General features: G+C 45.9%; 2 long non-coding RNA genes across 2 annotated transcripts; both read right to left on the bottom strand.

Annotated features, from left to right (window-relative positions):
- Positions 1-40,911: 40,911 nt before the first annotated feature.
- LOC126544490 (uncharacterized) lies at positions 40,912-51,761 on the bottom strand. The gene is made up of 3 exons (XR_007602166.2): positions 51,544-51,761; positions 47,407-47,433; positions 40,912-41,433 (listed from the first exon to the last, which is right to left on the bottom strand). It is a non-coding gene; the product is annotated as an uncharacterized lncRNA (long non-coding RNA).
- A 15,600-nt stretch (positions 51,762-67,361) lies between these two features.
- LOC126544489 (uncharacterized) lies at positions 67,362-71,096 on the bottom strand. Its single transcript, XR_007602165.3, has 3 exons — positions 70,924-71,096; positions 69,111-69,137; positions 67,362-67,601 (listed from the first exon to the last, which is right to left on the bottom strand). It is a non-coding gene; the product is annotated as an uncharacterized lncRNA (long non-coding RNA).
- Between the last annotated feature and the right edge of the window lie 993 nt (positions 71,097-72,089).

The raw sequence follows: 72,089 nt of genomic DNA, 5'->3' as shown, positions 1-72,089 counted from the left end.
GTCGAAATCTTATCAGCGGATCAAGTGCGCCGGCTCTCGTGCATGAGTGAATGAAGGTACCAGAGTAATCGCTGGTGCCCGCGTGTCTTCCAGAAAGTGCTACACAATTCACGTCGCCTATACATGAAATCAGATTACACAAACTTAGGTGACAACAGACAAAGGATAGACCCATCGATAACATTCGAGATGCTTCCGATACCTAAAGGTGCGTCCTGCGCTTAGTGATAACATTTGTTAGACGGTGAAACACGGTCACCCGATAAATATTTAAAAAACTCTGTGCCCTTCCACTCTGTGAAGAAGGATGACCAGCGAAGCTGTGTATGTGGGCCCTTTAATGGCGAACTGCACCTCCACCGAGGGTCGACCCGGTATTGCACTATCTTCGGGATCGGCTCACGTATAGGAAGTGTTTAACGCCTGCTTGACTTCCGCCGCGGGTTGGGCCGGCATTGCACTATCTTCGGGATTTTTTTTTACATGCAGACGCGATAGTGGAGAAAGTAGCCCTTAACAGCTTCGCTGTAAAAGTGCGCGTGTCAATATACCGTCTTACGTGTTGCCCCAGCGTCAACTTGACAAGCGCCGGCCTAGTGTGGTGACTCTAGCTATCGCCGTTCGGCCGGCTGCCACTCACCCTGGCTGGCTGTACCGGTCATAATGAAAAGGGGAGCCCATTGACTTTGGCCAGAGTGTTTTGTACCTGAACGGCTGGGCTAAAGCATGAGAGACTAAAATTGCTGCTTCCTCAGTTTCTCATAGCTCTAACATGGTTTACAAGAGTTGGGCTAGTTTTTCCGACCGGCTTTGAATAACCATCTAATATCCATAATGAGTTTATCGACTAATTTAAATCGCTATTTGCGTTCATCATAGAATGACAAGCTCTCCCAACGATCATAGGCTGACCCTTGCCTTACATAAACCGACGTCATCCTATGGTTGCAGATTTCTTCCACGCATTAAACAATTTAGTCTACAGCCACTGTCGACGGCCTTTCGCGTTCTTTGATATTCAATCTGCTACTTTAATCAGAAGACATTTGCTACCTTAGTGATTGCATTCATACTTGAAGCGCAAACTTGAATATAGGAACAAAAAGAAAGAAAAGCCGAAGTGGCCAGTACTAGAGGTCAATCGTGTTTATTTAATTTGTACAAATTTCCACACAGACGCAAACCTAATACTTGAGTGATGGTTAACACTCCCTAATTTGCTAATGTCTAGTGTCGGAGTTATCAGTGTTCTACACACAAGTGTCCACTAAGAAAAGAAAATGTAGCACACAAGAAAACGAAACAAACGATTAAAACTTCGAATGTGCTTAGCTTTGATTCGAGCACTGCAACTCTTTTCGTCCAACTGCTACTCACTAAAGGCTAGAACTTTTGTCTTGCTTGTTGCTGTTACCAAGGGCTTCACGAGATCATTATCTAAACGCCTAGTTTTTGCTCTTGCCCAATACGCGCCTAACGGAACGGGAGGAAGTGTAAGGGCAGCAGGTCACAATGATCTGCCAAACATCTTCCACCCACCTACACGCGCCTCAAGTGCTGTGCGGGGCTCGCGAGACAGCGCACAGTTTGACCGATACATTTTTCGCGGGAAAGCTCTACTATACAGCACCTATTCTTCAAAGCACAACTAGCGGTGCGTGCTCCTGTGTGAAAGTGTTCTAGCTCTTGCGCCTATTGACCGAAGGGCAAATGCGTGCCAACTTTTCAGGGTAAAGGAAAACAGCCATCACCCTACTTCACCAGTTTTTTATGCGGTGGGAAAATTCTTGAATGCGGCAACGCCACTTGGTCCACTTCTAGTGCCACGAAGAGCACACCATTCATTTTTCCCTTCCCTTAGAAGGACTTCCGCCACCGAACTTTGAAGTTGCTTGGGCTAACCGATGCTCTTGAAGCGTCCCACATGACGTTACAAGCTCTAGTGCAAACAAGAGCTCACATAACTTTTGAAAGCAGCTCTCAAACAGTTTACTTGACGGCAATGAACTTTCATTTAACCATGAGTTTACTACGTGTTATAATAAAATATTGTTTTTTGATGTGGCCAGTAACTTCACGAACGTGCACTTCACATATATTTAAAGAATTATCAAGGAAATCCAGGCAGCCGTCCTCCGAGAGTTTGTGTACGAACTTTAGACCTTTTGACTGACTAACTGAAAAACTTTATTGGTCGGAGTATCTACAGGGAGGGGTGAGGCAGTCCTCAAGGGGCCGTTCCTTATAAAAATTAGGTGGGCACCTCCTTACAGTAGCCAATTGGCTGTAGCTGCGGCTCGGGCACGGCCGACCAGGGCCTTCTGGCTCGGCAGGGCGGAGCAGCCGAGCAGGGCCGCCTCCCAGTCCTCCTGGGTAGGGTTGGGGATAGGGGGAAGGTGCCGGGTTGATTGGCATGCCCATACCATGTGGAAAATGTCCGAAGATTTTTCCTCACAGTGCGGGCACATTCCTGTGCACGCAGGGTCGAAGTGTTTTAGGACTGCCGGGCATAACAGTATTTTAGTATAGAGGCGAAGGAGTGAACGCTCCTCTGCCTTTGTGAGACGCTTACAGGGCTTAGGAAAGATTGCATGGCCGTATCGGTAATGTTGGGTGTTTTTCTTAAAGGTAAATGCCGAATTGGGGTTGGAGTCCGCATCGAGGGGAGGCAAGGGCGATACCCGGAGAGTGAACGCGCGGGCAGCGGTAGCGGCCGCTTCGTTGCCCTCTAGACCCTCGTGCGCGGGAGTCCATATTATCGTGCGGGACGCAGGGAACCCGAGATAATTGCTGCCTTCAAGTATGCGGTACGCAACATAGGGGATAAAGTCCCTTTCGATGTTTCTGCAGGCCCCTCGTGAGTCGCAAATAATTACCAGCGTGTCCTGATCTGCGGCGGCGAGCGCGATGGCCACCTCTTCCGCATGTGTTATGTCTTGTGCTTTAAACTTAAGGCCGCTCACCGCGGTGTTTTGGTGGACGACTGAGGCCGCATACCAACCTCCATGGTGTGGGCTGGAGGCGCGCCATGGAAGTTAGGAACAACCTCCGTGCTTGTTCCCATAGTGACGTGCCAATGCTTCCACCCGCGCGAGGCGCCGACAACTATGGTCGTCTTGTGTCATGCTGGCCGCAAGAGGGCGCCCGTGCAGGAAACAACAAAAAAACGGAGACGTACAAAAGCACGGTTCGCAATAAGGGATCAGAAAATTTGGGTGTGAGAGTTCGTAGTGTTCTTTTTTTCTTTTTTTATTGTTTAACATAGGTAGGACATTAAGGAGTATAATAGCAAGAGCTTGGTGGCGCAACCCAGTGGGGTTCCAAAGGGGACGCACCCCCCCCCCCCCCCCATAGCATCCATCCACCCATCTCCAGATTTCCTGGATAGGCACGCGCTCTTCCGTCAGTGTTGGATAGTGGATGTGTAGTCGGGCAAGAAGGCGATGACCAGACAGCGTCTTTGAGAGTCTTGTGTAGTGGTTCGTCAAGTGTGCTTTTCGGAGTTTCGCGAAGGTGTTGATCATTCCCAGGCCGAGGAGGCGCTGGTTAGATGTGTTGACCGGGAGGTCGAGAGCACGCTTGTAAATTTTGCGGAGAATCACCTCGAGGGCGTTCTCGTCAAACCTGCGAAGGTGGAGGCAAGGACTGGACGTAACTCGACTGGTTACGAATGCGTGCGCCAGCCGCAAGGCGTCTTTGCACCGTAACACCGCGCGTTTATTGGAAACCCGGTGAACCATGCGGCCCACTTTGCTCCCAACTTGTGCAGTATGGCCAGTGATGTGTCGACTCGGCGGTGTTTATGAATAAAGAGACCCAGTACTCTAATCTCATCGTTTTCTGTGATGGGTCCATTTGGTAGGGACAGTTCGATTTTGGTAGTGCACTTCGGCAAGGGGCGAATGTGCACAAATTGCGATTTGGCCGGGGAGCATTGAAAGCCGCAGCGGCGGGCATAGGCATCCACGATCTGCGTCGCTTGCTGCAAGTTGGCTTCAATGTCTCCTACCGATCCGTGTTTAGCCCAGATGGTGATGTCGGAATACAGCGCGTGCTGTATGCCTTCTACATTTCCCAGCTGAGCAGGGAGTTTCAGCATTGCCAAATTAAATAGTAGGGGTGAAAGGACCGCGCCCTCCGGGTTACCTCTGGTGCCTAATTCATAGGGGCCGTGTTCTTCATCTTGTATCCGGATGTACGATTTCCGGTCGGGGAGAAATTGCTTAACGTATTGATACGTGTTGTGTGCACAGTTGGTTTGGGAGAGGTGCGTATGAATTGTGTCGTGTGCGACACTGCTGAAAGCCCCCTTCAAATCGAGGGCGAGTACTGCCTTGTCATTGAGGGGGTATTCGACGGGATTTAGAATTTAGCGGCCTAGTTGAAGCAGGACAACTTGCGCGGACCGATGCGGGCGGAACCCGAACATGGTGTCTGCGAAAACGTTTTGGTTTTCCAGAAACTCCGACAGCCTATCTCGCACCATAGTCTCCATCAACTTTCCCGCACAAGATGTGAGTGAGATGGGGCGGAAGTTGTCCGTGGTTATGGCTTTGTCGGCTTTCGGAATGAAAGTGACCAGGACGGTCTTCTATTCGAATGGGAGGCGTGCCTCGCCGAGCCAGATTGAGTTTATGTATGCGAGGAGCACCTCGTAGGCCCGGGTCGGGAAAGTGGGCAAGTGATTTCACTATTATTTTGTCTCTTCCCGGCCCCGTTCCTCGCTTCATTTTAGTGAGGGCTGCCTTCAGGTCGTGAAGCCGGAACGGTTGGTCCAGCTCCGCTTTCTCGGAACCTGCATACGTGTACGCTGGCCCTTGGGGGTCCTCCTTTATATAGAGGTATAGATGGCGTAGTTTGCATGTTAATTTTGAGATGTCTCCATCGAAGCTGTGGATAGCCCGTTGGAGATGTTTTTGTGTCTCGGCTTTGGTTTGAGTGGGATCGATCAAAGCGCGAAAGAGACGCCAGGGGCTACGGCTAGACATTAATCTAGCGGCCGTGTTCCATCGGTTCACCCAATTCGAGTCGGTGAGCTGGACCGCATACTCTGCCGCTCGTTCGGTGAGCTCGGCGATGCGATGCGGCGCCACCTACGGACGAGGCTGTGCCGCGCCTCCCATAGGTTCAGGAAGTGGCTGTTCACCTCCGGCGTGGCCTCCGATAGTTGAACTTGAGTTTGCGTCGAACGAAGGTGTGTAACCGATTCTTGTGACCACGCGTGGTAACCTTGTTCGTGGATACGGGCGGAATTAGTGTAGTTTTGCTGGAACTTTGTCCAGTCGGGTAGGTAGGCTTCGGCGTGGGATTTTGCCAATGGTTTGCTTCTGACGATTGTGTTGAGTAGGCAGTGGTCACTGCCGAGGGTTTCCTTGGTGTTGGCCCATTCTGCGTGTATAATGTTTTTGGTGAAGGTATGGTCCGGGCACGTGTCCCGAGTCACGCAGTTATCCACCCGCGTTGGATGTGCAGGGTCGGTGTGAAAAGTCAGGCCCCGCTTGGACGCAAGTTCCGATAGCTTGCGCCCGCGCTTCTCTTCACGCACGTACCCCCAGAGTGTGCTGTGAGAGCTGAAATCACCCACGATCACCAGGGGGTCCCTGCCCGCAGCCTTCAGGGCGCGACTGAAGAGGGCTGCGAAAGTTACATTCTTGAGCTTGGGCGAAAAATAGATGTTGAGTATATGTAATGATGCGTTTTGTTTCTTAAGTGGCAGAAGGGTGACTATCACATATGAATATACAGTATTGACTTTCAAATCAACCTGGTTGGCTGTATATTTTTTGTGCACTCAGATACAGGAAGACGTGTCCTGCTGGAACGTGGCATAATTTGTAAGGGTAGCGCCGCTCCCTGGCTCCTGGAGGGCAACGATCGCGGGCAGTGAAGCTAATGTTAACAGGAAAAGCCGGAGGTCCGCCCGCTTGGCGCGGGAGCGGAATCCCCGGCAGTTCCATTGGGTAATTTGGTGTGGGGTCGCCGAATTGGTTCGGGGAGAGCGCCTAATTTGAAGGCGTCCGCCATGGTCATTGAAGGGAAAGGCCTATTGCAGGGACGCTGCTCCGGAGCCAGCACTCGCGGGGAAGGGAGCATCCTCCATTTCGGAGAGCGAGCAGCTGTCGTCTTCTACATCAGTTTCAATGGTGCAGCGCGACGTTTTTGGACAGCGGCCAGACACGTCTTTGATGAGACCGCCGGTTCTTCGGACGCCCCGCGATGATTGTGCGATGTGCTGTGCGAAGATTGTCGGTATGATTTCAGTCATTTTGGCGATGGCGGCGGTGATTGCCGCGGAAATTTGGCTTTCTAGAGTATTGAAACGGGCGTCCATGCGGACCTCTAGACGCGCCTCAAGTGCAGCTTCCGCGCTCAGGGCTGCCTTCGGTACCACGGGCTCACTCTCCATAGCCTCGGTTGCGGGGATAGAGAGGGGAGAGTGGTAGGCTGTTTTGACTGCGATTCCAGGAGCGCAATTTTCTTGAGCAGCATCTCAAATTGGCCCTCGAGAGCTGCTATCTTGGATTTGCTCGGCATAGCGTGCGGCAGGGTGGAGAGGAGATAAAGGAGGAGGAGGCAGCCCTGCCCGTACCGCTCACCTGCGTTTGTGTTTCACGGCGTTGGCCCAGGCCCTGGCCTCGCCGCGTGGTGGCGTCGTCGACAGCTTTCCAGTGCCGCCGTGTGGTGGCGGCTGCGTCGGTGGTCGCTTGCCGGCTCCAACGGTAGGTGGCGCCGACTTCTCGGTGTTGTTTTTCGGGGCTCCGCGGCGACCACAATATCATAAGTTTTGGTGCACGCTTTGAGCTTGCTTCACTTTTTGATTTGCTGATTTTTTTGTCTTTAAATAGTAATTCGGTGGTTTTCTTTTTTTCTTTTTTTGCCTCTCGTACTTCGTGTGTGCGGGTGTTTCATGTACATGTGGTTTTGCAGGATAGTTAGAAGGTCCTTTCGCACCACGTGCTTCAACACGTGCAGCCGTTGGGACGTTGAGTGTTTGTAGCCTTTAAATGGTAGCTTGGAGGTGGCAAGACTAATAGCTATTAGTTTTGGTAGGAAAGTGGGAGCATGACCGTGTGGTTGAGAGCGTGCGAAAGCATGTCATACCTTGGGTCTCCGCGGCATTGATTGCTTTTGCAACTGTGAGAGTTGCTTTGCGACATTTCGAGAATATGGATCCTGTGCGTATCGGTTTCTGCTAAAAGGAACGTGCTTTGCATTATTATAGTATTATAGTATTTGCATCAGAATAATCAGTGCAATACATGGCATGAAAGCCGGGAAAGCAGGCAGTGCGCGGGGGGCCCCTCAAGGCAGATGAGGAGACGGATGAGAATGGAGAGGGAATCGAGTCAACCGGCACACACTGTGATGTCAATACTAGGCTGCAGAAAATGGAGGCTTTCCAGGAAGAGCTTGTCAAACAGGTCGAAGGGCTCAAAAATGAGCTAAATAGAGAGCGTGATGCACGGAAGGTAGTTGAAAAAATACTTGAAGCAGCTGAGGAAAAGCTGAACAGGGCTGCCATTGTGAACGAGAATATGGGTGACAAGGGAACGCAGTCCCCCGACGGGACAGGAGAAGTGCTAGCAAAGTACGTGCAATGCGTTCAACGTGGTGAAGGGTTAGCTGGAAAGAGCGGCATCTACCTTGAGACCGCCACGCGGAAAAGCAGGAGCACAGGGGGCAATGCCCCTTGTCGAGTCCGAATCACGCGGGAAAGGACAAAGCGAAGCAGGGAGAGGTAGGAGAGAGTGAAAGGGTGATCATCGCCGGCGACTCAAATCTGGCTAGGTGCTCAGAAGCAATTGTGAAGAGGGCGAAAGGCGATAAAAGAGTGGCGGTAGGGACATTTCCAGGGCGGACACTGGGTTCTGTCATGGAGCGAGCCAAAGAAAAGCTCGCAGAAAATGCCCACGTGCGCAACCTTGTCATAGTAGCAGGTGGGCTAAATGACGTCCTAAACAGGAAAGGGACAGGACTAGCCTACGCTTGGCGAAAAGGGTGGACGACTTACACGAGCTATCCCCTCAGGTGCAGATCGGGGTGTGCACGGTGCCGGAAGTGCCTGTACGTGACACTCTCGTACAAAGAGCCGTAGTGGCTGCTAATGAGGCGATATGGAAAATGAGCTGACAGAAAGGCTTCGAGGTTGTCGAAGTAAACAGGGATGTGAGAAGGTGTAATGGTTTTAAACGAGACGGGACCCATTTCACTTACAGGCTGGCACGAGAAGTGGGCTGGCAACTTGGTGGTCGCGCTGTTGCTTTTTAGGGGGCCCATGGGCACTCAGGAGGCGAGAGTAGGTAGTAATGAATAAGGTTAGGGGAACCTCAGAAGAGCATCGCCGTCGATAACAGAAAAAGGAGAAAAGCAAGAAAGAAAGCTCGCCATGCAATAGGCTACATAAACATGCAGCGCGGCAGAAGAAAGGAAATGTGAGTAGAGATTGAGGAGCAATTAAATGGAGAACAAATAGGGGTGTATGCGGTTACAGAAACGCACCTTAGAGACTCGGAAGAGCCGCCAGTGATTAAGAATAATGTTTGGGAAGGGCCCAACAGAACTAACTCGGAATGAAAGGGAGGGGGAGTCGGAATGCTCATCCATCAGGGAGCCAAATTGAAAAGAGTAAGTTCAAAATGTCAAGAGCATTTTTGGTTATCAGGTACAATGAGTGGGGAAAAACCTTGGCTGGGCGTTACGTATTTGTGGACCGGAAATAATTGCACAGAGAAGAATAAAGAGTTAGTGGTCTGCATAAGCGCTGATATTAAGGCTTTCGGGAATGGTGCTGAAATTATCCTATTAGGTGACATGAACGCCCACATACAGGATTTAGAAGGCTATACCGACAACAAAGGGAAGTCAATGCTAGACCCTTGTGAGCAACATAACCTCGTTATCGTGAATACAGGGCCTAAGTGTGAAGGGCCGATCACGTGGGAAGTGGGAAACGGGCAATCAACCATTGATTACTGTCTGATGACAGAAGGAATTCATGATAAGTTGAGAGAAATGGTCATCGATGAGGAAGGGTTTAACAGCATAGGGAGTGACCATAAACGCATCATATTGAAAATGGGATATGTAGTTGGGAAAGAGAGCAAGGAGAGCAAAATGGCCAGTCCAAATTTGAACGCTGAACAAATAGCAAATACAATCACTAGAGTTGAGGAAGAACTTGGCAAATGGCCAAGTAAATAGTGGGAATATGGTGATCTTCTAAGTGTAATAACGACAGAAATACGGAAAGAGAAACAACATGTTCGTTGGAAAGGAAAAAAGAAACCAAAAAGCTGGTGGAACAAGGAGATACGAGAAGCGATCGCCGAACGACAGAAAGCATCTCGACAGCACAGGCAGGCAAAGAAGGTGCAGTTGCCGCAGGATGAAGTAGCCAGTAAATGGGAAATATACCTGGAGAAAAAGTCTATGGTTCAAATACTGGTGCAAGCAAAAGTCAAAGATGAAAGTGAACGCTGGTTGTCAGAAATACGTGAGAAAAAGAAGGCCGCACCTGGAATATTTTTGAACCACATAAAATTATTAGGCAGCAAGTCAACAACAATACCACAACATATCCTAGACAAAGATGAAAACAGAGTGGAAGGTGAAGCGGCAGTAATTTACATTCGAAGTAAAACAGCCGAGTCTTTGCAAGGCAATGACGAGCTTGTCTTTGAAGAAAAAACTAGCATAAAAGAGACCCAGGTGAAAAAGGAGCTGGTACTGACAAATTTCAACTGGAAGAAAGCCGAAGAGAAAGTTCCTAAGCACGCAGCCACAGGGCTAGACGAAGTTCCCGTTAGGCTGAATAATGAAATAGGACCAAAAAGTAAGGAAGCTCTGGTGAAAGCAGTGGCAAAACTTTCAAAAGATAGACGAATGCCAGACAGTTGGCGACAAAGTAGAATGAATTTAATTTATAAAGGCAAGGTGGAGAAAAATAGCATTCACTCGTACAGACCGCTGACCCTTACATCGATAATATACAGACTAGCAATGCATGCAATCGAATTAAAGCTTCAAATATGGCCAGACAATAGTGTCATTTTGGGAGAACTTCAGGATGGCTTCAGAATGGGTAGGCGTTTGGATGATAACTGATTTGTTCTTACTCAGTGCATTAAAATATCAAAACTAGAAATCAGACAGTTATATGTGGCCTTTTTAGACATTTCAGGAGCCTATGACAACATAGACCGCAAAATTTTGTGGGATATTCTAGAAGGGGAAAGCTTAGGGGACGATGGTTTACAGCGTTTGAGAGAGATTTACCTAGAAAATACCGTTTGAGCTGAATGGGAAAGGATGAGGAGTGAGGAGAAAGTTCATATCAACAAGGGACTGAGGCAGGGGTGCCCTTTATTCCCACTGCTGTTTATGATGTAAATGGTTAGGATGGAGAGGGCGCTAGAAGGAAGTAATATCGTCTTTAATCTCTCATACAAACAGGCGGGTACAGTAGTAGAGCAGCAGCTTCCAGGTTTATTTTATGCGGACGACATTGTGTTGCTACCTAACAAGCAAAGTGATTTGCAACGTTTGGCTAATATCTGTGGACAGGAAGGGAACAATCTAGGTTTGAAATTTAGTGTTACGAAATCAGGTGTTATGGTATTCAATAAAAACAGTGAACAGACAGTGGCAGAAAGAGAGAGAGAATAAACATTTTTATTGGGTGAATGAAGCTTTGGAGAGGTGTCCTCATTCCAGAATGCCTTGAGCTCGGGCCGCGTCCTGGGCCCTCGCTATCAGCCGTTGCTGATCCTCGAGGTCGGAGCTGGCCAAGGCTCTCTCCCAAAGCTCGTTAGTGGGGTAAGGGTTCGGAGGATTTAATGGTGCCGCTCTGCATACAGGGCCAGCAAATACCTAGGGTAAAAGAATATAAATATCTTTGTATATGGATAAACGAAGGCAATAGATATATGGAAACACAGGAAAAAGCAATAACAGTGAAGACGAAAAGAAATGCGGCCATGATGAAGCACAGAGCTCTATGGGGATACAAAAGGTACGAGGTGCTCTGAGGTATGTGGAAAGGTGTAATGGGGTTCCAGGACTTACTTTTGGAAATGCGGTTGTTTGCTTTCACTCAGGGGTACAATCAGGACTCGATGGGTACCAAAGGTCAGTGGGTCGCCTCGCACTGGGCGCTCACGGGAAAACTACAGATGAAGCTGTGCAGGGTGATATGGGCTGGACTAGTTTTTAAGTGAGGGAAGCTGGCAGCAAAATTGAGTATGAAGAACGACAGGGGAATATGGAAGAAATTAATTCGGCTGGGAGAGTGTTGAGGTATCTGTACAGGAAAAACATTGATTCACATTGGAGAAAAAGAACTACGCAGCTTACCAGCAAGTATGTGGCCTGTAGGGGGGGGGGGGGGGGGGGGTAACACAGCAACAAAGAACGTCAAGCGGAAAGCCAGAGAGGCTGAAATACTCTCATGGGTGGCGGCAATGGAAAAGGAACGCGCCGTGAGTAACTACTTAAGAGGAAAAAAAACGAAATCAGGAAAGAAACAATTTATAACTCAAGGGGAAGCTCATTACGTTTCAAAGCGAGATCGGGATGCCTTAGAACACGCACCTAAAAGCGAGATATAAGAAGGAAGAAGAAGCAGCATGTGCTTGCTGCGGTAAAGCTAGGGAAACTATGGAGCATGTTTTATTAGAATGTGAAGACGCCTCATTGATTACGAGAAAGCGTTTGATTCAGTCGAAACCTCAGCAGTCATGGAGGCATTGCGGAATCAGGGTGTAGACGAGCCGTATGTAAAAATACTGAAAGATATCTATAGCGGTTCCACAGCCACTGTACTCCTCCATAAAGAAAGCAACAAAATCCCAATAAAGAAAGGCGTCAGGCAGGGAGATACGATCTCTCCAATGCTATTCACAGCGTGTTTACAGGAGGTATTCAGAGACCTGGATTGGGAAGAATTGGGGATAAGAGTAAATGGAGAATACCTTAGTAACTTGCGCTTCGCTGATGATATTGCTTTGCTTAGTAACTCAGGGGACCAACTGCAATGCATGCTCACTGATCTGGAGAGGCAGAGCAGAAGGGTGGGACTAAAAATGAATCTGCAGAAAACTAAAGTAATGTTTAACAGTCTTGGAAGGGAACAGCAGTTTACGATAGGTAGCGAGCCACTGGAAGTGGTAAGAGAATACATCTACTTAGGGCAGTTAGTGACTGCTGATCCAGATCATGAGAGTGAAATAATCAGAAGAATAAGAATGGGCTGGGGTGCATTTGGCAGGCATTCGCAGATCATGAACAGCAGGTTGCCATTATCCCTCAAGAGAAAAGTGTATAACAGCTGTGTCTTACCAGTACTCACGTACGGGGCAGAAACCTGGAGGCTTACGAAAAGGTTTCTACTTAAATTGAGGACGACGCAACGAGCTATGGAAAGAAGAATGATAGGTGTAACGTTAAGGGATAAGAAAAGAGCAGATTGGGTGAGGGAACAAACGCGCGTTAATGACATCTTAGTTGAAATCAAGAAAAAGAAATGGGCATGGGCAGGACATGTAATGAGGAGGGAAGATAACCGATGGTCATTAAGGGTTACCGACTGGATTCCGAGGGAAGGGAAGCGTAGCAGGGGGCGACAGAAAGTTAGGTGGGCAGATGAGATTAGGAAGTTTGGAGGGTCAACATGGCCACAATTAGTACATGACCGGGGTAGTTGGAGTAGTATGGGAGAGGCCTTTGCCCTGCAGTGGGCGTAATCAGGCTGATGATGATGATGATGATGATGATGATGATGAAGACGCCTACCGAGCGGACGATTTAGGCACCATGGGCCTCCTCGAAGCCCTTGGGTTCAGCGAGAGCAGTGGAAAAGTAAACATGTCCCAAATAAGGATTAGTAAGAGGCGATTGGAGGATTGGTGGAAGAAAAGTAGGGAAACGACAAAAAACGGAGACGTACAAAAGCATAGTGCGCAATAGCGGATCAGAAAATTTGGTTGTAGGAGTTCATAGTGCTTTTTTTTCATTGTTTGATCTAGGTAGGACATTAGGCAGTATAATAGCAACGGCTTGGTGGCGCAACCTACCACCCCGTTCCAAAGGGGCGCTCATAACATCCATCCATCCATCCATGCTAGTATTGCTGTCGTGACTTACCGGGGAGGCCAAGATGGCGGCTCTTCTCCTTGACCGCCATTTTCCTCTTTGTCCCGCCCTTCGGGGCGGCCATCTTGTGTGTGCAGAATTTTGCCGGAAACTCCCACGAGTTTGTGGCGTGTCCACCACCTCAAGCAGAGCCCCTCCTAACAGGTCCCGCACCTCCTCCACAAGCGGGGCTTGTTGCCCGCAGAGTCCGCACGTGTTTTGCTGCGTATTGGGACAAGCATCTGCTCGGTGGCCGACAGCCCCACAGAGGCCGCAGGCCGTGATTGTCTGGTAGTAGGTTTGCACTGGGATTGGGTTCTCAACTTGCACAAAACGCGGTTTCTCCCTCCCGGCGAAGGTTATCCTAGCTTTGTTAGAGGAGCCGAATTTCCTCACCTCGACGATGGTGTCTCTCCATTGCACCTGCTGTCGAGGCGATTCAGTGGTGTCAGAGTTGCTGACGACGATGACGCTGTGGCAGTCATCGCGTGGAGCGGAATTACCCCACGCTCGGTGTTGATTGATAAGTCCCCGAAGAGCCGATCTGCTGCCGCCGGGTTCGGTGTGTGAATCAATATGATGTTTTGTTCACGGAACGACAGGACCGTAACAGACCTTGCCACCTCAGGCTTGAGGTGGCAATGGCGGCACCGTAGCGGTCCTCCGAAAAGGCTTGGTGCAGCGACACACGTTCGCATGGCTTGCGCACGACCATGAAGTCGTCAGGGCCCGGTTTTGGAAGTGGGCGAGGCTTCCAGTAGGTAAGGGCCTTGCCTTTGCTTACCGCAGTGACGAGGCAGGAGGCTGCATCTTGCCGGCTGGTGTGCCGGAGGCTGGGGCGGTGGTGGACGCCGCCGTCTTGGCTTGAACGAGCGAGCGACGCGCGACCGCTTCATTGAGAGATTGGTGCCGAAATTTCCGAATAAGAGCGGAGTTTTGATCTTCTGATGTTGAAGCCGTCACCCAGGCCATTGGCGTCGGGATCGTAGCCCCTCAGGAATGACACGGGAGCCGCCATTTTACCTCGGGAGGTCGGTTCCACGCCACCGGGCGTCGGCGTCGCCGTGTGGCCTAACGGCGTCGCCCACGTAATCGGCTGTAATTTGGTCGTAAAATCTTCAAAAGTTGGCCCACCCGGGGAACATTAGTATCCGCGTGGTTAGTTTGTTGCGTCGATTGACGTCGGTCTTGTTGTGGTGCAGAGGATTGAGCCGTGACTCCAGCCAAAAATCGACGGAGCAGATACGCCACACGCCTTACGCCGTCGCGCGCTAGCAGCGTTCCCTAGACCTTTTGAAGACGAACGAAACAATAATAATCAACTCACGAACAGAACTGCCTTGATATGGAAGGCGGCCCTCTTTAGCACTGCTGAGTGCTCATTTACACATCAAAAAATGTTAGCCCCGCCAGTCGATTCAATGTTCGCAATAATGTGATCTTCATGGTTCACCGCATCCCTTTGGATACAAAACTACTCTTTAAAACAGACAAGTGCTGGCAAGTGAAAATTACAATGATTCTTTCAAATATACTTTTGGTGACTATTCCGGTAGATCTGTGAAAACATTCGAAGTCCACCTTCTTTGATAGCATCCCTATGATAATTTTATGTTGAGGAGTAAACTAAAGCTAGCCTCGAGCATTGCTAGAGAAAGTAAAAAGAAGCTATGATGTAAGTTGACATTCTCGGAAAGACTCAGTCAATAGACTTTTGAAACAAAAATATGTTACCTAACGGCAGGATGGATCAACGGCGCAGCAGGAATTAGAAATTTCACTGAAATTAAGCGGAAGGTGACGTGGTGAATTTACCGCGTTAACGGGCCGCTGTAACCGTTTCTTTTTTTGCGTTCGTTTCTTTTCTTTTGTGGCAGGGAGGCAATCGTTTGTAGGATATCCGTCTATCCTTTGCTATATATTAGACAGTTTGGGCTTTTCAGCATCGCCTCCTTACAACGTTTGTGCTATTGCGCATTCCTGAAGAAAGGAAAACACGCTGATTATGTACAGCGTTTCTCTCGTGTGTGTGTGCATGTGCGTGTGTGCGCGCGTGTGCGCGTGCGTGGGTCTTTAACTTCGCGTTGAAAATATGAATGCAAGCTCTACCAACCTACTATCCCACCTCAACGCGTCATCTCCTCGACCAATCACATCCAACCTCCCATTTAATTTCCACTAGAATGTAACGCGTGCGCACGTGCCCGTGCTGCCGTTTTTTTTTTTCAAATTATTTCACTTGTAACTTTCGTTACACTGCTCAGTGCATGTTTCACAGCTATTTTACATGCTTCATTTTAGAAGCACGGACAACTGGGTGAGTCGGCGGTGTAACATGATAAAACAACGCTATAAATAAGCCCAAAAAGAAGAAACAAGACGGTGTATTGACTGTCAACAAATCTCTTTCTCTCTTTTTTTGAAAAAGTGAACTCCTGGATTGAAGCTTTTGTCTGCACCATCGACCTCATGCGTCATATTTCACTGTCTCTCCGTTCTGTCCACCCGATGAATTAGTACTGGCAGGCAGAATTTATACATGCTTCAATGCATTCACTATACAAATCACTTTGTCAGTGCTGTAGAAACCTAGCATAGAGATAGCGGCCGTAAGGTTGTTCGTTAGAAAGCTAGCAATGGTTTATTACTAATCACCTAACTAAGGGAACAGGAAGTATTTCAGGTATATCTAGGCCGCTATTAGAAATATTCTGTTAGCGTAGCCTTTGTTACTTTCCTTTATAGTATCCTGGAGGCTTTCCGTGATGATACCCGTGTAATACTAGCTTATTGGCTTTTCATGCCGCTTCAGTACCCGCGTTCTTCTCGATGTAATATTTCCAGCTCCTAGTACGAGGGCACTACATCCAGAAAGAGCAGTGATACTATAAAAAGAAATTCTAATATACCTTTTCCTTGCAGATTGCAACTGTTATTGGCAATTATCGCTCGGAGAGGAATATAACAACTACTATCACTTTAACCCAGAGGATAATACCTGTGCAGAAAAAGGGGAGCAAAACAATTGCAACAGATTTACTTCACGTGAGGACTGCGAGAGCAACTGCGTACAAAACGTGCCTCCTGCCCGCCTGTGATCAAGAATCACCGAATATTATATGCAGTCACTAATAAATGCAGAGCAGAACAAAAGGAATTCGTTTCTACGTCGTATTTTTGATATCTATGTTCAATTACTGCTAAAATACCTAAAATCTACATGTCTGTCCTTATATTCGAAAATATCTTAATCATACCAGTTGAAAAATAGGAGTGCCGCCTGCTGCAGGCTAACCTATTCTTGCAAATATAACCACCCTGGTATTGATTAAGCTGCTATTAGCATTCCCTTTGAAATGGTGTAGCAGCACATACGTCTTAGCGCCTCTCCTTCACTTTCCTGGTGTGCCTAAATAATTATATACTCATTTCCGCTAGGCTACATTGTTCAATACAGTACATATATATCAATGGCGTTATTTGCCATCTATTGCTCTGTAAATCTTCCTGCTGTCTTTTCAATCATTGCGTCAATCAAAGAAGGAACTTTTATTTCTGCACGAGAAATATGGGGGTGACGGAAAAGAAGCCGCTAACTGCAGCTTGACAGTGCTCCGGCCCCATACAAAGTCCAGCAGCAAGTGAGCCGCGGTACACTTCTAGATAAATGTGAATGGAAAACAACTAAACATACTTAGTATTGGAAAAAATACACTTTGACAAAAGATATACAAATATCCTATAATTTACGCAAAGAGCAGAACGGGTTTTAATTTGTCATACAATGTGGGAATATCTGAAATGCACGATCAAAATGAATTACAAGCTGTGAAATAAAAATAAACAAACATATCATAAATAAAAAAGAAAAATAAGCATCTCGCAATATGAGGTTGAAAAATTAGTGTCCTATGGAGCATTTGAAATCTAACGCGGAAAGAGGCAACGAAAACAGTTTACCATTCGCTCTGACCTGTAAAATTAAAATACCCTCAGAATTCTGAAAGAATAGAGAGCAAGAAAAAGCCACGAAGACACAAAGAGAAAAATTTGTGACAGAAAGTAAGAAGTTAGTACCACCAAATTTTAAAAAAGCACAGCCTTGAAGAAAAAAGGAATAAGACAGTCACTGACAAATCGATGCGCTACAAGTATAATTCACGGCGTTCTGCGACTGCTGCAATAAATAATACGCAGTGTTGAAGCTGAATCTAAGCAAGCAGCAGGCGCCAAATTGCTTGATAGGTATGTGAACTAAATCATATCTTGACCTGATAAAAACAAATAAAACGCGCGCGTGGACGCAGTCTCAGCGATTATTACATGTTTGGCATATTTGTTTAAGAGCACGGCTAGTTGTAATGCTAGCGAGTGATTTCCTTAATTTGTACGGCATAATCGCTGCAACCTAGGATCCGGAATTCTTGTGCTGCATAGGTAGTGTCGCTTTGCTAAACGAAAGGAACCGATAAAGTCAGTGTCATTGGTTGCAATGGCGAAACGGTAAGTACAGGAAAAACGGAATGCTTTTACTTTTAGTATTTTAAATACGTTAAATTAAGGAGATGTATGAGTAGCATATGAAGCGTTAGGAATTGCACTAAGGGCGCGCTTTTGACATAGACTGAGTTTCTTAATCTTATCTAATGGTGTATAGCCCCCTACTAGGTGGCAATAATTTATTTTATGATAAAAATAACCCATTTTAAATCAAGTGTTCAACGTTTACTGGTAATATTTGACGGTGTCTATTAATCAGTCCAGTGGTGCAATTTAATTTGTTGCATATATTTTCCACTTGCTTGTTCCATGATAGTGTCTCTGAAGATGTAACTCCCAACGCCTTAACCTCGTTAACAACACTAAATACATCATTGTCAAGATATAAGGTATCTGTCACTTCAAAAACTGTGTGCTAAGTGCGATAAAATGTAGCCTGTGTTTCTGTTTTGTGCGTGTTGATCTTCAAGCAATTTCATCTTGACCAATTTAATGCCTGTGAATCGCATCATTTGCTAAGGACACCATCCTATCTGGCTTTATGCCCCTGCAAAAAGTGCTGTATCATCTGCATAACCAACCCTGTGACAATTTGCAACAGAGACAATAATGTCGTTTATATAAACAATGAATAAGAGTGGCCCAAGTATGCTACTTTGAGGGAGTCTAGTGTTAATGTTTTTAGACTGTGAATTGAAATTACAGTTTTAAACAATCTGACTTCGGTACTGTAGATATGAACTAAGAATGCCGTTTGACTTCTCACGTACGCCATACTGTTCTAGTTTATATAATAACAGAGTATGTTGCATGCAGTCAAAATCTTTCGAGAAGTCAATGTATACACCTATGACAAGGTGTTTATCCTCAAAGGCATCAATTATCAATTCTTCTTGAGCAAGAAGAACTCGTTCTTTAGATTTGCCTTTCAAAAAACCGTACTGGGCCTTGGAAATTAGTCTGTGTTTATTTAATAATCCAAAATTCACACGTGCATAATCTTTTCCAATCCTTTCGACAACACTGGTAGTATAGATATCTGCCTAAGACTTCCTACATCATTTTTATCACCGCCCTTGTGAATCGCAATTACCCTCCCCGTTTGCATCTTTTGCGGAAAACAGATAGTTTCGAGCACTAAATTAAACATTTGCGTAAGAATAGGAGCAATGATGTCTATGACATATTTGAAAGGGCGAATTAGCAGTTCATTTGCGTCAAGTGTTCTTGAATTTGTTAGGCCGTTAAATATTCCAACAACTTCAATTTTTGTTGTCGGAAAAAAAATCATACTAGAAAAGAATGTACTGGTTCCCTGAATAGAATGCGAATTTACGTTATAAGAATTTGACTGGCCTGTCGCAGCAATGTGGTCATTAAGTGCATCTGACAAGTCTGTTCCATCTTTAATTTGACCATTTATGTACAGACCTAAATTGCACACTCAGCCTTGGGATTAATTACGGTGTTTAGTCGTTTCCACAGCAGCTCAGTATTGTTGGCCGTGACAGGGAATATAACTAGAAAAGTATTCTTCCTTTGTGCTCCTAAGTTTGGCATCTAAGCGATTTCGAAACGATCTAAAAATTTCGCACTTCCTAGGGTTTTATTCCTAATAAAATCCCTGTAAATGTGGTTACTTAGTTTGATTTGGTTGCGAAGATGACTGGTTAGCCATAGCTTTCGTCACTTCTTACTTCTACAGCATGCAACATAGGGGAAGTGTTTTTGCACAGTGCTAATAGTTCACTAATGAAAGTCTCGTTCATGAAATTTGTGTCACGCTTTGCAAGAGCATGACGCCAATCATGAGCTTCAACATCCTCAAGAAAAGCCTCTAAGCAAGCACTGTTTACATCTTGGGGAGGCCATGATGGCTCAAAAGGTTTCTTGGTTGGCGCTTCATTTTCGGTGAAAGCAAAGATGGTAAAGTGGTTACTCATACCGCTTGCGATCGAACCACTAGAGAGAACATTTTTTTTTGCGTGTTCGTGATGAAAACATCAATAACGGTACTTGAGGGATGAGTAATACAGGTAGAGTTCACAACAGTGTTTACCAAACCATTTGACTGGAGTAATGATGACAAGTCATTGTGTGCCCTTGAAATTTTTAGCATATTAATGTTAAGGTCACAAGCGAGGAAAAGGATGTATTTGTTGGCTCGACTAAAGCCAAAAAATTCTTCAAAAGAACACAAAAAAACATTATTATCAGCATCGGGCGGGTGGTAGACAACACAAGAAGTATTGGACCGACTGCGCACACTCAAAACCTCGAAGTCAGCGTTTGAAACAGAAAATACTTCAACGATATTCCCATTTAGTCCAGCATGAGTCAACAACAGCACACCGCTTCTCCTAGGTTTCGAGCGGTTTAGCACAAAGCTTTTGCAGCCATTTTGAGTAAATAGAAGAGGATTTTTGCGGTACCGAGTTTGAGATACCATAGTAACATCAATACGCCCATGTTAGCAATGAATAATTCACTCATCATGCTTGGATTCTAAAGATCGCGCATTTAATGAAGAAACGACAATAGGGAATTTCCGGCCAGGTACTTTAGAGAAGTCGCTTTTACGGACATGACGGTAGTACCAGATAAGCAAAAGGAGGGAAAATATCATCTAAGTACAACATTGTACCTACGACGCGTCAAGTGACCATCTTTTCCAAGTCGTTTAAGGAACAGAGACGCAGAACGGGCGAGGTTTCCTCTCAGAGCATGAAAATTGTTCTCTCCTTTGTCCAGACGTATCGCCAGACGTATCGCCAGACTGCCACCCTTTTCCTAGCCACTAGCAGCCCGAAGCAGCTGATCAGTCTGACACGTCTGGTGCTTATTGATTGTCTTTATCCTAATGTTAAAGAAATTCTGAACCCTTGAGCAGGCCCTTTATTATTTGTTGTTGTTGTATGTAATCAAAGTGCGAAACGAAGACTCTAGCAATCAGGAGCATCATATTTCTTTTTGCTTGATGGACACACTAGCAAAGCAAGAAAAATTGAATTTGCACCGTTCCCGCTCGTTATACATTCTTCATGTCGAATTATTTATTGTAGCGTTCTGTTCTCAGACGCACTGATCAGGCTTTCAAAAATAGGGCACGGTCAAATAAGTATCATACAGCTACTGTATGCTCACTTTTCTTTGCTCTTTAATATACTTTCACACATGTTTATCAGCATTAGTGGAAGCCATGCTGATGTGTGAGCAGTCACACATATGCATGAGAACTCACGTTCTTGTCCAAGTATGTGGGCACAAGGCAATTATGGGTGGACGACAATAAATTAACATTTACTCAAATAGGCGCACTTGTTTATCAAACAGAACAAAAAATTTATACCATTCAGCTGTAATATTTATCCATAAAATTTTACACGTTTCATAATAGGATTGACCAGATTTATCAAATGACAGAATATAAGAAGCGGACTTGCGTGTCCATTATTAGGAAGCGCAATGTACACAGTATTAGGAAAAACCTCGACCATGCAACTGACCGCTTACGCCTCGAAGGGCTCATTTTCGCTATGACGTTATAGATGTGACAGAAACATCCATTAAACACAGAAAAAGCTAAATAACGTCTAGAATACGTATTTAAAAAATAAGCGAAACGTCGAAAGGAAGTCTCACGTTAAACGTTATTTGGATGCACAGTCGAGAGCAAAAGTGTAGAAACCATGCCGTCAGCAAAAGAAGTTAATTTCTTTGCTGACGGCTGCGCTGTCAGCAACGAAATGGTCGCCTGCGTGACGTACCTGCAACAATTAACCATTTTACAGGCCGCATATTTGTCATTTTATTTTGGGATGTGCTTCAAGAAACTCCTCACAACTACTTCCATTTATGTCCTCATTCCGTGCCACCCACGCCAAGTGACCCAGTCCATACAGCATGTGATGTGCCTATTCCGGAAGAAGTGTAACGGGTGTTAGGCTTGGGTCTCAAGTTTGCCGTGGAACCTCAGCTGTCACCACTGGAACTACTCACTCTTGTTAGGCAAATAGCCAAGCGAGCCCCTGGAGCCGAGACTGAACGTTGCGTTTCTGAAGGCGTACACGTTTTGTCGCAGTCTAATAGCCACCACAAAAACTTACTTGTAAACAGCGTCGCGGCATTTTTAGGGAGCATTCCTTTTCGTTGCTAACCGCTGACAAGGAAGGAGCTTTTGCTGTTTTACCAAATGACGTGTTTGCTTCAAAAATCACGAGGCTCTTAATTCTGTGTTCAACTGCCGAGATGGCTTGTCACATTCAAAAGTAGGAACGGAAGCGAGAAAACTTTGTAACGCACTGAATCTAAAGTGGTTACCCAGTTCAACTGATCAAAGCAAGAATCCTTGTTTGGTTTTGTTTTTTACTGTCAGAACCCAACGGTTGACTAGTGAGTCATTTATCTCTGAGAAGGGGACGTGGCAGAAAGTTGTTACCTTGTTTTTACACGAAAAACTTAACCTGCTAACAATTGACGACCCTTTTCTGGTGAAAGACTCTAAGGACATCATAGCGTACATTTCAAGTAAGTACAAGGGCCTCAACCCCTGCTCTGTTGATAGCAAAGACTTGTACTACTATATACCGCATGACGCACTGCTACAGTGCGTCGAGGACTATATTCACCACTACGGCTCAGTTGTGTTCCAGAATGCTTCTGCTGTTTCGGTGAGCGGCTTTCTTGAGCTACTTAGGCTCTGCTTAAGATCAACGTTTGCCTCATAGAATGAACACATTTACATTAAAAAAAGCGGCATCTGTATTGGTTCATCCGTAGCACCAATCTCAAGCGACATTTTTCTTGCTTACCATGACTGACTTCTTGCTAGCCGCCTTGATAATACAGTAGTTGAAAAGGTGTTCCGGTTCGTGGATGTCTTTGTTACTTTTTGCTTGTGAAAGTCAAGGTTTTGAGCTCACTGTTTCAGGTGCTCTTTGCCAATTCAACCAGCGTTCATCGCCCCTTGTCCTGACGCATGAACTACCAGTGGATGCCTCGCTAAGGTTTTTAGATTTGCGACTAACCCCCGTGTTCGGAAATGCATCTTAACTCGAAGCCCATGCTTGACGTGATTTAAATGACACCTGTCGCGAACGCACCAAAAGAAACGCAATGAGCATCTCAGGCGCGTTCGCACAAGGTGTAATTTATATCAAGTCAGACATGAGCTTCAAGTTAAGACAAATTTCTGATTAGGGGGTTTGTATCTATAGAAATCACCTGTACTGGATGTGTGAGCCCAGAGGGAACAAGTCGTTTTTGTCATTCATGTCGGCCCATTCCAAGCTGGTTAAACGAAGCATTGTAAATCTTTGCTTCACAAGTGCCCTCATAAGCCTTGCTGCCACTCTAACGCGCAGTCGCCTTGCACAGGCATCCCGCCTGACATGTGCTGGGTGCCCTGAGCTTTTGTTAGTTTCAGTAGCAGAAAATATATTAAAGGAAATCAAGCTGGAAGACAAAGCACAACCAGACTGCACTCCCAGAGACAACAAGCGAGTGACCATGCTCCCTTACTTGCACAAGATATCACACAGCTTCGTAATAAGATAAGTAATAAAATAGATGTTAAAGTAGTTTTTCCTGCTCCAGAAAAATTGTCAATGTTCTGCAAGCGTGCGTATTTCCATGCCACACGACGAAATATTTCCACCGCCAACCATAAGATGCTTTAAAGCATGCGCACTGAGTGTGGTTTACATGATTTGCCTGACTTGCGGAACGAAATACGTCAGCGAAACGGGCAGATGCCTAAATGAGAGATTAAAAGACCATTTTTATAATGTTCACACAGCGGTTCAAAGTCATCCTGTCATTCACTGCAGAGACTGTCCTTGTGTCCCTGAATCTGAAAAAAGCGTAGTAACCTCCAAACACCGCGAACAGCTTACCCAGGAAATCATAGAGGCTGACAAGATACAGCGGTTGGGTGAACTTTGCATCATCATGCGTCCATTGCCCTCACCGAAAACGAAATCGAGCATCTGCCTGTGATACGAAAAGGTTTCATGGAATGTCGCTACAGCATGCAAAAAGCTTTTTCTACTTTTCGATTATGCCTCAAGTATATAATTTTTGCGGTTTCATAAATAAAGCTTAGTGCCTGTGTCGTGTCCTATCTTCTGTCTTCGTCTATAGCGCTGTGCACACATGCCCCTTTGAAACGGGGCACTGACACAAAGTAACCTACGAGCGCTCAGCGACATCTAGCGCCGCCACCGCTAAACGTGCGCAAGGTCTCCGGAGCGCATGGCGCCTGAGAAACGTGTCATGTAGCAACCGGGCTCCTATCCCACGCTTCTGTCAGGACACACTGCGCCGTCTAATGGCACTGCCGCGAAGTGCGGCTCGTGGCATCCGAGAGAAGCGTGACACGCCTGTGCCTTAGAACGCTCAGAATTGTTCCCTCCCTTGCCGCGCACTCGTTGTCACATACTCAGTAACAGAAGTTCGCGAGAGGTTCGTTGAAAAGCAGTACATACCCTATTCATTCATGGCGCAGCTCACTAAATCGCTGGCGTTAAAGGAGTTCACTAGAAAGCGGCACACCTAACCAATGCACTTGTGCCGCAGCCTGGTAATGCGTCGAGTTGATCTCCTTGATGAACCCTTGTGACGTTGGTTCGATCCCGCTCAGCATCGGAGAAATTTAAGCGATCTTCATCGTCTTTCTAGAGTGGCGCATTCCCAGTAGCACATGCGTGTTACCGAAGTTGCCATCAAGGAGGTTCATTTGACACAAGGACATACCTAGTACTACGTGCACAGTACTCCAAGTCGCCGCCGTCAATGAGGATTTTCGAGTAGCGGTAACTCCCCAGTCCCGCTTCTACAATGACTCATGTCGGCGTGGTTCATTCAAGAGTGGCACGTATGTACACAGTGCCACAGATCCAGTGAACCAAGGTGGTCCAATGGTTAGCTTTCAACCCTGTTACCTCAGCACAGCTGCCCGATGTGCTGAGGTGACAAGTGCCACCATTGGATACCCAGGGACAATGGTAAGCGGAAAAAGGGTTAGACAGACAGACAGACAGACAGACAGACAGACAGACAGACAGACAGACAGACAGATCACAGAACGTAGATGAAGTGACCTAGGATTGCTAAGGCATTAAAAAGTGCCAGAGGATTCCTAAATTCTCTAAGGTGTGTATTTCGTGCAAAACACGCTTGTAATACCTTATTTTCATTAGAAGTGCACCGGCTTTCAAAATGTTCAGCAAGATGGGTCCCACAAATTCAAGGTTGTGGGACCGTTCCCCTCGTGCGGCAAGTTGTTTTTTCATCCACTTTCATTTCCATTAATTTACCGTTTCTTTATGTCATTCATTAAACACAAGTAATTTCCCCTATGATGTCCTTGGTGTAAGCGTTTGTTGGCTTCTTATGATATGACTAATAAAAAATCGGGCCCCTCGGTTTAACCCCTTTCTTCACGTTCTAACTGTTTACATTTAATTTATTACTGAAAAGTGGTATTGAATTAGAATGCGCGACTGAGTAAACAAAGTAACTGATCAATAATAAAACTACTAAAGATGTAATTCATTAAAAACATTTCGTTAAGTACAAGTGTGGCGCAGATTTGCCTTTTTTGATTCGTACTCATCAGCCAAATAAAATTTAAAGGAACACACGAGCTCGGTTCAAAAACACGGAGCATATGCGCCGATTCACTTGGCCATATGTTCGACCCTACGCCTTATGCTTAGGCCTCGGCATATGACGGTATTAATAAACTGCGAAAAGTGAGAGGTCCGAGGACTTAGAACAATCGACATAAACTCATAAAGTTAAAAATTAAAACACTTGACTGAAGCACCCAGCTTCCTATAGAACTGGGGTGCGATTGGCCTACTCCGCGCCGACGTCGCCATCCGCGGGGCGCGGCCACGTTTTTGGTGACGTCACAATGACGACACGCTCCTGTCAATCATCCTCCCACCGAGCATTTTGTCTACTAGGCGTCGAACCCGACGGGAGCTGGAAAGTTTGGAGCGATCATACGGCTTCGCATGGCGCGTCTTGTGGATTGGATTGGATCCAACCCACTGCTGCGGCATGCCACGTTTGGATCTAATCCATAGTTTAAGTCGAGAAAATGGCGCTTCCGTTGGGAACTTAGGTTGTTGCGCTGGCGTTTCTAGAGGAAGGAGGACAGCGGGTGGCGGTGCGAAACGCGTTTGAAGAAATGGCAGAAAGTGAATTCCGGCGTCGTTTTTGTTTCTCGAAAAAATAATTCGTTGATTGTACAGAGAAATCGACCCCATCATCGGTGCCAGCGAGCCACTGGAATGTTGTCTCTGCCTCTTTCCGTCGTTTTCTTTTTTTCTTTTTCCTTCTCGCTGTGCACGACACCATCTAGGGACGATGCAGAGAAACTAATAGTTATAAATTGCAGTAGTCACACGTGCTACTATTTGAAAAGGTGTTTTGGCTTGAGAAGAAAAAATACATTTTTTAGATAAAGATTTCATTCATTTGGAAGACGAGAAACATTTCGTTTTGTAGTATATTGTGTGCAAGCAGACGACAAACGACGGAAGTAAACTTCCGGGGAGGTCACCGCTTCCTGATTGACTGCTCTCTCCACCCCGCTGTCACAAATGTTGCATACTGCAACTTTGTGACGCTGCAGCAACCGAACAGAACGTGTATCGAACAAAATATCTCCCATAGCGCCCCTGGGATATTCGGATTCTAAGTTTGGCCTTAGGTCTTTCAGAGGCTAGGCCAAATTACCAAAATGATTCCGCATTTAGTAAATATATGAAAGGAAAGCTATGCTGAGATAAAAATGATTAAATTAGCAGAAAATCGTGACTTTGCAAGGAAAGTGACTTACAAATTTAGGAATAATGCCTTTCAGGCCCTTGGGTGACATTTAAATACTGAATGCCATCTGAGCTACGGAATAAAAGCCATGTCATCTTACATGGCATTCTTTATGTGATATAAGGAGACATTGACGCACAATGTAAGGCGCCGGCTACTCCTTAGCTCTTCGTTGGGTCTAACCTACAACATATAGGGTTCAAGATTACTTGTCAAACGACCTTGTCATAAAAGCGCCAGAAATTCTCAAGCAACCTTTTCACAGTAACCCTATGACGTAAGAAATACATACTACATACAACATACAAGTTAAGCTAAACATATTTTTCACGGCTGAAACATCACCGCGAACGTTTTTTTTTTTTTTCTTGCTTCTTTTCTTTACTCCGTCGAACAAAGGAGCGCTCTGCATGAAACGTGTTCTTTTTTTTTCATTTTAAGAAGTATGGAAGACAACAAGGTTTCCTTTATCGGCGTTGTCGAAACGTGAGCTTAAGTCGTTTGCGGTTTAGAGTCATTACAATTCGTCGAGTTCAACAACAAGGTATTAGGAACGCGAGGAACTAGCAACCACTGCAGCGAAGATAATCGCGCGAGCAGTCGATGGCGGCACTTTTGTGGCCAGGCGTGCGGTTTACTTCCTTGAGCGATGGCTTCCTTTCTAATATCATTTCCTCGAGGCACTATGCCATAATTTCCTTTATCTGTCAATATGCAAGTTAACGTGCACTTGTGCAAAGCATCAAGTTTTCAAATCCAGCGTCTAAATGTGCCTCATGTAGCAGCACGATCGCGAAATGAATTCATGAACGCTCGTGCGCAATTGCTGCGGCAATTCGCTGATAATATTTCTGAGCATTGGTGAAAGCCCGCTGATGCCATTGGCGCGTGATGACTTTATGATGACGTAAATATTCTGCTTTCTTGTTGCGCAAATAACCTTCCCTTTAATGAAGTTGCAAACTACAAGATAACTAAATTAGTACGGGCTTAATAGAGTGTTGACCTATGAAAGACACGCCATAAATGATAAACAATTGAAGCTCATGAAATAAACGTCCTGCGCAATAGAATACTGGTTAAGTCATTCACAGGCTACAAGTTCTGATGTGTTAGGGCCAAAGCAAGATTGAAGGGATCAACGCCATCCTCGAAGGAATTTGTCTATGCACTTCGCAATTTCTCCCGCAGCTAGAAGATTTTCTTTTATTCAACAGTTTGAACACCTGGGTTATTTCATCTTGAACAATAATCTAGAGCCGTAATCACAACGGTTTTCTGTTCGCAAGTGTTTCTTGTCATGGTCCGACCACCTTCGCTTAAAAATTATTATTCACCGATAGGTGACACCTACATTTTTTGTGAATACTGAATCTGATTCATATTCTTTTCGAAATTATGACAAGTAGGCAATACTGCTGCATAAATGTGCGTAAACTAAGGCAAACCCCCTTTACGAATAAGTGTAGAAAATCCAGTCCATATAGAGTACTGTAATCACATCTTAGACTGAAAAAAGCACGGAGTGATTTGTCTAAAAACGACACAAATACAGTTAGTCGCGTGACTTTTTATCTATTTCTATTAAGCAATTTTTGCTACCTTGTCCACTCATTCAACATACTCGACAGTAAAATATGTCCAGCAACTGCTAAACTTGAGTAGAGAGTAGTAAAGAGGGCAAAAGGACACGGTTAAATAAAAAGAATAATAAATGCCCGTCCTATTTAAGCTAGTGAAAAAGAAGATGGGCTACCGGTATCAATAAAAATGCCCAACGCTGTCTCTGGTCCTAAATCCCCACCGGCAACACAGCATTCGAAAATGTAACAGTCGAGTGCAACTACACTTACTGGTGAATTCGTGATTATAGCCACCGGCGTGTTGTTCAAGCGTGCGTTCCGACTGTTTTAGCAATACATTGGATGCGTTCCGTGGAAGGTTTCGTAAATCTCATGCAAGGAGGGGCCAGGACGAAGGTGTTGGGAATACACGTAGAAGCTGTGTCTGGTCGGCGTTCATTGGAACGGTGACAGTAAAATATTGAAAGCAGGTTTTGTTTTGGACACGTTTACTAATGCGAAGCACTCCTTGGCTCATTCCGGGCTCCTCGCGGTGCCCACATTCCTGTACGCATCGTTTCGGACCTCTTCAATAGCGCACAAATTCGAGTCAAACCTCGTTTTCTCTGCACATTGGTACAATGCGCTAACCATCAGGCTAGAGAAGATAACCATCATAGAGAAGATTTGAGGAAAAGAGATAAGATTAAAGATATCTATACAAAAATGCTACTATAAAAAAGCATGTATAGTATACCTGAATAATTCAAGCAGGCTAGGTCAATATTTTTCACCGTTCCGTTTCAAAGGGAATGCCAATAAATCATCATCATATTAATCATCATCATCATCATTGTCTCGGTGCTCGCGCTTGGCGAGCTCTCTCTATCTCGTTGCTCGAGGCGCTCGCGCTGTGCGGGGTTTCTCTCATTGTTCCTGGCGCTGTCGCTGTATTTTCAACGACAGCACACTGACTGCATGGAAAACGGCACCGCGTAAACTACAGCGCCATATTCCAGAAACTGCCTGACGCAGAATACATGTCTTTTTGTGGCGGCAACACCAAGAAAAGCTATCATCTATTGTGCCTGTCATTTTAGGGTGTCAACTAAAATGTGTACACGAGACTACATGACAATTGCTAAGTATGTATGGTTTCTACGTCCGCCACAAGGTGTTATTTAACATCGACCTTGAAGTACATGCGCCGAATCGATACAGAAGAGGCCACCGTGGTTAGAATTGTGTGAAACAATAAAGAGTACTATTCCTTTATTTATTTGCGATGGTAAGTGCGCTAAAACCTTTCTTGCGGTGCTAAGTGTCATTCATATTGTTTGGTAGGTGCATCTGTATGCAAACAATTACTTTCTTGTCCTTGTCTGCCTCAGAAACATGGGCGCATGGTTGCAATGTTCTGTGCAACCGATTTTAATAGCTTTCCAGCAGCACGAAGGCACAGAGGATTTTACGGACAGTAGGCGAGATTACGTCGTCTGTGGCTGCACGCCGATTTGCACAGAAGCGACAAACATCCACCACGGACTAGACGAAACCAAGCAAGGGTATAACTTGAAGTCCGTTTTCTATTCAGCTCAGCTAAATAAATGCTTTTTGTGCCACTTTTCTGTCGTTGTAAGTCTGCTTCCTTTACCGTTTTGAAGTAAGATATTTCGATGGAGCTGGTCATGTAGCCAACTCTTCTGATAAGACGAACTTCTGGCAAGACGAACAAATTTTCATGGTCTCTTCATGTTCGCCTGAAGGAAGTCTACGGTACATCCTTTTATGCTCTGCAGTTGCTGCATAACAAGCATATTTTAAGGTTTGGCATCGTTCATGGAACCGCACAAGAGCATATTAGGAAAGGTGTATTAGAAATTACCATTGGGGTATCCACAGGAGAACGGCGCTGCAAAGAACGCAGTATAATAATGAAAAGTCATTTGCAATAATTTCAAGGAGATGTCGTCATCAGCAGATATCTAACAAATAATGTAGCTTTGTACGTTCGATGACTGATGAAAATTACACATGCATTCTTCTATAAGCTTTACTACATACTCCACTAATAAATGAAAATTAAACGAGTCAGAATATGCCAAGTCGTGGCAAAGCACTACCCGAAACTTTTGAATTCGTTTCAATTTACTTACAGCCACAAAGACCGGAAGAACTCGAACTACCTAATAAAACCCCGATTTCAGTTTCTTCGTGTACAGAAGCATAGAGCTCACAAATAGGAGGTTGTGGCACGGAGCACATCTCCGAGATAATTATGGCACTTCTTTCAAGAATAACTCCTTAGAACCAACCATTGCAGGTGTCATAGATGAAAATATTTACAAGACGGTGTGTTTTAGTTTACCAGTATTGCCTAGTTTACCAGTATTTGTGCGGTGCTGCACAACTGTCGCACAGCACCTTGTTCACCAATAAGCCTCAAAGCTGAGGGTGTACTAAAATTAAGCATTTTGTTCTGCGAAATATCACGATGAGCGTAAGGTACAGAAATCATTAGAGAATTTCTTTTTTCATGGCGGCATCGAACATTTCGTAAACTGATAGTTTTGTAATCACCCCAAGAAGACGATCCTCACTGTGTAAAAAAAAAACATTGCTTATGGATCCTGCACATATAGAGAAGAAATTCTCAAGCAGCCCTTCCTTTTATTGCCCTGGTCTCCACCCCCAGCCTAGGGTAGCCAACTGGACTTTTGAATGGTTAACATGCGTGCCTTCATTTTTATCTCTCCCTGTTTTAACAGCCGTTGACACACTTATGAAAGTCCTAATTTTTTTTTCTAAAAGCGAGACATTTTTCACGTCTAACGTTACTTACATACCACTGATAGCAGAGCTGTTTCAATGAAGACGACGTAAAACTGACCCTCGCGCCACCTGTCAGAGAGGTTAGTCAGATAGCAATCGGTTTTGTAAATGTAACCAGTAAATAGTATTCTACCGCGGCCCGCTGCGCGCTAGGGCGCGCCCTAAAGGACCCTAATGAAGTTTTTCATCCATCCATCCATCATCCCATTTCTTCCCCGTAGCAAACAGGAAAATATTTTTGGTTCCCCAACATCACTTACATGATTGAAGGAAATTAGCATGAATAATATAAATGTATTTGAAGACATCTGCAGCGCTCGCACTGACTCTGTAACTTATTATTCGGAACAAAATCCTAATAAACGAGTGAACCACTTGGCAAGGACTCCCTGTTTTCAGAACACATTAAGTAGCCCATAAGTATGCTTCGAGAGACCTACGTAGACCCGGTTGTGTATTCTGGTGCCATAACGCGTTATTCTCCGGCGCAATTGATCTGAATTTTCGTTTTGCACCCATCAAATAGGCGCATTTTTTCGGTTATCTGCAGATAAGCAAAACAACAGTCAGCTACAAGCTACAATGTCAGAACCAGAACTAAAGTGCGGTTCATTTTTATTTATTGAGTCTTTCCCTTAAAGTTTTCTTATTTTTCAAGTAAATACGCCGGAAGCCTTGCTCAGCAAAAATTTCATTTGACAGCTTGGCGAACAGCCTATGGTTAGTCCATAATAGCACAGCTTCGGCCAGAAAGCCTTACCGGACATGAAATTGGCGAGAACGAAGAGATGAATCTGAATAAAGACTCCGGTCACATAGCTACTCATTCAACGTCTCTGTTTGTAGTAAGTTATCAAATAAACAGTAAGTCTCGCGTCTTATTAAAGAGGAATTCTACAATTATGGAACCTGTGTTCCAGAATCGTTTTTGACCTACTGTAGATACACTCGATTTACTTTGATCCAAGACGAAAAGATTTCTTGAAAGCTTCGAAACTGACGTGGCTAGTATTTATTTCACGTGCTACAGGTTAATGAGGTCATGCACAACCTTTCCTTGAAGCCTCAAAAACGGCTTGAGACTTTTATGGATCACCCCTGGGATATATAACCGCAATAATTTTTTCAAACATATACATTACGAGCGTATAGTCACTACTAGAGCAATATTTTCTCGTTTCTCCTCTAAGCCCTCCGCTCCAAAGAAGCGGGGTAGAATCGGTTGCGGTGCACCGCCTACGGAGCACCGCAACTTGGAAAGCAGACGAACTTCCCAAGTCACTTGTGAGCGCTCGGATTAGCTTACGTCGCCACGCCCCCGAGGCGCGTCACCCACAGAGACCAATCATAGCACGCGCTTCTTGACATATCTGGACGGCGACGGGGATCACGGAGGCCGCGGTATCTACGGTAAGCAGCAGACTGTGCTAGGTGCATTCACTTTGCATGCAACTGTAGTGCACATGCTGTATGCGCGCCAAGGATTTAGAGCGAGCTCGTGTGCTCCTGTCTGGCCGTGCGATGTGGCGCGGACCGGCGTGAAAATTTAGAGGACGCTTAAGCTTCCCCTATGAGAGTGGAACGCAACTGCGTTCGAGGACCCCGTACTGCTTTTCATGCTTCACGGCAACTGCAACTTATGTAACCGTAACGTTTACCGGGAAGCGCTGGCTGTGAACGCTATGCACAAAAGCGAGCTTTCTCGTAGAAACGCGGCCTCTTGCGTGGGTCAATCTCCTATTATTGTTCCGCACTTTTTATGTATCAGTCTAGAAGAGCTAACATAAAGAACATGTGCTATCGGTGTCTTCTTCCATTACATTTGTTTTTGAGCTGCCGTTTCCGAAATTCCGAGAAATAACTTTGTAAAGAATGAAAGACAAGGTGTGAACAACGCTGGTAGTAGAGAAGTGGTTGGGTGTGCGTGGTTCGGAATATTCTTCGAAATTGTTTTTGCCGAGGCAACGTCCGAATCTGGACGCCGACATGGGACGCCAATGCCAGATTTTCTGCGACGTGGGCTCCATAACACTATTGCGTTAATAGTAGAAAAAAAATGGTAGGATATACGTAGCGAAAGCTCAGGCATAGTATGATTAGCCTTGGTTAATCTTGATTCCAAGTCCAGCTTAGTGTGGTTGTCTTAGCTATGTTGCGGCGTTTAGCCAGTCGTTCGGCTCGCTGTTCGTCTGTTTCCTGGGCGATTCGTTTCCTCTTCATCTCGTTCCGATGTCGATTCCAGGCCTCCTCCTGCTTATCAGAATTGTCGCTGTCCATGCTGCTGCCTCAACTGTGGTTGTTGCGGCGCACGCACGCTCTCTTGTTCAATCCTCCGACATGTTATCAGGCATGCGACGCCGCTGGCGAAGCGAGCAGAGGCGAGCGCAACGACATGGAACGCGGTGTGACGTCATACCAAACAGCGGTAGCGAAAAGGCGCGGCGCTGCGCAGCGGCGGAACACCTGTGGCTCGGTGCTATTTGTGGCGCATGTGCATTAGTGACTAGGGAGTGAGAAAGAGAGAAATATCCGCGGCGAGGCGCGCGTTGTGACGTCATGTGCCTCCTCGGAGCACCGCCACGGTGAAGTCGGAAGTTCGCGGCCAGTAAAGCTGTCGCTTTAAAATATATACAAAGTCTGATTCCCTAACGTAGATTCATACGTCTGCCACAGTGTATAGCTGGGAGTGAGCATGTGTTGGCGTGCGTCTGTTACAGTTACAACGGGCACTCCTATCGAGACGCGGCAGGCTTAGCGTACGTAGGGTCTGAGATGAAGTTTAGCACGGTTCAGGACAAGTTGACTGCTGAATGCTAATCAAAATTACCGAGACGAGATGGCTACGAAACCAATAAGCAGTGCGGCCAAAGTTCCATTCATACGTAGGCGGATGCGGCCCAGGGTAAGCAGACGACAGTTGGCTTCTTCTGGAAGTTCATAATTTAAATTCAAAACGAATATGCTTGCTCATTTCAGCCTGTTTACCTACCTGCGTCAGTTAATGTACGTAGTAGAAGTAGGAAGAACCGTACTAATTCAAATACCCTTCTTGTATGATGCCAGCTGTCGCCCAATAGCCACCGTGTATGGGAGTCTTGCATACGAAGGCATGTGGCAGTCGCCGGCAGTTATGAAACAAATCAGGAGAAGGCGTCAGTGTGAAAATGGGAGTTTTAGAAAAAAAGGTAACATGCCCCTCGGCTTCTGAAATCCACGCGCTGCTCCCGACTACCAAATTTGGCTGAGATGTTCACAGCCGCGTATGCTATGCTATGCGCTGAATGTGTTCTGTCACCAAGACTGAGGGGCAACAGCGCCTCTGCGAAGCTCCAGAGAAGAATCCATTCAAAAAGCACGTTGCTTAATTACGGCGCGTGCAATAAATTACTTTTTCCGGCATATCAAAGATTCTTATGCAAGCATTATACATATGTTTTCCTATTGTTCTGTGAAAAGCAAGCGCGCAACTAAGTTAAAATTTGCGGGCAATTGGGCCTCCATACTTTAACTCAGTGTTAAATTAAGAGAGGGAGAAGGAGTACGAGCTATTAAGGATGGGGGAAGGGGCATGAACTATGGTGAAAAGGGTTAGTCATGTCCTTTGCAGTAAATTGTTCACACAAGTATTCTAAAGCAACATGAAGGATGTTAAATGTCACTCAGAAAGTTTACCCGCTTCGCTGAGTTTTGAAAGAATTTATCACGGCATCCAGTTTATATTTCACGCAATGTGTATACTAAACTTTTGTGCGCCAATCTTTAAAGTACGTGAATTAAGCAGAGGTCTTACACAAGATTAGTCATTTCACCACACGAGAAGTTTACGCAAGCGTCATGCGCACGTTTTTCTAGCGTTTAAGACGAGCAAAATATGGCACTTAGTTTTATGTTACAGGAATTTTGACCTATTTGGTAGGTTACCCTAAGGTCAAAGTTAGTAGTTTTATTAACATTCAAAACATTAGAAAAGGAGATGTTCTATAGAAACCACTTCGCTCGCAAAGGGGTTGTGGGGCTGCAATGTCGTCCGAGTCTCCTCTGGTTTTTTTTGTTTGTTTGTTTGTTTGTTTGTTTGTTTGTTTGTTTGTTTGTTTGTTTGTTTGTTTTAGTCTAGCTTTACCGATACATAACAGTCTCTACCTCAGCAAATATCCCGAGGGAGGAGGTAATCCGTGTGCCATGTTTTCTTACTGGTATTCAGGAGTAGTCAGGCCTTCCGAAGCACAAAGTGAGCTTATTCCTAATTGTTTTAAATAAAATTTTGCGTACTTTTTGATTCCATATTTCTCTCATGAGCGACCATTTAATTAGCAACGTCGCATCTTTCCCCTTCAAGAAGTATGTTTCCCCTTCAAGCACACCAAATGTTCTCTACGAGATACGTTTCGCCTCAGAATTTTTGTGATAAGTAGAGAAAATATTGGCCCTTACGGCATTGTTGAGTGGCTGATGTGGAGGAAACCATCGTAGCTAATAAAGCAGTCATAATTGCAGCAACAGTTACAGCATACATATTTACGTAGCAAGCGACCCTTTTTGTTACCTATGAAAAGCAAGCCTAAAAAAATACTGCAGTGCACTATCCAAGCAAGTCTTTAGAGCAGTTTCTTTCTTTATCTTTGGGCCAACAAATGCGATCCTGCAATGCATTTTGCCACATGTTTCCGTCATTCCCCAGCTGACAATGGATTGTAGTTTTGTGCAAAGCGTGCTCGGTTTGTGACACAGCAATATTGCCACATTATGTAAGCTATGTGGACAAAACAATGACGATGTCTCCCGCTATAGTCTCACGTGAAACGCTGTAGAGGAGACGAGCAGAAGTGCGACAAGAAAGAAAGTGGACTATTTCTGCAGGGCTTTTTATTTTGTCGTATCGAATAATTTTGTATCTGTTTATGCTTTCTATGTAATTATCTTCATTAGGCCACTTCTTTCTCTACTGCAAGGCGAAGGCAATATCCAAGAACCCGTGCGATCCTGCGATCTCCAAAAACCCCTTCCTCAAAAAATTACGGCGCAACTAATCTCATGGTGACTGTCCACAGTAATGCGATTATCATTCCAGCAACGTAGAAAAACATCACATGCATGAAGTCACGTTTATTTAACACACGTAGTGGTCACTCTGAGATATCCTTTGCGTCGATTATATGCAACATACTCCTATATCGTTCAAGGCAGAAAGCTGGGCTAGTTGGTGTGTCATGTTGTGCCATTACCACAAGCCCGGATTCCGAATCTGCAAGATGCAGAATTTATCCTGCGAGCGCCCTTTGGACAAACCCGGGGCTGCGCCGAAAGGCACAGCGCCCTAATTCTCCCTTGACAAGTCAAGATGCTGAGCCGTCAGGCAGTGGTGTCCTCCGGAGAAGCATCGGCGGGCGACATGTTCAAACGTGTCGCCAAGTGCCAGACAGCCCGGCGCCGTACCTCCCCTTGCCTGGAGGTCACCGCGCCCGCCAACTTTGAACGGGGTGGCCAGCGCGGTCGCTGGTTGGACCTCTCGGACGACCGTCGAGTGCACACTTTGTATTGGGCCGTTTGAGTGACAATGGCTTCTGGGGGCTTATAAGCCGCGGCGCGCCGCCTGGAAAACCGGATCCGCCGACCCACCGGGAGCAGAGTGCCGCTCTCGACTGGAGTGAGATGTGTCACGCGTTTTCGCCGGACGTCGCCGTGCGGGAACAGTCGCGTTTGCTGTGAGCTCTCGGCCCCAGTGCCGATCCCTTCATGTCCTGTATAATGACCTGTATATAGTGTATAAAGTCCCTTTTGTTATTCTCACCGACGCTTGACTCGGAGTCTTCGCTACCAACGCTCTGTCACGAAACGGGTGACGAGCGCTACGGGACCACCTCAAAGTCGTAATAGTGGTGGCACCGGTGCAAAGTCGTAACAGTCATCATTAATCAAAAGACTAGCGCAAATAACAGGGACACAGACAGATAATACTATATCGTGACTATATCAAGATATAGGCACGATATCCTATATCGTGCCACTTTACTGTGGCATTCGCCTGCCAAGGTCGCCCGTGACTATGGCGCCATGACGATGACTGCATGGCACCGACTCAGTAACGATGATCGAATTACGAAGACGGAACAAGCTCAAAGAAAATATAAAACGAACAATGAAGGCGAGGAAGAGGCCAGAGGAGTCCGCCTCACAGTTCCAGGGGATGTGACTGAGAGTAGCTAGCGCGCCACAAAGCTGATAGTACAGACTTACTCTGTCCAGGTAAATCTGCGAGTATACGTAGGGGTTCGGGTATGAGTGTGTCTGTAAGCTGCACCAGATAATCTCCTGACGCTTGTCTAGTTTACTGTGCGGTGCGGGCCTATTGTGTCGTTTAAGACGGCTTTATTAGGTTATGTCGTGATATGAGTGCAGAACTTCGTTTGAGGTCTCCGGTTCCGGCAGGCCCTCCGCACTGCTGACGAATCCTCGAGCATGTTGGTGGGCCGCTTCGTTTCCTGGATTCCCCGCGTGAGCCGGGACCCATATCAACTCTATTTAGTGTGGTTCTTCTCTGTTGTATTGTGACTGTAGGATCTTTAGTGTGGTCTGTGCCACATTTCCTCGCGCAAAGTTTGTTGTGGCGGTTTTGGAGTCACTCATAACTGTACAGGCGTCTGTTGAGGGCACGGCCAACGCAATGGCGGCTTCTTCTGCTTCGGTGGCGGCGGCACCGCCTAGAGAGCTCGAAGCTGTCTGTGCCTTGAGCCCTTGGCCTAGAACGGCGCTCCTGGCGTCAGTGTGGGGTCCATCAGAGTACTGGGCTACGTCAACATACGCCACGGTGGAGTTGGTTTCGCACGTCTTGCGTAGGGCCTGGGCCCTTTCTCTTCTTCTGCCATCGTGGTGGCCGGCGAGTGTGTTTTGGGCAGCAGTTTGATCACGAACATGCCCCTTATGTGTGGTGGGATGGTGGCGGCGTCACTGCCCGTCGGAAACGCTCTGGGACCCATTCGAGCAGCGGCCGGTCTTGCTACCTCGTAGACGGTGAAGCTCTGATGTGCGGTGTGCTTCAATGGGTTCATCGATGGTGTAGTGAAATCCCACCTGAAGAAATTTCTCGGTGGATGTGTGTCTCGGTAACGATCGCTACCTTGTTTGCATGTCGCATAATGCAGTCGAGGCGAGCTCGTTTTGTTTTCTGTAACTGTAGGTACGATAGTGCATAGGTGAGACGGCTGACGACAAAGGCCTGGACTAGTTGGAGCAGGTCCTTCTCCTCCATGCCTTGCTTACGGCGCGCACTCCGTGTAGCAGTCTCGTGGTCTAGTTCACCGTCATCTGGAGCCGTTCAATCGTGATGCCGTTCTGGCGGTTCTGCTGTAGTACCATGCCCAGCACTCGCATGTGCTCGACGTGGGTGACTGGCTGCAGGTTTACGCTTATTGTGATGGGAGGTGGGGTGACTCATGCTTGCTTCGGTTGAGTGGCTGGATCAGGAGGAGTTCCGACTTGTGCTCGGAACACCCTAGTATCGCTGCGTTCACGTGTTGCACGATGATGTCGGTGGCATGTTGCAGCGTTTCTTCAACTGCGCCGTCCGACCCTTCACACGTCGAGAGCGTGATGTCGCCAGCGTGTAGCGTGTGTCTGAGTCCCGGGACTTCATTCAGTTTTGGAGGCAGGGTGCGCATTGCTAGGTTGAATAGTAATGTTAACAAGACTGCCTCTTGTGGCGTGCCTCCGTCCCCAAGGCGGATTACAGCCGAGCGCAGGTCCCCGACCGCGAGCTCGACCGTCCTGCCTGTGAGGAACGACCTGACATAGTTTTGTAGGTTCGTTCGCCGGGCTGTAAGTCGGCTGAGCTCTAGAGCACGGCCACGTGGAGCACGTTGTCAAAAGGCTTATGGACTCCAGACTTAGTAGAGCGTTCGTGCTCGAACTACTGTCCCGACGAAAGAGGTCGTGGTGTAATTGAAGGAGGACGTCCTGGGCAGACAAGGGTGCACGAAAACCGAGCATCGTGGGTGGTAGGAGATCTTGTCCCTCTGCAAAGATATGTAAGCGGCAGAGTATTGCATGCTCCATGAGCTTGCCTAGACAGGACGTGAGTGAAATGGCACGAAGATTCTCTAGGTTCAACTTCTTGGCCGGTTCGGTATGAATACTACCCGTGCATGTTTCTACTCAGGAGGTAAACGGCTGGAGCGCCAGCATTCGTTCATGTATTCGCTTATTGCTCCCACCGACGTCGGGTCGAGGTTACGCAGCGCCTTGTTCGTAACCCCGTCGGGGCCCGGAGCTGACGTCGTCCGCAGCTTGTGCAGCGCAGCGTAGACCTGAGTCTCCGAAATATCAGCATCCAGCTGTTCATTGCGAGCTCCGATATAGTGTGGCAGCTCCGCGTCGGTTCCAAGGTATAGGTGTAATAGTGGCGTCAGCTTCTTGCGTGCGCTTATTGCTTTTTACTCCGCCGAACAAAAGCTATGCAAAGACGCTATAACAAACAAGTCTACTTTCGAAGAAAGCAATAACACATTCCACGACATGGAGCTTCATAAAATGCCGAAACACCAGACACTCTGCTTTTAAAAACAAGGTAACATATTTCCTGTGCGCGTTTTGACAATTGGCTTGCAAAATTATTGCGAACGTTTATTGCTTCTTTTCTTTACTCCACCGAACAAAAGGCATGCAGAGACGCTATAACAAACAAGTGTTCTTTCAAAGCCAGCTCTAAGACATTCCACGAAATGAAACTTCAGGAAATGACGAAACACAAAGCACTCTGCTTATAAAAACAAGGTAATCTATCACGTGTGCCTGTTTGGACGATTGGCTTCCAAAAACAGGAAACGCTACATAGACTGTGATCCCGACCTCACTTTTTCTTATTTTTGCGCGGATGAGAAGCCCTTAGCACCACTCAGTAGGGTAAAACCATATTTATCAGAACGTAACGGGACATTGTTTAGGCGATAGTTGCCTGTAAGTTACCTGTCAGAAGTGGAAAGAGTTACAAGTGCGCATGACCACAAAACAGGTCATGCGCTTAATGAGAAAACTGCTGAAAAACTGCGCACAATTTCTATGTCTTCATGCCCCTAGTGCCACAGTTCTTGCCAGGCCCGGCCACTTCCAAGACTCACAGACAGCGAGTACAGAGCAAGGAAAACATCCGTAATCGAACCATTACCATATCCGTTGCCGCCAATTCACGTTAGGGCAGTTACAACTTTAAGGAAAACGATGTAGGTTAGATAACCTTCTGTCAATGTTTATCCACCAGACCAACCGGAGTAGCCCAGTCAGATTTCTTGTCAAATTATAGTGAAAGCGTTAAGGCCGGTGTCACACTGTCTGGCCAAAAAGCTGAAATTAAAACAATAAAACTCTCGAGCTCATATTGATCGAACAAATTAAAACCTAGAAGTTATTCCTTTATAATTCAAAACAATTGTCAACCGTATTTGGTTTCTCGGACGATGCCTATACAAACCAAGATTCTTAAGTTTAGTTTCGGGACAGTAATACTAGGAATATGAATGACAATTTAGGGGTCGTCCTGTGTATAGTTCCTGATAAAAGATGCATTGAAATCTGAAGCTGCATATAAAATATGCTAGATAAATACCGGAAGGTACTAGAAGTCTTAAACCTAAATATCTACTCAATGTTAAGCCAAGGGACAACGCCATTAGGAATGAAAAATTTGACATTAGGAAGTGTCATTGAAGATTTGACATTAAGACCCCTTCTGCAATAAAAGGGTAAAACCAAGCTTACCATTCACTCTACAATTCCCCCTTAAGGTGCTGATTCGCCGGGCGGGTGACACTCGTGCCATAACAAATACCTCAAAGTACGTACCACTGATCTCAAATGTCCCAGTCGGTTTTGGAACCGCTTGTGTGGACACACCCTTTGCATTTTCTCGTTGGACTATCTGCTGTTAATTACTTAACAATACGTTTCTCCTCTCTGTTGGTCTTTACCCCACGGATTACCACATCCACTTCACTGAATTCGCGGTTATGCGCCTATGCATTGACGACGCAGAGGAAACATGAATACCACAGTCAGCAGCGCCACTTTCAATTAGCCTTTTATTAATACATAAATTGCAAATACACAACCTGCAAAGCAGAACGAAAAGCATGCTACCGTAAGGCTCCTCAAATGCACTCATTGGCAAAACCGTTAGGTTGGTGCAAATAAAGAAAAACAATGGTACTGAAAGTACAGCACAGCCCATTGCATAGCAAAGACACACAAGGCAATCAAGCACAGCATTTCGTCATTTCTAAAGCAGACGGATTACCACCACCGTAGCATATACTGTAAATCAGTGCAGATTCAAAGGAGCTTAGTATATATCGCGCACACACATATCCTTTGCGATGAGAAGTTCACACCGTGTTGCTTTTTTATTTCCCCCTGGCGTAATCACACGCTCTTAGGCAATCGTGCAAACCATCAAAAATGTTGCAGCCGTCCTTGCATCCTTCTTTTTGAAAGGATTGGCATCCCTTTGAACTGGAATTGTAGTACCATTTTACGCAGTTGTTGCAACTTGCGGATAATCCATGTGGTGGAACGCCTGAGCAATCTGCATAAAAAGTTTCTTTTTAATTTTTAAGAAGTATTGAAGACAACAAAGTTTCCCTTATCAGCGTTGTCGAAACGCGGGTTTAATTCATTTCCGGTTTAGATTGGTTACCATTTCGTTGAGTTCAAAAACGAGGTTTTGTGAACGAGAGGAACCAGCAGCCACTGCGATCAAGATAATCGCGCGAACAGTCAACTGCGGCACCCTTGTGGCCAAGCAGACGGTTTACTTCATAGAGCGATGGCTTACTTTCTAACGTTATGTCCTTGGGGCACTTTTCGTCCCGTTCCGCTTTCTCTATTTCAGAGAAAATAAAAGATTGATTGATTGATTGATTGATTGATTGATTGATTGATTGATTGATTGATTGATTGATTGATTGATTGATTGATTGATTGATTGATTGATTGATTGATTGATTGATTGATTGATTGGACAACTAAACTAAGTAAGGGCTTTATTGAGTGTTAGTCTATAGCAGACAATCCATAACCGACACAATTCAATCACATTAAAAAAAACGTCCAGCACAATCGTCATTTACTATTTAGTTGCTTTACAGACTGCAAATTCTAATTTGTCAATGATAAAGCAAGAACGAAGGGTTCAAGGTCATGCTTGAAGCAAGTTGCTTAACTACGTATTTCGCCATTTCTCACGCAGCTACAAGCATTTATTTTATTCATCAGTGTGAACACCTAGGTTATTTCATCTTTAACAATCATCCTGAACCGTAATTACAACGTTATTTTCTTTTTGTTCGCAAGTGTTTCTTTTCATGGGTCAGCCATTTTCGTTAAGAAATTCTTTGAAATGACTGATGGCTAACACATACACTTTTGTGAATACTGGACGTTATTCATGTTCATTTCTAAATTGTGACGCGTAGCCAATACCAATAGATAAATGAGCATAAACTAAGGCAAACTTGCCCTTTATAAATAAGTGTAGAAAATTCAATGCTCAAAGAGTGCTAAAGCCACATCTTAGGCTGAAAAAACCACGGAGTGATATGCATAGAGACTAATACAGTTGTGTGACTTCTCATTTGCTTCTATTAAACAATTTTTCCTGTCTTGTGCGCTCATTCAACATCCTCAACAAGAAAATATGTCGAGCAACTGCTAAATGTGAGTAGATAGTAAAGAGGGCACAAAGACACGGTTAAAGAAACAATAATAAATACCCCTCCTACGTTAGCTAGCAAGAAGGAAGATGGGCTATAGATATCAATAACCATATGCGCGACGCTGTAATTCTTGCAGCTATCCACAGCCGTGGTCCTAAATCACCCACCGGCAACGCTGCATTCAAAAATATAGCAGTCGAGTGCGACTCTACGTACTGATGAACTTGTTAACATACCCACCGGCGTATTGTTCAAGCGTGCGTTACGAGTGTGTTAGCAAGACATTGGATGCGTTCCGTGGAAGTTTTTGTAAATCTGATGCAAGGAGGGGTCAGAGCGGAGGAATTGGAAATACATGTAGAAGCTGCATGTGTTCGGCTTTCATTCAAAAGGCGACACTAAAATATTGAAAGCGGGTTTTGTTTTGGGCATGCTTATTAATGCTAAGCATTCCATGGCTCATCCATGACTCCTCGCGGTGGGCACGTTCCCATCTCGCGTCGTTTCGGGTCTTTACAGTAACGCACAAATTCAACTGTCCGATCAAACCTTGCTTTCTCTGCACATTGGCCCAATGTTCTTACCAATAGGCAACGATTGCCAGCACCAACATTAGCGCGAGCCAACGCCAATTTCCCATTTCAGCCGACTGGGGTGCCCGTCTCGTCGCATAGCCTCAACGAGAGCACGTGATCTTGCGCACCAGTCTCCCGTCAGCCATATATTATTATTTTCGTTCGTGTACGTCATGTCATCTTACGGGGACAAATCAGAAAGTCCTTGTCCCTATTTTTTAGCTAAATTGCTGCTGTAAATGCAAAGTAAACCTATCTATTCCCGGCGCTGGACGTTTCTTGGACCGGCCCTGTTTTATCTGCCAGTAGCTCCGCGGCACGGCGCTGCTTTCAGTTGTTGAAGATGGCAGTTCTGCTTCACACGTCCACGGCGTACGAGCAACGAAGTTCGATTCGTTTTTTTATGTAGCAAGGGACGAACGCCCATCTAAATCCACAGGGAAATGCAGCCCACGTATGGGGAAAGGTGTCTCGCTTTGAGAAGTGTGAGGCGGTGTTGTTGTGAGTTGGCAAAAGGGCCGTGACGACTTGCATGATAATGAGCACTTGGGGAGGCCGCGTGCGTAAGCTGACTGACGACCCAGGGGAATCTCAAATTTACTGCTGTGATGGCACAAATGTGTGAACCTGTGTGGGGACCACGTAGAAAAATAATGTAAAGTACGTAGAATAGAACGCTATATATGTAGTTACCTGTATGTACCTTATTTTGGCTAATGAAAAATAGGCACAAAGTCTTTCTGATTCGTCCTCGTATATCTACATGCTGCTTACGAAATCGAGAGCGTGTTTTTCCCATCCCTCTCTTGTCGCTTGTAACGCTTTGAGACGTTGTGTAAGACGTCGGTTCCTGAGTTCTTCGTAGGAGCTCGCGCGGCGTAGGCGTTCTGCGACAATATACCGCCTTCGGCACAGGCCCAGGTCGTAATGAAACAGACTGTAACGTTTCTTCATCGGAGTAAAAAAAAATATACAGTGGTCATGCCATCGCCGATGTCGACGTCTTGCTGCTGCCATCACAAACGCGTTCGCGTCACACCCACAGTTGCTCGCCTTATATAAACACGTTGGTACGTGTGGTAATGGTTTGCAGAATACTAAACCATGCCGGATAGATAGTTGTCAAGATAAGCAAAATACGTTTAGAGTATTGGAGGCAAAAAGCAGGCAAGAGACTGATACGACCGGCTCCATTAGAGGCATAGGTAACGGTACAGGTAGGTAGAGAAGTTTTCAGGAATAGAAACAAAGTTAAAATGTGTGCAAGAAAGTTACAATGGAAACCGTGTATAACATACCTGGATAAACCAGGCATGCTAGGTGACTATTTGTCACCGCTACGTATCAAAGGGGATGCCAATAAATCATGACCAACATTATTATTATTATTATTATTATTATTATTATTATTATTATTATTATTATTATTATTATTATTATTATTATTATTATTATTCTGCTGGTGGTGCTCGCGCTTCGCGTGCTATGTCTCTTGTTCATGGCGCTGGCGCTGCATGTTCAAGAGCGCGCGGACTGCTTGGGAAACGGCACTGCGTTAACTACAGCGCCATTCTCCAGAAACTGCCTGACGCCGTATACATCTGTCGTGGCGGGAACACCAAGAAAGGCTATCGTCTACTGTGCCTGTCATTTTAAGGCGTCAACTAAAATGTGGACATGCAAAGTAATTAGAATCGCTAAGTATGTTTCGCACGTCCACGAGAAGATATTCTGTAACATCGAGTATGAAGTATGTATGCCGATTCAACGCACAAGAAGCCACCGTGGTTAGAAATGTGCTAAACAATAGGGAGTACTGTTCTTGTTTATTTATTTCCTATGTTAAGCACGTTAACAACTTTCGTGGGCTGCTATGTCCCATTCATATTGTTAGGTAGACGCATCTGTATGCAAACGACTACTTTTTGTGCTAGCCTGCTTCAGAAACATGGGAACATTGGTGCAACGTTCTATGTAACCAATTTCAATGGCTTTGTACACAGCAGTAACCTTTTATTACCGGGCTGTATCCCTTTAAGAAGACAACTGCATAACAAAATTTCCTCTTGTGGGATTAAAACGTCCTTAGGTGCTAAAAAAATAATCGTTAAGTGCATTGTACTCCCAATATAGCATGTAATTTTCAAAAGAAATTAGCATGCCTTAGTAGTTGAACGACATACGTGCAAGAATGATAAATGACCTTCTTCGTTTCCGGTGACGGTTACGAGCAATTGTTAGTGCAATTACTCACAAGGGCTTGGAAAAAATTAAGTGCCTTATGATAAACAGTCTGTAATTGCCAATTCTGTAAACTACTACTGGGACCCTGTAACTTAAGACTATTCCAATATATTTTTATTTATTTCAATCTCCTGACGCCAAACCTACATAACCGCCGACGCAAGCATCGGGCGGGGACCCGCATTGTTGCCTGAACAGCCCAATCAAACGCTCTCCTCGTTTATAGGTTACCTTTGTTTGCTTTCGAATCGAAAAACATTACCTACATTGAGCGCTTTCTTTCATCTAATTGGCTAACAAAAGCAAGGAGCGCACTAAAGTGCAGAGGGTTTCGATGGGGCCGAGCCAGCGCAATGAAGATAGATGACCGGATGAAGAGGGTAGTGCCGGCGTCTGCAATTGGTCCTATTTCCCTTACTCAGCTTAGGATGGCTTGTATAATATCGCGGCGGCGTGCAACGGACAATTAAAAATGCCAGCTAACGCAGATCCTCAGCAAACACGAGTTGGCAGAGCGATGTAGTATACGTGCCTAAAGGGCTCGATAACCTTCTAGGGGCACGCAAAAAGCTTTGTTATACGCAACTAAACCCATGATCTACGGCAGGTGCCAGTTGCCAGTGCTTAAGCGATTGGCGGCAGCCATCTTCGATTCCTTTCGGAAGGGGGCAGTCTGCGGCTATTCAGAAAAAAAATTCAGCTTTGTTCGGCAAATTAATGCATTTTTAACGCGTACAAGTCACTTTGACACAGTGAGTTTTCGTGGTTTTGTGATGTCGAGTGACAGACAGGTGATATGGGTGCAGCCTGAAACCTTTTGACAAATACCAGAGGTTATGAGCGAAAAGGCGTCGAATCAGAAATAATTATTTTTCTTTTGCTTTGTCGAATCGTGTATAATCAGTGAGTACCCGTCATACCAGATTGGTATGACGGGTACAGATTGGGAGCTATCACGGTTTTCGTGACGTCACGTGAAGGACAGGCGAAGGGGGGAGTGGTCTAAAAAAGTTTTCGACCAATCGCGGAGGGCTGATTCCTGAATTGGAACAGAAAAGTCTGGAATAGCCTTATTTTATAGCGCCCCTTTTGTCGTTTTGTTCTATGGCCGCCTCACAGGCTCCAAGACTACAGGTAAAATTTCCGGGGAAAACGCGCATGATATTCGCCCTTTTCGTTGTTACCAAAACACTGTATTCCGTAAACTACGTTTATACATTGCACACTTAAACACGACAATGTTTTTGGACGGCTGTGTACACGGAGGCCACCACTGAGTGAACGCGGCGATAAACTTTGGTACGAAGCTTACCAAAGTTTATCGCCGCGTGCTTAAGGGCCACTCGACTTATCGCAAGATACGTATCAGATGAAGGCACGCGAGCACGAAAAATGCGCGACAGGACTCTGTATAGAGCGTGGTGCTTTTTTTCTCGTTGGCGAATTTCTCTGAAATAAGCAGTTTCCCGTGCTGGCCTCAGTGTTTCGTGTTTTTGGGGAGGATGGTCTGGCAGTGAACGACACAAAAATACTCTGCGCCAAGGTTGCGAGATGACGAGGGGACGCTGGCATACGTGTAAGCGCAATCACCGACAGCACGCCTGCCAACGCTAACGGGGGCGCGATTGCATCGACGGGAAAGGGTGCGTCCGTGGACGTTTGAATCTGCCCGCTAGGGTGGCATTCGGTGCTGGTGTCGGCGGGCTGAGTCTCGACGTTGCCTCGTCTATTGGAGAGAACCAGCACCAGCTAAATGTATGTTTCATAATAGGCTGCATTTATTAAAAAGTACTTCAAGATAACAAAGAAAAATTAGGCGTTTCTAGCTGTAAGTTCCTTTTACAATCTTTTCTTGCTAAACACTCCTTCCTTAGTTCGCAAACGAGACTTTCGTTCAACGAGAGATCTAATGGCATTATACCCTTTTAGGCACTACAGTTTCAGCCTAATAAACTTTTTTTTAACATTTGGCATTGGTCATGGAACTGCGCAAGAGCATGCTTGGAAAGGTGCCATATACAATACCATTGGGGTATCCACAGGAGAACGACGCTGCAAAGAACGCGAAATATTAATGCAAAGTCATTTAAATCTATTTCACGGACATGCGATCATCAACAGACATCTAACAAATAATGTAGCTTCGTACGTTCGATGAAAGATGAAAACTACACACCACGCCCTTTTATAGTACGTACTCCACTAGCAAATAAAAATTGAACGAGTCAGACTAAGTAAAGTGCTCGGGCAGTTCACGCCGTGAAGTTTGCGGCAGTGCACTACCCGAAAATTTGAGTTCATTTTAATTTAGTTATGCACACAATGACCGGGAGAATTCAAACTACCTAACAAAACGCAGAATTCACTTTGCTCATGCACAGAAGCAGTCAGCTCATCAATAGGAGGCTGTGGCACTGAGCACATTTCTGACATAATTATGGCGCTTCTTCTTTCTGGAATTACTCCTCAGAACCAACCATCACAGGTATCATATATGCAAATAGTATTTACAGAATGGTATGTATCAGTTTACCACTACTTCCATATCTGTGCTGTGCCCCAGAACTGTCGCATAGCGCCTTGTTCACCAATTTGCCTGAAAACTATAGTTAGTGTACTATAATTAAACTTTTTTCTGCGAAATATGGTGAGCGTGAGATAGAGAAATCATTTGAGAATTGCTTGCATATTGCCACTGAATATTTCGCAAATTGATAGTTTTGGAATCACCCGGAGAAAGGCGATCCTCAATTTGGGAAAGAATATCGCTTATACATCATGCACATTTAGACGAAGTGATTCTCAAGCATCCCTTCTTTCTATCGCCCTTCTCTCTTCCCCCAACATAGGGTAGCCAACCGCGCTCTTGACTGGTTAACATCCCTGCTTTCTTTTTTATCTCTCTCTCTCTTTCGAGCAACGATTGACGCACTTCTGAAAGTCCAATTTTTTTTTTCTAAAAGCAAGACATTTGTCCCGTCTAACATTACCTATATAATATTGATAGCACAGCTACACTAAATAAAAATGGTTTGCGTGACTACTTTCTTTCTTTATAGTGGCACTTTAGTACATTTGCATTCAAGTGTAAAATGTCATCTTCATGCATACGTGCGAAATTGTAATGTTTGTTGTGTATAAAGATTTCAGTGTATATATCATGTGAGTGCTACTGCCATGTAAGGGACCCTGGGCCTCCGTCAAGCTGCTGCGACAGCTTTTTGCCCAGGTGTCCCTCCAGTTCCTTTTGTTTCTGGTAAATAAAATTGATTGATTGATTGATTGATTGATCAAGACAACGTTAAAGTGGCCCCCGCTCCAGCTGTAAGCCAGGCAGTTAGCAATCGGTTTTGAGAATAGTAGTATACGTCATCTGTTCTCCTTCACGCAGCAAAAAAAAAAATATTTCTACTTTCCCAACATCGGTTACATGAATGGAGGAAATTAGTACGTGCAATATAGATTTATTTGCAGACATCCCTAGCGTTCGTACTGACTGCGTAATTTAGAATTGTGGACAAAATCGAAATAAACCTATGAACTACTTGGCAAGGACCCCTTGTTTTATAAACACACTAGGCCACCCATAAATCTTGTTCGAGAGACCTATGTAGAGTCGCTTGTGCATTTTGGCGACATAACGCATTATTCTACGGCGCAATAGATCTGAATTTGATTTTGCATCCATCAAATTGACGCATTCTGCAGGTAAGCGAAAGAACAGTCAGCTGCATGCTAGATGTCAAAATCCGAGCGAAAGTGTGGTTCATTTATATTTACTGAGTCTTGGCGAACAGCCTAAGGTGATTCCATATTAGCACAGAGTTAGCCAGAAAGCTCTACAGGACATGAAATTGGCGAGAATGAAGAGATATATTCCAGTAAAGAGTCGTTGCATAGATACTCATTCAAAGTCTCTGTTTGCGGTAAGCGATCCAATAAAAAATAAGTATCACGTCTTATTGAAGCGGAATTCCACAATAATGGAACCTGTGTTCCGGAACCGTTTTGGCCTACTGTAAATACAATCGCTTTACTTTGATGCAAGACGAAAAGATTTCTTGAAAGCTTCGAAACTAACGTGGCTGGTAATTATGGTACAGGTTATTATAGTACGGGTTAATTATGAGGTCTTGAACCACCTTTCCTTGAAGCCTCAAAAAATCCTTCGTATTTTTATCGATCATCCTTGGGATATATAAGTTAAATAATTTTTCAAAAAGATATAATACGAGTGTAGAGACTACAAGCGCAATATTTTCTCGTTTCTCCTCTAGTCCCTCCGTTCCAAAGAAGCCAGGCAGAAACGATTGCGGTGCCCAGCCTACGGGACACAGCAACTTGGAAAGCAGACGAACACCCCGAGTCAGATGTGGGTGCTCGGACTAGCTCGCATCGCCATGCCCCCGAGGCTATTAAGTGGAGGGGGTGTGACATTAACTATGTAGAAAATGGTTAGCTATGGCATTCGCAGTAAATTGTTCATACAAGTACTCTAAAGCACTATGAAGGGTGTTACATATCGCTTAGAAAGTTTACCCACTGCACTGACTTCTGACAGAATTTTTCACGGCATCCAGTTTATAGTTCACTAAATGTGCTGCATACCAAAGTTCTTGTGCGCCAATCTTTATAAAGTTCGTGAATTACGTAGGGGTTTTACGTAAGATTACTCACTTCACCACACGAGAAGTTTATGCAAACGTTATGCGCATGAAGTTGAAATTGTGGGGTTTTACGTGCCAAAACCCCTTTCTGATATGAGGCACGCCGTAGTGGGCGACTCCGGAAATTTTGACCACCTGGAGTTCTTTAACGTGCAACTAGATCTAAGTACACGGGTGTTTTCGCATTTCGCCCCCATCGAAATGTGGCCGCAGTGGCAGGGATTCGATCCCGCGACCTCGTGCTCAGCAGCCTAACACCATAGCCACTGAGTAACCACGGCGGGTGCGTTATGCGCATGTTTTTTTTTTCTAGCGCTCAAGGCGAACAAAATATGGCACTAAGTTTTATGTTACAGGGATTCTGACCCATTTCCTAGGCCACGCTAGAGTGAACGTTAGTACTTTTATTTATTAAAATTCAAAATATTAGAAATCCAGATGCTCTACCGTGCAATACCGCAATACCGGCCCGAGCCGCGGTGGAGGAGAAGCAGGCGTTAAGCACTCCCCATACGTGGGCCGATCCTGAAGATAGTACAATGCCGGCCCAACCCATGGCGGAGGTGAAGCAGGCGTTAAGCACTCCCCATACGTGTGTCGATCCCGAAGACAGTGCAATGCCGGCCAGACCCGCGGTAGAGGCGAAGCGGGCGCTAAACACTCCTCATACGTGTGCCGAAACCGAAGATAGTGCAATGCCGGCCCGACCCACGGTGGAGGTGAAGCAGGCGTTAAGCACTGCCAATACGTGCGCCGATCCCGAAGATAGTGCTATGCCGGACCGTCCCGCGGCGGAAGTGAAGCAGGCGTTAAGCACTCCCCATACGTGTGTCGATCCCGAAGACAGTGCAATGCCGGCCCGACCCACGGTGGAGGTGAAGCAGGCGTTAAGCACTTCGCATACGTGGACCGTTCCCGAAGTTGGTGCAATGCCGGCCCAACCCGTGGCGGTGGTGAAGAAGGCGTTAAGCACTCCCCATACGTGTGCCGATCCCGAAGATAGTGCAATGCCGGCGAGACCCTGAAGCGGGTGTTAAACACTCCCCATACGTGCGCCGATCCCAAACTTGGGGCAATGCCGGGCAGACCCGCGGTGGAGGTGTAGTTCGCCATTAAGGGGCCCACATAGATAGCTTCGCTGGTCATCCGTCTTCCCAGAGTGGAAGGGCACTGAGATTTTTTTTTTTTTGTTTTAGTCTATATTTACCGATACATAACGGTCTCTACCTCCGCAAATATCTCGAGAGAGGATGTATTCCGTGTGCCATGTTTCCTTACTGGTATGTCAGCAGTTGTCAGGCATTCCGAAGCACAAAGTCAGCTTATTCTTAATGCCTATCAATAAAATTTTGCTTACTCTTGTGTTCCGTATTTCTCCTATGAGCAACCATTTAGTTAGCAACGTCGCATCTTTCCCTTCAAGCACACCAAATGTTCTGTACGAGATACCTTTCGCCTCAGAATATTTATAAGAAGAGGAAATATTGGCGCTTACGGCAATGTTGCGTGGCTGATGTGGAGGAAACCATCGTAGATAATACAGCAATCATAATTGCAGCAACAGTTACAGCATTCATATTTACGTAGCAAGCGACCCTTTTTGTTACCTATGTAAAGCAAGCCTTAAGAAAATACTGCAGCACACTATCTAAGCGAGTCTTTAGAACTGTTTTTCTATTTACATTTCAGCCAACAAATGCGATCCTGGAAAACATTTCTGCGAAATGTTTCCGCCATTCCCCAGCTGACAACGGATTGTACTTTTGTGTAAAGCACACGTGCTCGGTTTGTGACACAGCAATCCTGCCACACTATGTGAGCTATGTGGACAAGACAATGACACCGTCTCGCGCTATATTCTCACACGAAACTCTGTAGACGAGACGAGGAGAAGTGCGATAAGAAAAAAATGAAAAAATGACTCTTTCTGCAGGGCTGTTTATTTTGGCGTGTCGAATAATTTTCTATCTACTTATGCTTTATATGCAATTTTCTTTATTAGGCTACCTCTTTCTCTACTGCAAGGCGAAGGCAATCTCCAAAAACCCCTTTCTGAAAAATTACGACACAACTAATCTCACGGTGACTGTCGACGGTAATGCGATTATCATTCCAGCAACGTGGAGAAACATGATATCCATGAAGTCACGCTTATTTAACACTTGTAATGGTCATTCTGAGACTTCCATTGCTTCGACTATATGCGACACACTCCTATATCGTGCCACTTCGCTGTGGCATTCGCCTGCCAAGGTCGCCCGTGAGTATGGCGGCATGACGATGACTGAATGGCACCGAGGCGGTGACGATGATCGAATTACGAAGACCGGAACAGCCTCAAAGAAAATATAAAGGATGTATGACGACGGCGGAAAGTTGACAATGTGATGACAAGTCCTAACTGGTGGCTATGGAGCGACAATGACAGCGCGACGACAACGTCATGCGAACAACGATGGTACGACTACAACTGTACTACGAATCTGGAATTACGAAAATGGCAAGACCACGAAGGCGTCACGACGAGGACATGACAATGCATACACGATAGCGATTGTTTTATGGCATAAATGACAATAATGGCATGACAACGGCGGCGTAATCACGATCGTATGACACAATAATCACTCTAGAATGACGAAGGAATACCATTCGTTGATTGACGAAGGCGATATGACGACGACAGCATGACTACAATTTGATGACATCACTGAAGCGATGACGATAGTAAAACTACAGCAGGATGATGGCGGCGTGACGGAACTGATATAACGGCAACAGCTGGTAGCGAAGGCGTGACGAGAGTCGGATGTTAAAGCTAGGAGGACGACGATGGAGCCACTGCGACGTCATCACTACCAAAGTACGTCAGCGAATACAAAACGACGGCTGTATGACAGTGACGCCATCACGATGGTGGCATTGCAACGGTATGAGGACACTGGCATGACCACGAGTGTATGACGGCAATGGCGTGACGACTGTGTGATAGAGTTTGTATTACGAAGATGGCGTGACAAGCATGGCGTGTCGACACAGGCATGGCGACAGCCAGATGACTAGGCTGGAACGGCGACACTGGCACGACCACGATGGCATGAGGGTGGTCTGACAATCGATGCGTGAAAGTTACTACGTGACGACGACGCAATGATGACGATAGCATCACAACGGCCACACAATCACGACTGAATAAAGATAGCGTGAATATAATGAAAAAGAAGGATTGACGTCCATGGAACGTCGATGAGTTGGCCACAATAGTAAACGACTGTGGAAAGAAAATGAGGTGACGACGGTTATATCAAGAGACTCACATGACGAAGGCACAACGAGTGTCGCATCAAAAAGCTGGAATTAAAGAATTATATTATGTGTTTTTACGTGTCAAAAGCACAATCGAATTATGGGGCACGCCGTAGTGGGGGAATCCTCCGCCGTAGTGGGGGGATTTTGACTGCCTGAGGTTCTTTAACGGGCTAACTAAATCTAAGTGCACGGGTGTTTTTGGATTTCTGCCCCATCGAAATGCGGCCGCCGTGGCCGGGATTTGACTCCGCGACCTCGTGCTTAGCAACGGAGCACGAAAGCCACTTAGCAGCTACGGTGGACATAGAGCTGGAATGAGGACGAAGGAACGCCAACGAGGACATCACGACCACGTGACCACGACCTTCATGACCTTGTGGCCCAACCTGGTAGACAGCCTGGGCCACTCAATCAGCCTAAGAGGTTTAGACAGACAGACAGACAGACAGACAGACAGACAGACAGACAGACAGACAGACAGACAGACAGACAGACGGACGGACGGACGGACGGACGGACGGACGGACGGACGGACAGACAGACAGACAGACAGACAGACAGACAGACAGACAGACAGACAGACAGACAGACGGACGGACGGACGGACGGACGGACGGACGGACGGACGGACGGTGGATGGATGGATGGATGGATGGATGGATGGATGGATGGATGCATCTATCTATCTATCAAGACGAAGCATGCAGCTCGAGCATTGAAAACACGCCATGTTTGCCGGACTCGTCGGCCGAAAGGGAGCACCGTGCTATTGATGACGTGGCCGATCGCAGCACGCCATGTTCGCCGGCCTCACAGGCAGCGAGGGACAAGCGTGTTGTGGACCGTGGCGCCTCCACTTCGCCTGCTGCCATAAGTCCTGATGGCACCGAAGCTTTTGACACGGCTTAAACACTTGGCCCTGCTATATCTGCGCTCGCTACACCGACGATGTCTGCGGTGCCTTTATCCGCCTCAGTTGCGTCTGTTGAAATGCGACATCCTATTTGTGACTCTTCTGCAAAAGCCACTGCTCCATTGCATCTGAATGAGCCCCCGGCTGCACAAGTTGTCGGCGGCGATGTCATCGATCCCGTAGTCCAACCGCTACCAGCATCCTCACCATCATCTGAATATAGGTTCAGCCTCGGAGTTGATAGTAGCATTGGACTTTCAACAAGCCTGGATGGACTCGACGTAGAAATGGCGGTCCCATGAGAAGTAAAGCGTGCCCATGCGTCAGCTTCTCGCTCGGACGGTGCCCCGGATCACCGCGCCGAGTTACAACGGCCAAATAAATCACGGCCTTCATCGAGAGGGTCGAAGAACTGACGTGTGAACTGCATGTCCCCTGGAATCGTCCCCGGGGCGACGACTTGAACAACGCGGCCAGGTCAGTTAGGCGACACCTTTAAGTGTGTATGGCTGACACCCTGAAAATTATTTCACTAAATGCACAGGGGTTCCGAAGCCCACTAAAACACGCCGAAATTATCAGTGTGGCCCGTGCTAACAACTGTGACATTCTGTGTTTGCAAGAAACAAATTTTTTTACCATTGGTCATGTTCTTACTTTCAAACGCACTTTCAAAATAGATTGTCTTTTTTTTCTCTTTCGCGACATCAGGCTCTAGTGGAATCGGTATTATTATATTTAACAGAGCTTTACTGCGAGATCATAATGTTTTTTATGATGGAACCGGGCGGATATTGGCATTTGATTGTGTGCAAGCTTCATTTAGGTTACGTATTTTGTGCATCTACGGGCCGCGCAAGCCACTAAGTCCAATGATCTTTTAGTGACCTGGACGTGTATTTCCTGGAAGGTCGTCACGTGGTTCTTGTTGGGGATTTTATTTGCGTTTTAGACACACGAGCAGATGTGCAAGGCCCGGGCTGGGGTTGCCCTGATTGGAACGTACAGAAGTTGCGTCGCCTCGTCCAGCACTTTTCGTTGCTGGATACATATCGACTTTTTCATGGTTCGTTTGTCTGGACATGGCGACGTGGCGCGTCGTCAAGCAGGTTAGACCGTGCCTGTGTGCCAACCAATTTAGCTCAGTATGTCTCATGTAATAACTTTACTTTCATCTCCTGTTTATATTTCTGATCACCGACCAGTTATGCTCGAAGGTTGCTTCACTGCATCTTCATCAGCAAAACCTTGGCGCCTCGACATCCGTTTTATACAAGACGCGCATTCGCGCTCTTGTTTGCAAGGCTATTGCGAGCCTCTGTTTCTAGTTCTGATCCAGAATCATGGGACGTGCTCAAGGTACAGTGGCGTCTGCATTGTTCAGTTGAAGGTCGTGCACTCAGACGACGTCTGTTAGAAGAACTGGCGGATACTGCCACGAAGCTCCGTATTGCTCTTCGGATCAGTCAACTGACTTCGCTGATGCGGTCATGGCAGCGTGAGCTACACAGGCGTTTCCAACGCCTTATCGCAGCGTCGTCGTTGCCGGCTGCTGCTTGGCGATGCAGACGTAATCCGTGTGCACACCCTGAAGTTCTGCGCTTTGCAAGAAACTCGCTTTTTAGACTGCCGAATGAATTCGGTTCTGTGGCCCCTAGAGCACTTCCTGTTGTGTCGCCTCCCGCGCGTGATTATTCGCTATTTGCATCGTATTTTGAAAACATGGCGCGTACGAATACGCGAATGAGTCGTGATAACGTCGATGTGCTTAGTGAGCTGCCTCAGGTTCCACCTGAAGTCGCTGAACGTCTTTGTGCACAACCGTCAGCTGACGTGGTAAAAGCAGCAACATCTTCCATGAAGCATGGCTCGGCCCCAGGACCGGACGGGTCACCCGTAGGAGGAGGAGGAGGAAAGAACTTTATTGGGTCCTGAGGAACCCCTTCCCACCCACTCTTGGTTTAGTGGTCGGCAGGGGTCGCGACCCTGGGAAGACATTGGTGCCATTTTCGTGTCTGTTATCAGCCGCTGCTTTGAGAACTTTGAATTCCCGTCTTAATTTTCGCGACGGTTGTATTGTGCTGATACCTAAACACGATCCATCATCAGTTCGTCAAGAGGAATGGAGGCCAATCACGCTTGTCAAAGTTGACTACAATACCTTTACAGCTGTTCTCACCCGACGCTTGGGTAGCCTAATGCCTTCCTTAATAGGACACCATCAGGCATGCTCAGTCCCTGGCAGAGAGATACACAGTCTTTCATTCGTTACGCGTGACATAATGACATACGCGCTGACCAGGTCAGCACGTGGTCTCTTAGTTTCCCTAGGTCAAGAAAAGGCATTCGATGGCCTTGAACGTAGCTTCATATTTAATGCACTGACCTCGTCCGGCTTTTCATCAAATTTTTTTGAACTTATTAGGACTACCTATTCAAATATCTGAAGTAGATTGTTTCTTGATGGTCGTGAAAGTGCACCATTTCCCGTTACTCGTTGTGTTCGTCAAGAGTATCCTCTATCCACAGTGCTCTCAGTGCTCAGCCTTGAGCCATTTCTGCGCTCAGTACTCAGAAACCCTTACGTGTCTGGTTTCCCACTGCCTGGTAGCGGTATTGTAAAGGTGACAGCCTTCGCCGATGACATCACATTGTATCTAAGGAATGAAGATAGCTTACCCCGTTGCGTTCGAATTCTCACTGAGTACGGAAATATTTCAGGTTCTGCGTTAAAGTTTTCAAGATGTCGTTATTTGTTCATTGGTTCACCACAGACACGCCTAAGTCCTATTTTCCGTATCCAAAAGAGCGACTCTATACGTATTTTAGGTATTGATGACACCTATGATGGCATATCAGACTCTGTGTGGCTCTCAATTCTTGAAGATGTAAGGCGAAATATTCAAGATGTTCAAGGGTGTGATTTACCCCTATTATAAAGAAGGTACTTAGCACAGTCTGTATTCTGCGCCCAAGTGTGGTACGTTTGTCACGTTGTACAGGCACCATTACGAGTTAATAGATCTTTGCAGTCCCTTCTTGGTTCCTTCTTCTGGTCGGGAAGTACAGAACTTGTTTTTCGCGCGGCGCTTGGGCAACCACGCACTCGCGGTGGGTTCGCGTTCCTATCCGTGTCAGTCCGCTGCCGGCTGCTTGCCCTGCGATTTCTGCTCCGTCTGTTAACAGCGTAATCCGTGTCCTGCGCGTGAACTCGCCTGCTATTTCCTTGGCACAAAAATTCGTTACTTGTAACCGGGCGTGCACTTAAATCGTGGACCACAAGTGTTAAAGGCACCTGTATTTCACTCTACGCCCGTGGCATTTTATTGCCACATACAACAGGTATGTCCTGATGTAGACGTTCTCTGAAAACTGTGTTGTAGATATTATGTCAGCCTTACTACTTCCTCTAGTTCCTCCTGCGCGTCTCGCACGTTCCAATAATGTGTCGCGGGATGCAATAACGGCGTCATTTCTGCCAGGCCACCTACGCGACTTTACGTGGCGTCTAGGGTGGCAAGTGCTTCCAACTCGAGACAGGTTAGAGCGGTGGGGCGTTGTCCCGTCTTCGCTGTGTCCCAGTTGCCCACTTCAGAAATCCAATAAACATACGCTGCTGCAATGCGTCGTTACCAGGGTGTTTTGGAGGGCCGTGCACACTGGTTTCCGTGGCCTTCGAGTTAACCACTTTATCACATCTGGTCGCTGCACACGTGGCCGCTTCGCGCGACTTTTAATTGCTGCGGGGGCCTTTTGTCTATGGCGTAAACGGTGCGAGGCAGTTGCCGCGAGACGTCGTCGCCGCGCTGTTTGCACTTCTGGGGAGGCTCTACTCTGAGCTACTGTCGTTTCTGTCGGAGGAGTTGTTCTTACTTGGAGAAGAAAAGTTCCTTCGACAGTGGTCATGCCGCTTCCTGTCGTTGGCTGGTGGACCCGTATGGCTTAATTTTCAACCAGCCTGGTTCTTGTAAGCAGGCCACCAGAAGTATTCATTTTTTGCACATAGAATGCAGGTGCCCGTGATTTCTGTGCGTGTGTGCTCTCACATCTCTTGCACATCGCTGGAAAATTGTGTAAAGTGTTCTGTCACATCATCATTGTACATAACCATTGTTTACACTGTATATATGGAACATCATCTTATACATGTGGTATTTTCTTTATGTGTAACTCTGCCTTTCTGTGGATATATGTGATTATATGCTGGTGAGTGAGGACTCGGACACTACTTTGAAAACGCGCCGTGTTTAATTTTCTTATATGTTATCGTCCTAGTGGAATTGTGCCGTGATTGTGTCTCAATGTTCTCATCGTCTCTTGTCGAAATAAACTATTTTTCTCAACACAAACGCTGATTGCGAATTGCACGAAGGCGAGCTTTCTGGTAGAAACGCGGCCGATTGCGTGGGTCGATCCCCTATTATTGTTTCGCACATTTAATATTTCACTCTGAGAAGAGCTAACAGAAAGGACATGTGCTAACGGTATTTTTTTTTATTACATTTGTTTGTCGGCTGCCGTTATCAAAATTCCGAGGAATAATTTTGAAAAGAATGAAAGACAAGGTATGAGCAACTTTGGGCGTAGAGAAGTAGTTGGGTTTGCGTGGTTCGGAATTTTGTTCGAAATTCTTTTGGTCTAGGGGACGCCAGATGCCCGAATTACTGCGACAACGGCTCCTTAACGCTGACGCGTTAATAACTTCCCACCTTTTCTACGTAATAGGATACTGCAATCTAGTCCTGTTAACCCTTTGTAAGACGGCGTATACATCTTAAATAACTGCTGAAAATGTTTGCGTGGTGTAAGTAAAAGAGGTGCTTAGAGATAGTTCATAAAAAAACTTAACTTCAACCCATCAAGCCTTTCATTTTGTATAAGTGAGACATATTTGTTCCACTGACACTAAGTGGAGTTGGTGGTTGCATGTACCCCTAGTCCTCAGACTACGTCAGTGATCGTTCAGTCTACATGTTCACAAAAGAAGCTGACACAGCTCCGCACACAGTGCATAGAGGACTTGAATTCCGGGGTCTTACGCGTCAAAACCACGATTTCATTACGAGGCACGCCATAGTGAGCGAGTCCGCATTAATTTTGACAACCAAAAGGACTTTAACGCACCCCCCATGCACTTGAGACGGGCGTTTTTGCATTTCGCCCCCCAGCAAAATTTGGCCGCCACGGCGGGGATTTGATCGCGACCTCGTGCTTACCAGCGCAACACAGCCGCTAAGCCAGCCCGGCGGGTACATCGAGAACTTCCTCAGGGCGGTGTTTCAAGTCCGACCTTATTTTCCATCTCTCTTATTCGACTCGAGAAGTGCATTCCAACATGGCTTGAAATTTATATGCAGATGACATCTCCATACGGAGCTGCGGTCTTAACATACGTGTTCTTTGAGCAAGATTGCAGAAAGCTATCAGTTCTATTGAAAAATGTCTATTCGCGCGAGGTCTAACGATGTCACCTGAAAAGTGTGCTGTCATTGCTTTCACTGGGCGTGATGTCTGGCGCTACACGTTAAAGGTTGCGCTCTCGCTATGTGTCAAGCCACAAGTTTCTGGGCATGACAAACGACAGACGAGAACACCGACACAGTATGTTCGAAAATTAAAAGAAAAGCTAATCACCGACCACTATGATACCCTCTAATGCGAAATTTCAGCGCAGCTGTTTAGGTGTTTTGAAGTTGCGTTACACTGACGCGGAGAATTTGAATCTCAACGGCAGTGCGCTCTAGGTGGCGGCGCTGAGCCTTTGCTCGGGCAGCTGCTTCAGCAGCAGCGGCAGACGAAGCACTTCCACCGGTTTCGTTGCTCATTGTTCAGAAAGAAAGAACATGGGTGCTCGTGCCTCGCCCGGAGCGTGTTCTCTATACTCCGTTTCAGACATCAGGTGCAACGCTGTGGAAGCTACGCAATAAGTAAGCAAGAGCCATCATTTACAACGATGGCTCCGTTACGCCTACGCTATCCGCCATTGGTGCGTGGATTCCATCTGCAAGTGTTACCATCTCTGCCACTCTAAGCCACCGCACTTCAGCTACAGCCACTGAACTAGCTGCACTGCGGGCAGCTTTTGTTTACATGATAGACCAGACAGCTTAGTCTTGGATCATCTTCGTCGCCGACTGAAGAGCGACCCTGCAGTCCCATAAGTCACCACGCACGCAGGAATAACTCGTCATGGACATCATACGCTCATGCAATAAAGCTTGGAAACTGCATCACAGCATTGTACTTCAGTGGTTACCAGCCCAGGGCAGAATACAAGACAAGGTCCAGGATGGCCATGGTGCCGAAGCTGGCCACGACACTTCGAGAAAAATGGTCCAGATAGCTTTCTACAGAAGAGACGCGGCACCACTGGTATAGCGCACGCTTGGCGTTTCCAGCGATCCCTCTGGATAGATGCGTGCCATCAGTACAGACCCCCCTCATCTCTACAGCCTACCTACATGTGTGTGTGTGACTGTATGTATCATAATCATCACCCTGCACCTAGAGTAGCATGTCAGGCAAACAGTTAAGCTAAGACGTCCATCATATCATTCAAGCTTATATGATATATATATATATATATATATATATATATCACAAAGTTAGACGCTTATGTCCGACGACACTCCAAGGCATCAATGAAAATTTTTTTCAAATTGCTTCGACTGTACTAAACACACACTCATTTTTGCGTGGTTTAACTGAATGAGCGGATTATCAATCAGTAGCTTGCTGCTAATTTCTCTTCTGCACAACAAGCCGTTTACTATTAAAAAGCGGGACTTACATGTCCGACTGACGCTACACGGCTTTTTCAAAAAGTGCGACTCACTTCTCCCACTGACCTTCTAGCGTCTCAATGAAAAATTATGTGCAACCACTTCCATCGCAAGATGTATCGCCTTACGGCGGGCAAAGTGGCAAAGTGGAGGCCATACACAAAACGCTTGGGCACACTTTTCGCCAGAGCTTCAAGCATCAGTGGAAGCAGCGCCTCTCTGCACGTGCATGTTTTTGGGCGTGCACTCGCAAGGGCAAGTTTCGTCGACTAGTCATCGCCCCGGCATACAAATGTGCGTGCTTATTGTGAACTGAAGGCGTATATTGTCAAGGGGTAGTGACGGTTAGGAAGGCAGCAAAAGTGTGATTAATGAAACGAGCGTTTTATTGGGCAAACTTGTGCCCTCAAAAACAGGCTACACTCGAAGAACAACGGTAGCGGCGAACACACTCGGCGATCGTCGAAAATCTGATCAACGGGTCAAGCGCGTCGGCTTTTATACATCAATCGTCGAATGTTCCAGACTAATCGCTGGGACTCGCGCGCCTTCCACAAAGTTCTACATTATTCGCGTCGCGCACACATGCAATCAGATTACACAAGTTTCGGCCACAGACAGTGGATGGAACCATCGATAACGTTCCAGAAACTTCCCACACATGCAAGCGCGTCCTGCGCTGTGCGATAACATTTGTTAGGCGGTGAAACGTGTCGCCCGATAAAGACAAGTACACGTGTCAATCTCTAAATGCAGGATATAGGAATAGCGTATCAGACATCTTGAGAACTTTTTTTTTGCTCGCGATCAAATATAGATCGTATTCAGGAAGCGTTTCAACAACGACAACCATTTGTCTAGTGCTTCGACGCTTGTCGCCACCTCAGTACCCATTCCCAAAACAATTCTCGCATGAAGTGATGAACCCTTTAGATAGAAGGCAGCACCAAACAAATGAGATCATGTACCTCGTTTTTGCTAACGAGTGTTTTGCTCCCTTCGCATAGTCGGACGTGTATATCTCATTGTCATCCAATTCCACATCTGACAATGCATTGTTTAATTGTGCTCGGTGGGCTCAGGCTGTGGCATTCCAATCTATTATCCTGCCACATCGGTAGGCTATGCGGACATAAAAATGACAGTTTTTAGCGCAGTACATAGACTCGATACAATCTATAGAAGGCGAGCCCAAATGGGATTAAAAAAAACATGTAAACACTTTTTTTCGTTTTTTTTTTTTTTACTTTTATCACAACAGTGCTCTCTGCTGGCTCGTGCGACAATATGTTCTAGGCACGTACATCGCGCCATCATCATCACGTGAATTTCCTGGCATTCGCGATTGCGATAATTACCTTGTTTAGCCTACCTCTTAGCTGGGACCGTAGGTATAAAAAGACGCTTTAATAAAGCAATTGTACTCTTGATGACGTATGTCTGTTGCAGTTTGAAATTCAGGTATTATTTGTTATATGAGCGAGTATTTCAGATGAAAACAAGGCCTGCAGCCTGGCCACTTATAAGGGTAGCAAAGATACTAGTGCTTGGCAAAGTCTGTAGCGGTGTAACCTTAAAGGGATATAGTGATTAAAACTGCACGCTCCCCAGCAGCGAAATTGACCGTAGCGCACCAACCGGCTGGCTTTAAAACCTGAACCACACTTCCAATTTCGGTTTCAAGCCCGCGAGTTTTGAACGCGAGCTGGTACGCGTTACGCCAGCTGCGCTAATCGGCGCGGCAATTGTTTTCGTTCCTACTGCTCAACCGCATGCTATCTTGATGAGTAATCGTCTTTTTTTTTCAATTATTTCGTAATATAAATAAGACTGCCAGCGATCTTTACAAGCCTCCACCGATTCTGTCCTCCGTGAAGCGTGCAATTTGATAAAGTAGGCGCAAGACGCCTTGTGAAGTCAGAAAATGTTAATTTTGCTCAATAAAGTGCTCGTCCTGGGATTTTCATGCATTCGTCGAATGCTGTGGCGCCAGGTAAGCAGCAGTACTTCCCGTACGAAGCCCCATAGGACGGCATCAGCTGAAGAACGCTAATTATCAAGCACGTATCATTTTGGTATTTACACCTTATAAACGCGAAACACACGAAAGGGGTGCGCGGTAAAAAAGTGATGCTTGTCTCTCATCCAGAGATATATGAAGGAAGTAAACAAATTGTGAGATGTACCGGAACTGCATTGGATAATAAGGAACCTGGTAACGGATGCCTGTATATTTATTTTAAGCACCTGGAGGTCTTTACCGCGCAATTGTTCTACGGTACACGAGCATTCTTTTGCATTCCAACCCGTTGTAATGCGGTCGTCACAGCTACGCATCAAACCCATGAGTTATAGTCAGCCACGCACAAGTCACCTGTTAAACAAAATACGATAAGCTGCTCACTAATAATAACAGATGTCATGATGTACGATACAATCGCCAGATACGCATACTATTAACATATATAGTACAAGGTAGTATGCCACACACTAGACGGGAACCCTTAAACACAATGTTTTTCCTGTTTTTGCAGAACTCTTTAAAATACACATTTCCCTGTGAAATGTTCATAATCAGAAGCAGGTCCCCATGATAAGTTAACAGTCGGGCCTAAATTACATCCACCAATATCTCGGAAGTTTTGCCACAAGGGCGAAGCCTTGAAAGCGATATCAAGGTTTACCGTTGCTCTGAAGCTCTTGGGAACGTGTCGAATAATAGGCGAATGCGATTTGTCGGTGCTACGGAGCACGTGAGGTACACTGCAGCTGCGCAGCAGGTAACAGCACCCTGGCACCTTATTAGGGGTATCACGACACCGGGGACGCATTCTCGGGCGGTATCACTTTCGGTGCGCGCTTATTGGCTGGTCGAGCCCTACGTCACGCGGAAGCGGTAGCATCACCGAAACTCCCCGAGAACACGTCCACCTCGCGTGATGAGGTGCGCCGCCAGCAGCCTCGCTGTCCTGTCATCACTTTTCGATGGTGCACGAGACGAGACCTGAGGGGAAAAAACTCCGCCATTGGTAGCTTCAAGCTTCGAAAGCACTGCATGCATCAGAGTGTGCTGTGCACACAGCTTCTCACCATAAGCGCCGATGCTTCTGGGCACAACGATTATTCCAGTAGCGGAAGCCACAATGGCTGCCTTGGCAACGCAGCAGAGCCGATTGAGCGGGACGGGGCGGATCGCCTTCTTGGTTTTGTCGTCTGTCTTTTTTTTTTTTGTGCCAAGCGCACTCCGCGTTCCTGGAGTAAGGCCTGATCCGCACAGCCGTCATCCGCCCCGTGCAGTCAGGACACCGGCGTCCATCACGACATGGCGTTTCCCTGCCCAGCTTCTCTTGTATAAAAGTAGAATGTCGGCATCCCCTTTTCAAAGGCGAAAGCCGCAACAAAACGTTCTCTCCGCAGATGACCTGTGGAACAAGGTTATCTGTAGGGAAACAAAGAACAACACACGTGGCCAGTATTTTGTACATCCACCCAGGTCTCGTGTACTAATGTATGTTAAAACGTTCTGCGGTTTCCACTTATTCAGTGCACCTTACAATCTTATGCAGTTGTTGAATATTAGTGATTCGCACGGCAATCTATTGCGAAAACTGACTGCTAAGTGACACTGAAGAGATGAGAGTCGCGGAGCTCAGTGCCGCTTAACAATTTCTTACCGGCAAGCTCCGGAAGGTCAAAAAGGCTCCAAGCGCGCTTCCAAGGTGTAATTTTTTCCCTTTTACTAGTCATTAAACTGATATGTTCTTTCTCTTACCGTCACCATAATGATTCAGTCTGCTATAATGTGTATATAATTACGACATGTCGAGATACATTTGTTGCATTTCCTTACACAGGAGGCAGTAATTTTTCAGTCAGTGCTTTCTGGTCCCATCGGCTCTCTGCACTATGTATTGAGGCCTTGCATCCCACGAATCACTATTTTGAAATATTTATAGAGTGATAGTACATTGGTTGAGGGCTCTCTCTGTCAGCTTGTATAGGCTACATGCTAGTGGGAATTCTTGTGAGATAGCTTCTGTTGAAAAGATTAGGTGAGTTTATTGCCATATATGCCATGACTACCTAAGGTTTTGCTTCTCCGTGTAGGCAATGTTTGTGAACAAAGCGGTGCGACAACTCTCTATGCTACTGCATATATTGATCTGCAAACAGTAGCATACGTAATTTACTTTGATATCCGTATTTTACTCAGGCAATATATCTTTGAGACCTTGCGCGAAAGTAAATAGTTGACTACTAGTTGACCGCAGAAGCGAGAAGGCTACGCCCCCTCCCCCCCCCCCCCCCCCAAATTCCACCAAATCGCGTATGCGCCAGCTGCCACTCGCCGGATGCAGAACAATAAGCGCTCCAAAACAAAGAAAGGCTTAGTTTCAGTCCAACTTCCAGTTGACGCTAACAACAGGAACGCTCGTACCGGTAATACAGCACGCATCCGAAAGGAGGCCCACGTCCCCCTCCCCTCGGCCGTCCACACACACGTACAGTGAACCGCAAAAGTTTCCGGGACACGGTTCACCCTGCAAATGTGAGTTCCTGCACGGTTAAGGCACGGCACTTCTAATTTAATTAATCACTGTGTAGGTGGCGAAGGCTACTGCAGACTGGAACATTTTAATTCGGGGCCGCGTGACCACGCTTGGCGAGAATTCAGCTTCTCGACAGATCCTGAGTCCCGTAAACGTTTCGCGGTTGACGGTATTCTGTTAGTACGTGTAAACGTCTGTTGCACAGAGGCTCACTTTACGCATGCGACGTTTCAAGGACAGGTTCAACTCTACGTTTGATGCATAGTGTACCGGGCAAGAGCACTAGTACCCGTACTAGCACTCACATTACACAAATCACTATACATTTGTGTGCACATACCTATAAGCAACAAGGATGTATAACGGTAACGACATGTCTTGTTGATATCGTTAACATTGTCGTGAAAACATCTATTTAATTTGGATCACAAAGAAAGAACTCCTTTACCGTATCATTAAAATTACATGACTGCCTAATGTTTGTGGAAAGCAAGTTCACACCTGTAGAACTTAAGCGTCGCTGGCCGTATGGTCATACTCTTTGTGACACATCAGTACCAGAGATTTCTTGTGAGAAGATGAGTGGCTCTTAGTAGTAGATAGTAGTAGATAGTAGAAAAAATATCCTGCTGCGTCTAGTTATCGAACGTAATAGTAAGCAGCGAGGCAATCTGCCTAAGTGGGATACTAGTATGACTTCACCGAAAAAAGACTTCTTGATGATGTAATAACGCTTGCGTAATTGATTATCCTCAAATATCTTTGCTGAAGCCATGCATACAAAGGAGTGTAAGTGTGCTTCCTTAGTAAATTCCCAGGTTTCAATGCAATAAGCTAAGTGAGAGTGAATGACAAAAATATGTAAGATTCTCAACGCTTCCAAATCGGATTGACTCCGAGCCTTCGTCAGATAGGAGCATGAGGAAGAGAGCCTACCATATAGCCTGTCGATATGAAGCTTCCAGTTAACAGCTGAATTAGCGCAGCAAGTGACGTTAGCACAGGAAGCATAAACACGCCGATTGCCACTTTCACAGTCATGATCACACAGGCGTCTGAACACCAGTCAGACTTCTGAGGCCGAGTATAACAGTAAGACAGAACTGTATACTCTCATTTTCATTTGTGTGCAGGTATTCACGGTTCGCGAATACCTTATTACCTACAATTTTCCTTCCTATTAGGTCTGTTTACCTACCCGCTCGTAATAAAACACGTACTAGAAACGGTTAAGTCCAATTTGACCAACTCTCACTATGTGTGCCGCGAATAACATCATTGGAATTCATGAAGCACAAAGTACGGAATGACTTGCCACTTCCCATAAATTCTGCTGAAAACTTTAGAACGTGACAAATACCAATTAGCTGCGGAAAATAACGTGCGCCATATTTCATTTATTTCTGTTGAGTATGCAATGCAAACGTTTATGCAATGTAAATACGAACATTACACAGTGCAATGTTCGTATTTGCTTTTTACGTTGTTTTGTCGTATAATTTGTGTGTTGAGATATACTATTTTACAGTATACGTGCTTTCTTTGTGTCTGGCATGCAAAAGCAGCTGTATTTGATATATCGTTAGCCTCTTAGATATGGGCCTAACTATTCTTGTATTAACGTATCCAATTCAGTAGAAGAGAAGGTATAGATGCGCTGATGGATCGAATAAGTACATCTGTGGAGCCGCTTCAGCATAACTTTGATCATGAAGTAGTCACCAGCTGACTTCAACGAATTCACTCCAAATTGTTGAGCATCATTTCACGTTTAGTGTTTATTTAAGTAACAGTCAGTGGAATTGGCGGGGCCGCCGGCGAAGCTTATGTTGCGGTGGCGTGCACTTTGGTGCGCATTCTCTCAGGCTGATGTAGCAGTTGCACTCTTCGCACGGTCCTCTCCAGCCAAATGCCTCGCACCTCCCGACAGTATAATTGTAGAAGAAAAGCCTCCATGGGGACGACGAGCATGATGCACGCGTAGTAGGCTTCCAACAATCTGCGTAAAAGCACGACCAAAATCTTCACGACAGAGATGACTATTTCTTTATTCACTTTTCCCGTTCTGGCCAATTTCATTTTTTTTAATATTCGAGAAGATGTCGGAGCATCACAAGGTATTCCATTGCTGCAATGGCCACCACCCTTGCTAGTAGTTTACGCATCACGTCCCAAATGTGAAAAACAATTGAGAAAATGTGCTGCGTAGTGTCACCCAAAAAAATGGCGGCATCCTTTCCGCTACAATGGCAAGGCTTTGTTCCGAAAGCACTCTAGCGCGAAAAGCAGAAACCTCGCACATTCTCATGTAACGTCTGAGCGAATTGATGTCTTTTCACTGTCCCTGATACCCATTAACGAATGTTCGCGGAAGTTCGCGTAAGCTCTCTTTCTTTTTTTGTCCTAGCACCCGTAAACGCTATTTTGCCATTCTGTTTCCTTAGTTGCCTTTCCAGCTCCCTGCATCATTAATTGTAAAGCGAAGCTTCTTTTGCGAGCCGCCCTGCGCCTCTCTTTCTGACCGTGGCTGCTGCCTGCTGCTGCTGCTCGTGCGTTCTCGCCGAATACCTCACACTCGGACGGACGGACGGACGGACGGACGGACGGACGGCCCGAAGGGTCGACTTGTTAGATTAGGAAACGACTTGTTTGGATGGTTAAAAATTGGATGAGGTGGCGCCACTGTGCTTGGGTTAAATAGGTGGGCGTTTCCTGAAAATCAAGTTGTTAACGCATTGTGGTGTCGTCTCCCTTCTGTCCTTGTTCGCTGGCTTTCCTTGTTCGTTCGATGCTTTCCAAGTCAGTTTGCCAACATGCCCAACAAATGGCGATGCATTAACCACATCACGAAAGCTTTGTCTTACATAGATTCCAACATGTACGTGTTTAAAGAGAGCCTAAAAAAAACTTTTTTTCTTCTTGAAAGGAACTCTCGTCAGCCGTTTATATAATATCATCTTTGTGCCTCCACAATTTTTCAATTTAAATTTTGTTCTGTCGTGTGCGTCTGGTTCTCGTTCTCGTCTATCTACTATCAGCAGATCAAAGAAGCCGCGCACCAATATCCGTTTAAAATTTGCCACTTGAGAACATGCGGATATGGGGTAGAAGTAATAAAGGTTGAAGCCTGCCTCGCTAAGTTAAGCTGCCCAGAAAACGAAAACAGATCATACAGGGCTAACAACTAGAAAGCTTTATTTCGTTGGAAGCAGTAAAGTACATTACAACCATCTCATCAAACTTCAAACAGGAACATTCGCCTAACGTTCTACAGCTCTGGTAAATTATAATCATGATAAAGCCACACGGAGAACTTTTGAAGTACAAAAGTCTTCCTTATTCTGTGATGGGCGTGTGACGTCAGGCCCCCGATGACAACTCAGTAGAATATTGTTTACTGGGAGATACTGACATATTGTACAGCAACCTTTCTAACCTCCTAGAAACATCAAAGGTTAGTACCACGTAGGTAATACGAAGCCAGAAAAAATTCAGTAATATAGCAGACCTCTTGGGTAGGCGCAATTCCGAGGCTCTGTAAAATAAGTGTATGTATAAAAACAAAGTCAATTTTTGCTATATCGTAACATTGCGCACTGCATTCAGCAACAGAAAAACCACACATGTGCTGAGAAGCTTGCAACGGTCGCTAATTAGCATTCGACATTGCGTATATGGCATTTGAGCACGGAACAAGTTATGAAAGTTGCTTCTTTAAAGTGTAAGAGGCTTTTGTAAGTACAGGGACAGATTATCTTAAAGCTTGGTATTTATTACACATGTAACCTGCCGAAGAGAAAACAACAAGCTTGAGTTCGTTTTTTTAAAACTCTACAATGCAGCTGCATATCCATGTCACAGGTTTCTTGGGCAATAACCACAAATACTAAAGCGATGATTTCATTGCACTACGACGCCCCTCCCCCCCCCCTCACCCCTTGCGCTCCTTTTCTCAGTTTCTCTGGTTTCCTGCTTGGCCTTTGATTCCAAGACGAGTAATGTGGACCGATCCCAGCGAAAATTTGTAACTGCAAACTGGACCGACCGCACATGATGAAACCAAAATTGGGCCAATACCAGAGACTCTGTATTCAATGGTGGGAACTTAGTGGGCCCGTTGGGACACCAGCGTACGATTTGTGTCCTTGCTAGGATATCAATGTGCTTCGAAGCGCCAGCCTATCCGGCACGCAGTGCAATCGCGAGTATCGTAATAATGCTATCACGTAACAGTCGTTCAGTTATAATACATAGAACTAGCCTATATGCTCTTTTTTCCTCAGGGTTTGACGTCGGTGTGTCACCGAGTAGATGCAGCAGGGCGTCTTTCACACAACTGTTACGAGGAAACGTAAAGCCCGAAGAACATTTACGGGACAGATGACATTCCCAGAAGACAAGCCTCAAAGACTTCGTGGTCGACCCCGTAGAGGGGGACTCCGGATTAATTTTGGCCACCTGGGGCTCTTTAACGTGCACGCAAATCACGGTACAAGGGTGTTTTCTTTTTTGGCATTTCGCCCACATCGAAATACGGCCGCCGCTGCCGGGACTTGACCTCGCACCTTCGGGATTAGCAGCGCAAAACGAAAGCCACCATACGGCATCACGGCGGAGGCGAGTAAGGTGTCCCTGCGAGTGTCTGAAGCAATCAACATGCATTGCTACGCTTAATACCCCTATGTGCATGCACTTTTGTTCGCGATGCATCCATCACCACTCGCAATATGACGCATTCGCCTGCGAGTCATCGCTGCATCCACATCGAATATCACGAGGCTCCGTGAACTCGTTTGCTTAGGAAAATGACTGGTGACGATTTCTCACGTTTGAAATAAAACAAAGTTCTACGAGTCAAATGTCTTCTTCCGCAAAATTGAGGTGAAACAGTTCTAGAAAGCTTGGCTTAACGCAGATGTTAAGTGAATCGAATCTCGTAACTTTATTTATTTCAACATACTCCCGCATGTTTCTCGTCGTTATTACAAGAACTAATGCTTTTCACATAGAATTTACTAGGCTAAAATGACTAATCATTTCATTACTTTTGTTTAACTCAAAATAGTCTTTTAACAAAAGTGGACGAGGCAGGTTATATCTGTAAATTTGAGAGCGGAATCACAGTTAATTGCCCATATTAGCGGAACACCATGTTCTCCACGTTGCCAACTTTCAATGCAAGCTTCTTTTCTCTTATTTTCGGAGTTGCATATATAAGCGAAGTCTTATTCCGGCAACATCATAGGGGCCTAAGTACTTCACTCTACTATTGGTGTTCGTCTATCCGTTTCACTACTATATATACAAAATTTTGCCCTTACTGCAGCGCGGTCCAGAGGAAGCAACATATCCGTTTCACTGCTATGCACAAACAATTTTGCCCTTACTGCACCGCGGTCCAGAGGAAGCAACAGCGAGAAAAACAGCAAGCACTGCACCGACAAGCAGAACGTTCATGTTCTTCTGCGCAGAAGGTGAAACAGCTGTAAATGCACACCACGCAATAGTGATTTTTTTGCTTAGATTCTGAGCTAGGCCTGCAGACATGCATTCGCAGAGCAGCTGTTGTTAGACAATGGCTTACGCGCGGTACACGTCGCGCGCGTGTCATGTTCGTTTCACAGCATACGCGGATACTGTAAACCAGCTAGCCTACTGGCACACCTTTCGTGCAGACAATTGCTGCTACCGAACGCGTGAGCACAAGTTCTTCACACCACCTCAGTATTGTTACTTAGTCATCGCATTTACGAGACATCCAGTCAGCTGTTGTTCTGCCCGAAGGTTGCACACGGCAGGTCAAACAAGGAGCTCCGCAGAACACGTTTTAAACGCGACCGCGTGATAAGGTCGCACTCACGATTGCGAAACCGAAAAAAATGCAGGATGCCAAAATTGTGTAAGATGACGTCGTTGAACTTGGCTGCGTAATGCCACATGGGATTTGCGCTCACTGGATCATATTATAGGGACCGTGAGTATCCAACGTCACACTATAGTCAGGGGCTCTCGTCTCATTGATGGCGTACCGTACCGTAACGGAGAACAGGCCAAGCCTGGGTATGAGTAGGCTGCCCAGCGCCGTCAGGCACGGCAGCAGCGAGAGGAAGTGTCTGAATACGGAGGTCCAGATTTGTAAATGTATATAACACCTCCACCAAGCGTGAATGCGGTTTTCGGTCAGATGGAGTCCTCGACGAACCGCACCCCTGCAAGAGCTCACGAAAGCTCAGGTGACACAGGCACACAGCGGCAGCTAAATGGCCGCCGTCTTACACAGAGAAATGCACACGTTCTTTGAACAACACAACTTTCACAACTTTTCGCCTCTTTAGCGGTATAGCTGCGTACGAAATGTATAGTATATAACTCTTAATTCATGTTTACCAGCCATGGTGGATTAGTGGCTACGGCGTTGCGCCCCTGAAATAAAATTCACGGGTTGAATCTTGACCGCGGCCACATTCCGATAGAGGGCGAAATGCAG

This window comes from Dermacentor andersoni, chromosome 10, assembly GCF_023375885.2.
Source record: "Dermacentor andersoni chromosome 10, qqDerAnde1_hic_scaffold, whole genome shotgun sequence".
Taxonomy (NCBI): domain Eukaryota; kingdom Metazoa; phylum Arthropoda; class Arachnida; order Ixodida; family Ixodidae; genus Dermacentor; species Dermacentor andersoni.
The sequence above is the reverse complement of the archived record's forward strand: the minus strand, read 5'-3'. Positions and strand labels throughout refer to the sequence as shown.